The 72,089-nt window shown below is 34.8% G+C and overlaps 2 protein-coding genes and 1 long non-coding RNA gene across 8 annotated transcripts in view; 1 reads left to right on the top strand and 2 right to left on the bottom strand.

Moving 5' to 3' along the window:
* Window positions 1-40,925: 40,925 nt before the first annotated feature.
* LOC141626650 (uncharacterized) lies at window positions 40,926-41,527 on the bottom strand. The gene is made up of 2 exons (XR_012536249.1): window positions 41,350-41,527; window positions 40,926-41,084 (listed from the first exon to the last, which is right to left on the bottom strand). It is a non-coding gene; the product is annotated as an uncharacterized LOC141626650 (long non-coding RNA).
* Window positions 41,528-41,865: 338 nt separating this feature from the next.
* LOC141633192 (protein SIEL-like) lies at window positions 41,866-56,235 on the top strand. 6 transcript variants are annotated; one of them, XM_074445635.1, is made up of 8 exons: window positions 41,867-42,466; window positions 42,676-42,766; window positions 42,903-42,983; window positions 43,302-43,533; window positions 43,978-44,169; window positions 51,130-51,270; window positions 51,630-51,719; window positions 55,517-56,235. In XM_074445635.1, the coding sequence occupies exons 4-8, from the start codon at window positions 43,327-43,329 to the stop codon at window positions 55,772-55,774; spliced, it is 888 nt and encodes a 295-aa protein (XP_074301736.1). In that variant the 5' UTR covers window positions 41,867-42,466; window positions 42,676-42,766; window positions 42,903-42,983; window positions 43,302-43,326; the 3' UTR covers window positions 55,775-56,235. The 6 variants fall into 6 exon arrangements, 5 of the variants coding, with proteins under 5 accessions (XP_074301735.1, XP_074301734.1, XP_074301736.1 ...); XM_074445634.1 differs by having other exon boundaries at window positions 41,866-42,766; XM_074445633.1 differs by having other exon boundaries at window positions 41,866-42,832.
* A 15,610-nt stretch (window positions 56,236-71,845) lies between these two features.
* LOC141632509 (uncharacterized) overlaps window positions 71,846-72,089 on the bottom strand; it is a 492-nt gene continuing 248 nt past the window's right edge. Inside the window, exon 1 of the mRNA XM_074445054.1 lies at window positions 71,846-72,089. This exon is cut by the window's right edge and continues 248 nt beyond it. Within this exon, the coding sequence (XP_074301155.1) occupies window positions 71,846-72,089 (244 nt within the window).

The following is a 72,089-nucleotide window of genomic DNA, read 5'->3' as shown; positions in this document are numbered from 1 at the left end:
TAATGTCTCTTATCGATCCAATGTCGTAGCCAATTTAATAGCTGGTTCAAATTTATGACTCCGTAGACGCGACGCTCTACTCAGTTGTGCGGGAATGCATAGTACTTGATAGTTGTGGTGTTTTTTTCCCACCTTAATTTGATGGAGAAAAGCGAGTTTGCAAATCAATAAATCATCTTTACTACTATAATCTTTAAGTATGCTTCACTGAAAGCAGATTGGGAATCATGGGATAATGGACATAGATGCCTCTTTGTGCTTGATTGAATGAAATTGGAACAAATTATATATACTCATGACTATCTTCAAGATCGATCAACATTGAAAGTGCCATTTTGCTCCCTCGTACACACGAGAGAAATCATTGCGGAAAGTTAAGTTATGGGTTATTGATACATACCTTGTTAACTCCATGTACTATGCTATGTGCCATGACTGTTTTGGGTCAACAAGAAGTTGCCTCATTAATGTTGAATGATTAAATTGATGGACACCCACAGAGGTCTATTTTTGCTAAACCTTTTGACTGTTTAACGACATTGTTATGGAACTTTTGATGAGAAATATGTTTTACTTTAAATAGTGTTTTCTCTTACTACCTTAGTTATTTGTATTAGCAATTAATGGCTAGATAGGGTATAATTTCAGGAAGTGAATTGCCAGTAATGAGAAATAGAGCAGGATGAGAAATAGAGCAGGAGCTGGAGTGGCATAACATAAGAATAGAGTCTAACTGGCTATGGTTGCACCTCAACTATCCACTGCAATCTCCACCAATGAAACTTTTACTTTATCACCCTTTCAAAGATAACGTTCTTCGGAGACAGATCACCCTTTCATGCTTCTTAGCTATATTGCGGTTTAAAAGGCCTTAGTCTTGGGGTTTGTGGTATATGTCTGAGCTATACGGTAATTGCGGTTATAGGCGTGTCTATATCAGGGGATATTTTCCGTATAAACTAATTGTCTTTGTTGTCTAATTGATGTAAGTGAGCGTGGATTTTTAGCTTGACCCGGTCATATGGAGTAGTTGAGGAATACGTTGCTGGGTAGCTTCTTATTGGTTGGTGTCTTGCCTTGTGAGACCCCTAATATCGTCAACTATATTTTAGCCGAGCAACTGTTGGGAGTTTAACTTTGGGTAGCTATGCAATACATGATCATAATGTCGTAGGTACATAAGAAAGTGCCCATCTTCCTTCACACCTTGTCAAACATTACGAAACTTTAGTTGAAAACTTGAAGATGCGACAATGGTAAGATGAGAGTGTATTTGTGTTTATTTTTCTCCCTTGTAGTTATTTATTTGTTTGTTTGTTTTTTATTTTAATCATTTTTTCTATCTCATAGAGTACTTATACTGTGAGTTTGTCTCAGGTTGTGTATTGACCTTGATCAAAGCCAGTCCATTATATTGCCGAGATATGTATCAGAAATAGAGGTTCAACTTTCAGATTTTAAGGCCCTTTTGCCCTACGGGTCATCTTTCCTTCCATTTTCGGTGCATACAGAAAGACAGCTAAATCAACTTGCAAATTCTGTTAATTCTGAGATTGGGAAAGAAAATATTAAATCAATGCATCATATATTAATCCGTCCAGACCCATGTCTAATATGGGTCCACTTGCTCTAACAAATGAGCAATCAAGTTTATATTCTATTCAAAGCGGTGTTTTGAAGAGGAAAAACCTGATGGTGGTTGGACCCAGAGAGGCTTAGCTTTAAGCAACGTTCATGGCAAGGATATTATCTGAATCAGGTGTACAGTGTGAGGAGTCATCATGGAAGTTGAGGTAAAATAACTGAGCTTAAATGTTAAATTGGCAATTTTCCTTATTCTTGCTCACACAGTCACACATCGATTTTTAGGGTGGTCAAATAAGTGAGAATAACCTATTAACTCTAAGCGTAAGCTTTTAGATGCAAGACATTCAAGTTGAGTAATTCTTGTCATAAATATGCTCATCGTCATTTTAATATGAGTGGAAAATAAATTTGATGTTTCATAAATACGAGTGTTTTTCCACTCTTGGTCAGCATAGTACTAGGACACTTTAACCAAAGAGTACATACTCTTTGTTTGGTGGTTTTGCTAACCAATTGTTTATTCTCTTTCAGTCTACCAGGGATGAGCATAAGCTCTTGTTACCTGGTCAATTGCTAGGGTTTGTGCCGATGCAGATAAATGGGCAGTGAGTCGGTGACCCATTTCCTCTATGTAGATATTTTGACCCTCATAAAGCAGGTGGTTGATTGCACAAGCACTCGAATGGATACGGGTTAATTGACCGACCTCTCATTGGCCATTAAAATTTATACTTGGTCCTTTCCCATTCAATCATCCAGATTGTGGAGGCTGGATCTGTAAACATGAAGTCGAAGCCACTTTGTATGTGCTTTGCTCTTTAATTTATCGTCTTGACATTTCCCTTCTTTTTTCCGCCGTATATAAGAAAAGCTGCGAAATTTTGATACAGCGAAACATTGCTTCGTTTAGCGTAGTTAGTCCTTAATTTGTTGCTTGCTTATCTCTTATTTCTTGAAATATCTTGGATGGGTAAAATTGTCATGTATCTACTATCTACTGACATGTGCAAGGCTGTCTTTGAGAGGCTTGTGAATCTTCTGAAGTTTGAAATATGCAGATTTCTAGGAGTTGTCAGAATGATAATCGGGCCAGATGAAGTTTCCGTGATTTAGGGAATAATGAGCCAGTCTTGTATCAGAAAAGTTTGGTAAGAATTGCGAGGTGGGACCGTCTCATATAAGTTGGCGAGTTTGGGACCTTATTTACGCATTATGCATTTTGTTACAGCTATGTTATTCTAATGGCTATGGTACCGACTAGGCGACTACCGAGTAACATTGCTCAATATAGTTCTTCAAGTACCAGCACTTGATATTTGAAGATTATTATGGAAAAAGAGGAGCTCATCATTCTTGAAGAAGAATGGTGTGTATGATGTCTTTAAAGATAAATATATTAGAGTAAGAAAGGTCGACAACCAAAACGGCCTTAATCGTGTAAATTAATTAAACTTTTGTATCTTATATGAACTTTATTTGGTTCCCTTGAATTCCCGAGTATAATGTTATATAAGATACATCATTTATTCTTCGTAGAGAAAATAAGTTTGTGATACGAGTAGCATTTTCAAGTGTTCCTTTTGCAAGGATCAAGTATGAGTTAATCATTATATACCTATTTACTGCTCGTTGTGGTCGATAAATTGTGTTACATAGCGATTATAAAGGATAATGTAGATTATAAGTGTTCATGCTATTGAAAAATGTTGGAGTCTCGCAGACGCAAGTTTCATGACAAAAGTATGTGGCTCTAGACATTTTCTTGCCTTAAAATAAAAGAACTTATAGAAGCAATTTAATGCTATACAAATTGAAAATTATTTATTCTCAACAATACAGTACCTTAAAGAAGTCGCAGTTAACATTAGACGTAAACAGAATAGCTTCAACACAGAACAAAACGCGTCTTGGATTTCCGCGCGCAACGCGCGCGGAGAGACAACTAGTTTAGTTAAAAGGGACAACAAAGTTAGGATGGTTAAAATATACTCCGTGTAATAATATAAAATCCTACAATCTTATGTAGATTTTTATGCAATACATACCTTTATTGACGGGGTGAATCCATGAAATTGACCTGAACATTAAAATAAAAAGAAAATATTAAATTGTCGTGGAATAAAAAAATAGTTCAGCATAGAAAGATACTCGTAAAAATAAAATATTTAGACCTATCATTGTATAAAAAAAACAATAAAATATAACAACATACAGAACTGTAAAGCCACAAACACGAATAAAAAACTCGCGTTCACCTACAACAAACTGATATGTGAACAGAATCATCATAAAAAGATCTCATATGCGAAGGCCATGAGGTATTAGTAATAGGGAAGGCCATGAGGTGGAAGTATTAAATAATAAATAGTATTATTAAATAATACAATCGCTAATGCTAATTATATAATCGTTTATATAATACAATTAATCAGCAATTGATGAGTAGTTAGCCATGATATTATGAGAACAGTAACTTGGCCATTCAAACTTCGGCTAACTACATAATCGTTTATAATGCTTTCAAATATATATTGCATATATCGCATTGGACAATCTCATTCGTATATGCCTAAAGAATTAACTAAAAGATCATTATTGACCAATCGTATTTCACCTATATAAAAAAAACTATAATTAATAGTATCGAAAAGAAACTCGATCTCAAAGTAAATTGTTTACCCTGTTGTAGTATTTTCTCTCGAATTGAGATTAGAGGACGGTCTAATTCGAATCCTGTGTGGACATTACCCTTGAGTACGCATGTTTGCTCTTTTTGTAATGGCAACAACCTACATATATACATAATAAAGATGACCCGTTAAAAAACACATAAAAATAAATTCAAAGTCAATAAAATTATAAAGTTATAACTAAGCTTGGATGATCAAATTATGCCACGGACTATTGTAACATAAGATTACATGAATCAATGAATGCTAAGAAAAATAGAAATAATAAGAACTTAAGAAAAAAAGCAGTTGACAAAACAATGAATTCACAAGCAACGTAAATGGCAAATAATCTATTTATACAATTTTAAGGATAACTTTTACTTGGATTGAAATTCTAAGGGGTTGTTTGGTTGCCTTCCAAATTCATGTGAATTGGAAATTCCTAGGAAGTGTAAAAATGAGGTCTTGTTTGGTTACCCAATTCATGGGGAGTTGAAGTTCCCATGGAACTCCAATTCCTACATAATGTAGGAAGTCGCTTACCTAGCCCCCCTAGGTAAGTAAGACTTCCCACATGAATTGAGTTCACATATTCCAACCAAACAACATTTTTTCAATTCACGTGAATTGAAAAATCATGTGAATTTTTTTCCTGGGAACTTCATCTTCCTACGGGGCAACCAAACAAGCCCTAAAAACACAATAAGAAATAATCATTAGAGGTTGTTTGGTTACCCATTAAATAACACAGGAATTCCAATTCACGTGAATTGCAAAATGGGTAACTTGTTTGGTTACCCCAATTCACATGAAATAGAATTACCTAGGAACTCTAATTCCTCCATAATGGAGGAAGTTGCTTACCTAGGTCCCCCTAGGTAAGTGGGAATGCCTACATGAATTGCATTTCCTTTATGCAACCAAACAACTTTTCCTAATTCACATGAATTCTAAAATCATGTGATTTATCACTTCCTAGGCAATGCAACTTCCTACATGCAACCAAACGACCCCTAAGTATTGCGCTACAGAGTTATAGTATCTAGCTGACTCTTATTTGATTTTTATTGATTAAGTTTCATGATTTACGGTACATAGGATATAGTTCTTTTCCTATTACAAATATTTATCTATTGCTTATTACTTATTATTATATAATTAGGTAGTTCGCAAAAGTTGGAGACTCTGTAATCGCTCGAAAAAAGCTTCCTTTAATAATATACTAGATTTAATGTCCGGGCGATGCCCGGACCAGTTTGTAATATCTATGATTATGATGTAATAATATTCTAAAGACTTGTTCTTTTAGACTTAATTTTGCTGAACTGAACTTATAGAATGGTGAGTTTAACACCAAAAGAACCGGGTCTAACTTCTAAAATTTTACCACTAATTTAAATTCAACTTTGGTCTCAAGCGATTGAATTGGATGATATAAATTAATCTAAAACTTAGAGTTCTAATTTATAGGACGATAAAGAGTTAAACTCATAGCGAAACCCAAGTCAAATACCTAGCTATAGTCAATTTGTAATTTATAAGTTTGGTTTGTTATTTTGGAATAAAGTGAATGGATTGGGTCCATTATTTCCTATAAGTTTGGTTTGTTGTTTTGGAACTCATAGCGAATAAAGTATGAGTTTTGCTTACAACTTGGAATAATCAATCAATCAACTTATAAAACATTATAGGATACTAATCTCATGCAAACTCTAAGTATGCTTTGTTGTATTCATGGATGACACAAATATTAAAGGTGTTTGAATTAAATAAGCTAAAATATTGTAATGAGGTAAGGTAATTGAAAATAAGGAAGATATTGTGGGGTATTATTGTGGAAGTGAGGTGATTAAAATAAGTATTGTTGTGACGTGGGGTGATTAAAATAAGTTAAAGTATTGCTATTAGTGGGATATTGTTGTGAGGTTATTAAAATAAGTGTGAAACTTTACTAAATGAGAAAAGATGGAAGGTATTGTAAATAGGTGAAAAAAGAAAGAGTGATTGTTATTTAGATAGAATATGAGGGAGTATATTATAGTAGGACATACTACATCTTTTCCAATTACTATTACAAAAATATTATAATGGCTTGTGTGTGAGGAGTACCGTCCTCCTAGAGAACGGTAGAATTACTCTTACTATTATTTGTTGGTATGTATTCTGAATTTTTGATTACTTTGTACGCTCTATTCAACCATTACGGAGTATATCTTAGGTCATAGTTGTACAATTCTAATTTTCTGTACAACCTATATCAATCAAGCAGTAATTAATGTTTTTTCTCAAAACCTAATCAAGAAACTACTCCTCTATTTTTCTATATACGACTTTCTCACATTTTGAGACACACACTTCTCTCTTCAAAATCTCTCAAATTATATGTTTAAATATAGTGATATGTATACTCATATGAAAGGGTTTTTCATAAGAAATTTAATGGTATAATTTTTACAATTTTTTACCAAATACTCCCTCCATTCAACTCCACTTTGCATGTTTCTCTTTTGTACCCTATTCACAAGCGGACATTCAACTTCAATTTTCTCTTGATACATAAGTTAAAATATATTCATGTGAGATCTTATTTGATTCGTCTTTAAGAGTACATAAAAATATCTAACTTTTATAATTTTTGCAAATACATAGCTAAAAATATTTACCGTGTAAAAATCGTATTGGCAAACGTGATAAAGCAAACATGTAAAGTGAAGTTGAATGGAGGGAGTATATTTTTGTAAATATTAAAGTCAAAGGCTCGCCTCAAAAAAGTAAAACGTCATATATTAAAAAATGGATGGAGTAATTATGTCTTACTCAATCAACGTGTCCCTATCTAATGAACTCATTTAAGCCCCTTCTTTCAATCACTTTTAATAAACCAATAAAATACTCTTAGATATGACAAGATAAGAAAAAACACGTATAAAGTTAATTCACACAAGAAATAGTAAAATCCAACTCCGTATGAAATATTTTACAAAATAGTGCTCCATATATGTCAAGATTATCAACAATACTACATCTTCTATTCTCTTATTGTAATGTTGGACGATGTTAAGTTTATAAGATTACTACGGAGTATATAGTAACTCAAATATAGTTTATAGATGTTTAGGACTTGATTAGTGAAGATAATATAAGGTTATCAGTTGTTCAAGGGAAACATACGCATAGTACTTCTCTTATAATAGCAAAGGGTAACTGTCACGGACATACGTAGGCATGGTAAAACAAAGCATCGCAGTATTCGGTACAGAAAACTCGTCTACTCCGTATGATTTACCTCCAGTAGAGTTATTAAACCAACCTCGACTCCGACACTATAGAGAACATTGCCAAATTAAATTAGTGTGGCAACTTTGTGTTCGTTGCACACCAGTCATTAAATGCAAGGATGTGCTTGCTCTAATCATTTTTCCAATCTATTTGCAATTATTCATATGGTTATTTATATAGTAATCTTTGAAAATCATTCTCACTAATTTATTGAACTTTATGTGTGTCTGAGTTTTGGTCCAACTCTTTAATGGCGACTAATTCTTCATCTATGATTCAGTTAATGTCAAATACGTTATTTCAGCAAAAATAGGTTATTTCTCGCTCCTAATCACGGCCATTGTTGGATGATTATGTGACTATTAGTCCAGCGCACTTCTAAAGCAAACATATAAACATAACGCTATAATGACTACTTCAAGAACTGATGTCTCTATAACCATTCTCATATACGGAGTACATTACATGTGAATGACAAAATCGTTTTAGAATTCGTAAAGAAATAGAATACGAAATATACACATGACTTTAGAAGTTGACGTAATTGATACAAAAAAATTGAAATATGAGCTACCTTAATATAAAGAAACCAACTTTGTAGCCATTATGCTCTCTCCAACAAATAGATATTGGTCCATCTTTGATCTTTGTGATTTAATGTTGTGGAGGGGGTAACTAATTGAAATTTCCTGCTGTTACATTCTTAATAAAATAAAATAGAAAAATTCTTGGGTACACCGGGTGTACCACGTCACCGTACACCCGAGCCAATAAGATTATTAGAATTATCCACATTTTCCATAAATAATAAAACAAAATCTAAATGGAATATGGTTAAAGGTTTATCATTCGTTAGGGTGTACGATAATCTTGTACACCCGGTGTACCCAAAAATCTCTCAATAAAATAATCTTAAAATCTACCCTTACCCCTACATGATATGGGTTTTTAATGTACTCGTATGTTTGCTCTTTGGTAGCGTATCATCATCATACCCGCATCGATTATTTGGCAACTTATTTCTCTTATTAAAAAAAACACTAAAGAAAAATAGATTACTTCTAAATGTTAATCACCCGATTTGAGTTGTATTTAATCTTGTTCGGAGTCTAGCAATAATCGTCGATGTCCATCAATAATCGTCGATGTCGAATAATTCTGAAAAACATAAAAGTAATACACGTCATAATTAGAAAGTAAACATTTAATTTACAGAACAACAACACAATTAACTACATAGAGTGTATAAATAAAATAAGAAACTAAAATAGCAATCTCTATATAGAACTTAGAAACAAAGAAAGGCAAGCTCAACATGAATTCAGATAATTCTCACGAATCATATTTATATACACACAAATATTAATAGGTGGTCTTATGCATGGAGAATTCTGGGTAGAGTTGTACACTTGAATACTTCATATTCTATTCAACAGCTTTTGACGTTGTAAATGTGATTGAATTAATGTTGTTTATTATTGGTAGAAGTTCTAGATTAGATAGAATTTCAATTTCAATGTCAAATTCCATGGGCTATTATTTAGCATTAGTTATTGAATTTATTGAAGAGATGGTGCCGTTTTTTTTTTTATTTGATTGAGAGTTACACTATTTAGCATTAGTCAATTGCTGGACTCTAATTCATATAGAATTGTGTAGTTCATAGAAGTGTTGTACGTTTTTTTATCAGTTAGATTTAATCAGCATTATTTATTAATCTTAGGTATTTCGGGAATATTGGAGACTCTATAAACGCTCGAAAAAAACTTCCTTTATTAATATACTAGATAGACTAGATTTAATGCCCGTGCGATGCACGGGCCTAATTGTAGTATTCTGTCTAGTAAACAACCATTGAACGTCAAGTTATAAAACTAACTGATAAAAATTGCGTCTTGTCTACAAAGAGGCCCAATGCAAACTCCAACTCCAAATTAGTTGTAGTATTCTGTCTCGTGAACCACCATTGAACGCCAAAAGAGAAATCTCGTCTCGTCTTTTACCAATGAGGGTAAACTTTGTAGCGATAAAATCCCTATTAATGCCTTGATAAAGGGCTTATTGATTACTTGACTTAGGGAAAATTATCATGTTAATTAAAATATAGTGTTAGAAATACTGATCCCCTAGACATTAGTCTTACCCGACGTCCTTTGTATCTCGAATTTACTTAGCAATAATAATAATGGTAATAATAATCATATTCCTGTTAGACCTGGTATAATTGACCCGGTCTGAATGGTCAGATCAAAATAACCGACTCATCATGTACTTAACCAGATATCAAAATTTAAGGCCAAAGCTTAACTCGAACCCGAATTTACCCGGCCCAAAAATTAATTATTATTGCATATTGATTATTACCAATAAATAACTTGATAATAGCTAACACGATAATGACTCAGTTTGAAATAACATGGCCGGTACGACCCAAACTCTTGCAAACCCGAAATTGACCCTACCGAACCCGATCCAATTGACCCGTTTGATAGGTCTAATTAATGTCATGGAAATTCGGTTGGTGTTACCAATTCATATATGAGAGTTGATTACTATTTTAACTAATAAAGTCGAGATATTAGATACAAACATAAAAGCATCATGTTTTTAATTGAGTGTTCTTCAATAACAATATCGGAGAATGATATAGAGTAGCTAGTATTTTGATTCACTCAAATAATTAATTAGCATCTCATAAGATTGAATGTTTGCTTTTCACAAATCGTCGAAAGATTCCAAATTTTGAACAAAGGTAAAACTTAGTTCATGAGAAGGTTCCAAAACCCTAACTGAGGTAGAATTCTATTGATATGTCTGTATGTGTATGAACTGCATGTAGTGTTTTAACTCTTCTTAATACTTATATAACCGATTGATACTAACCCTACTATAACTTCTACATTATATTAAAATTTATTAGCGACGACTGTAAGCAATAGTGTAAATTGCAATACTAAATGTAATCCAAGATGTATCGTTTGTAGGCAGATAAAAAAAAACAAAAGTACGTACATACCTCAAATGCTGGAGTAGTATGTTGTAAATGAGTTTGCTTGTTTTTAGTTGTTACCCCTCTTTACTATGGTGCCTACATCTATTTATTTAAATTGGAGAATAATAGTAATTGAAAAGATTAGGTTGTTTAATGTTTGACTTCTTATATTTTTGAACTTTTTTTTTTAGCGGTGCAAAAATTAAGAAGAGTCAACAAAATCAAAAATAGTACATCGGGGGCGGGTTAAGGGATAATGCTACAATAGCGGATATAATTTTACAAAACGAATCAACAAAGCTCGGTGCAATAGTCATCGGAAGTTTCCATTGATCAGGAAGCGAGAAGCGGGCAAGTGAATCAGGAACTAAGTTGGTCAATCTTCCTCCGAATTAGATCTTCGGAAATGGAGAGGCACTTAGTTGTTCCTTGTTTCAATGGTTTTTCGAACTATTAAATTTGTCCCCTTAACTATTGATTATTCCGTAATAGAGCCCGCATAAAGAAATGAGAATAATGAGTACAAATAATATATTAATCCCTCTATCCCAATTTTATCATTATTCCCATTTTATTATCTTTTCTTAAATTCATCCAAAATATAATATAAATATAAATATAAAGTAGAACAATATAAATGAAATGGAAAAAGTATATGAAATAATAAATAGCACAACTTATTTATATTACTGTTCCGGGTGTAATTCCAGAGCAAGTATCGTTACCACCCGTGGCTTGTAGAATGATGTCTTGAGTTGGATTCTCCCTTGGTCTTAATCGTTCCTCTCGGCCTCTCCTGCAACAATGAACGAACTGAGGGCTTGGCTTTGTGCCAAGCGTACCCACTCCGACGCCCAAGTCAGTAAACTTAGAGGTATAAGTTGTATGCTAATTGGCTAGGAATATATTGTAGAGAGATAAGGAAGATTATACCAGATGAATAGTGTATTTAGGTCAAGTTGTATATTTCTGGATTGGATCATTTCCTCAATGAAGGTTGAGGAGTATTTATAGACTTCACCTTTTGTCACGTAGTGGCCAAGTGGCTAGCAGGTGGAAAGACTGATCTACCCCTCGGCCGAGGGACCTATGGCTGGCCGGCGGGCTCGATGACCCCGCCGAGGGGTCTGGATATGAGTACGCGGGTATGTGCCCCGGCTGGCAGGTTGATATGCCGGGACCCAGGTTGACAGGCCGATGGGCTGCATCGGCAAGGTTGTCTAAGTCGACTTGCTGTGGACATCTTTGACCTTGCTCAATATGTTGACTTGGTCAGCGGTGCAGAATATGCCCCATCAATTTGCCCCCAGCGTAGTCTATGCCGTGGTATGGGCTTCGATGTACGTACGAGCGTATATTCGCGCAAGTAGTTTGTAGAAAATTTTCTGCATCGGCTTCTTCCGCGGCGGCTTTTCTCGCTTTCGCCTAGTCTTTCTTAGGCCGTACCATATCCCCCTCCACATGGATGTGTATTGGGCATCCGATGTGGAAAAGAAAGGGACGCCGGCCGAGACCGAGGTTGATATCTGCGGTTATTTTTGATTGCCTCCGGCCGGCGGTGTCTAGCTTGGTTGATTATGTTGCCGGCGGAGAACAGATGCTTGGGAATTTGTTGAGGAAGGTGAATAGGCGGAGAGATTTGAATAGGCGTGTTGAAGACGTTTGGTCACTGTTGCATTGATTGACACAACTGTTGCAACGATTGACATCCGTGATTGCATGTCCGACACGTGTCCGCACGCTGATTGGTTGACGCTTCATGGGTCGTTCTCCGATTGGTCTTGCTTCATGGGCTTTTCCCTATAAATAGGGCGGTTGCTCCGTGAAATTGGCCACCAATTTCATTCTTCAAAATTTTTCCTTCTCTCTAAACTCCCAAGGGTTTCTTTGTCTTCTAATTTCCTGAGTTGTTACTCCGGCGAGCGTTTTCTTCAAGGTAAACAAACAAACTTTCCAATTTTTAATTTTGTAAGTTCATTGTAAACATGTCTTCTCGATGTCGGGCCTAGTAAGCCGGGCCGTAGGTCCCCTTCTCCCGAAGTCGATCCTCGACTCGGAGGAATGGGAGGATGATTCGATGTCGATGATGATGCGAAGATTTTGGTGACGATCCGAGGAGGCTCGTCCTAATAACGTGAGGAAGTACGTTATGGATCACGGCCTCGCTTGTAAAGTCCGTCTTGACTGTACTTGGACCCATAAGTTAGCCCATTTGTTCCGGTGAGGTATTTTTCGAGAAACATTTCTTCTTCGGTGAGGGCTACGAAATCGTTATCCCGGAGGAGGGTCGTTGTCTGTTGCCCTCCACCGGGCCACACCGGCGTATATATGCGACATTTGGAGTTTGGGCTCCGGTTTCATTTGAATGGGTATGTTGTGGCCATCCTTAAGGCCATGAACGTTGCCGTTGCCCAATTGCACCCGTTGGCCATGAGGACCATAATCGGGTTTGTCTGGCTTTGTCTCTTCAAGGGGGAGGCCCCAACGGTGAACTTATTTCGCCGACTTCACTACCTCCAGCCGTCATTCTCTGGCCGCGCCGGGTGGTTCAGCGTGCACACGGAGAAGGGTTATGTCACTGCTGACAAACTTTCCTCTTGCAAGGGCTGGCAGGGTCGGTGGGTGTACGTTAAGGTGCCGAACGACTATCCGCTTACTGCTCCTTCCAAAGCATCAAGTTAACTTGCGGTGTGAGACTAAGGCGGAGCATGACAGATGGGTCTCCCGGAAGAAACTCAAAATGGATGCTGGCAGGGTTCTTCTCTCGGAGGACGAGAGGCTGGCAATGCGGCTTTTTGAGGTAGACAAGGGTGGGCTGCCGAAAAGATGGATTCCTCCAACGCAGATCATTCTCCAGGATGAGCCGCTTTGCCATGTCGGCCTCATACCGGCCCCATCAATTACAATAACAAAAATCATACAAATCTTCGTAATTTGGAAATCAAACGCTAAAATAAACATGTTTAGTATAGTACCCTCTAGTCATCATCGATAAGGTAGAAGGTGTGTGTTTCACATTCAGCTACTTTGCAATCCAATAACAGTTAATCAAGAGCAAATCAACACTTTCGACCTAACCTGCAATATTAAGACATAATCAGATTCACAAAGAAAGTAAACTCAAAATTAGAATGAACATATTCTTTTGCTACATATTCTTTTAGCCCTTCATGATCTATACGTTGGCTTTTTTCTCAATTTATAAACCTACGTCAAATATGATAGAATTTGATTGCGTATTTGGTATTGTGGTGAGATTAGTATTGTTGTATGCATATTAACAATTAGGGAATCTCACGTTTAATATATTTCTAAATTTAAAATGATGTTTTATTTTATTTAAGTAGCTCAAAAAGGTTGGAGACTCTATAAATGCTTGGAAAAAGCCTCCTTTAATAATATCTATGTTAGGTGTGTGATAACCTATCAATACTGTACCTTCTTAGATCATATTCAGCAGTTCAAATAAATTAGGTCGTATAAATTCAATGTACTGGTGTAGAGGGAGTCGAGGGTACAGAATTGATTAAATATACCAGTTGAATCCTAGATAATAAGAACTCGTGGCATACTTTCCGATAAACTCTAACATAAGTGACAATTCTTACTTAGGTAGCATGGTATGCTTTGGATACCGACTTTAATAGGAGTAAATAACTTTTATAAGATCAATGCACATCCCTTCTTCTACCTTAAGGTAAAGAACAAAAGAAAAAAAAACACATACAGTTACATCTTTTGACATTCCAAATCATAAGGTTAGGGGAACACAATTACAAAACGTTATGAATATATTCAAAAATCTACCTTTAAATAATACGACATATACTCGGAGGGTTGTAAATATGATGACTTCAACATACTATAGTAAAGTTTGACTCAAAGCCTGCGAAACGCCTTCTCCATCGCCAATTCGCCATGCATAGATATAGAAAACCTTGATCTGCGTAAAAAAACAAAAAAAAAGTTATATTTGTGATAAATACTACGTATTACTCCATATACATTTATCTTTTCTAGGATACTAAAGCCATCAATCACCATATATAATGCACCATAATAACATGCAAAAGAAACTACAAAAGTGAACAAAAGAGACAAATATGATACATTTAGTTAATTGAATACGATGTATAAATTCTCTTTTATAGAGAATTGCGTTGTAGTGCATAGATTCCAACTCAAACACTATTAGCAATTAATATATTGACCATATTAGAGATTGAGTCTGACATGATTGTTTAGAGAGAAGTAACCTCTACGGATACCTATATTAATGTATTATTTTAATGTATTATTGCTGGTAAGTCTTTTGCATGGACTCTCTCTAATCGTTCGGAAAAAGTTTCCTTTATATATATACTAGATTTAATACCCGTGCGATGCACGGGCCATTATGTAATATTCTAACTTTAAGTGGGCTTAACTTTGAGCGCTGCTCTTTTGAAATGAAATTCTCTGATCTGAACTGATCTGAACTTAATGGACTTGAATTAAATTGAACCAAAGTGATCTCTTCACAAATTATGGCCTTGTCTTTTCGGCTGAAAGAGATGACCTAAACTTATTGGATAGTTGAACTGAATTGAAGTAAGATGGAGCTAATTTGTGAAGAGATGAACTAAACTGAACTGTATGAAGCTGCATTGGACTAAACGGAATAGAGCTGAAATGAATTAAAATGAGCTGAAATTAAGTTCAAAAGAATAAGACCTAACGCTTACTTCAATCCAGTTCAGCCCCATTAAGTTCAGTTTAGTTCAGCTCTTTTTAGTTGAAAAGAACAGAGCCACTAAACTGACCTGACCATAATGTACCTGAACTTAACCGAACTAAAATTAAGTTCAAAAGAACAGGTCCTAAGTGATTTGAAACATGTATGCAAGATTGTTTTAATTTCTTTTAAAACTCACATAGCTTATATAATATTTTTGTATTTACAAAATTTGGATGGCAGTCATACGATCACACACACCTATATATAACAAAAATATGGACTAATGGTAAAAATTTTATTTATAACTTTTCTATGTAATAGTAATATTTATTTATGATTGTACTTGTTTAAATAATTTGGTAATTTATAAAAATTCGACTAAACTTATTAATTGTAGAAGCTTTCAAATTACTCAAGAGTTATTAATAAAAAATAGTTACAATATATGATTAAATCAGTACAATTGTTACTAAAAGTGTGCCAAATAAAAGGGATATATATTTATGCTAACTTAAGGAATCATATATCACAACGTGCGAGTCTATTTCATTTCATTACAATAGGTAATACAATTTCAGTAATGTATCTCCGACCAAGAACTGTTGGAATTGAAACTGGTACAATTAGATAAAAGACGCTTCTCCCTTTCTCTGCAATGTTGAGTGTATCTAATACATGGCAAACACTCTTTGATATTTGGGAGCAACCAATGCAGAGTTGATTAAGTAGATGACTGCACATATGAATCTCTTACTTTAGAAAATGAAATTTGAAGTACATCAGAGTTCAAGTTCTATGCACACATGAGCGCATAACTGATGTTCTAGCATGTATCGGTACATCAAAGTTAACAGTTAACAAACTGATGTTTGAAAAAACTGTTTGAAAAAACTATTCTGTCATTACTATTACAATTGTTCTATAATTGATGTTATCTATCTCTTGCTGATTTCGGAATGAGTGCTCATCTATAAAATAAAGCAAGGTCTATAACTTTATCCTTATTAGTACTCTATAAATTAATAGATAGAGTAATATTTTTGTTGATCAGAAATAACCTTGAATTTTAGTCATTAGTGCAACAATTTTTTCTTAACAACGATCTCTTCACCTACTACGATTTTATTATACAAAAATAAAACCAAAAGAAACTGAGTGGAGTAACTCATTAATTAGTTAGCACTTAGCAAGACAACTACTCCCTCTGGTTCAGTGATATGTAATATGTTTACACTCTTTTATTTTGTGAGGGGAAAATAAAGGAAGTGTAAACATATCACTGGAACCTAAGAACACAAATATAGGATCTATACGAACAAATATAGGATCTATACGATACATTATCAAGGTTTCTTTTTACACTCCAAGAATTCTTTTTAATATTTTTGACGTACCTCCTCCGTAATTACCGTAAATCTATTTGACATACTTCTTCTGTACCAAATCATTTATTTGCCTTTTATTAAAATACATTTATAAAGAATACAAAAAATAATGCAAACAAATAATTGAGACAAAGGAAATATCAAACAAAGTTTTCCACTTTTGTTAAGACTTAAAGTGTCAAAGTACATATATTATATAACTGATGAATAAAGAAAAAAAGTTAAGAATCTTATTTCCGGTATATAGATAAGTTTTATTTGTCGAAAACTACTAAAACTCCAAAGGCTAAAGCTACCTTGGCTCTTTTAGTTTTTCAGTTTTTATCTCAAAGATTCATTGTGGTAACTTTGTTAGAAATATTCATCCTTTTGCCAGACTTCGTAGGTAGTTAATTTGTTTATAGTTCCTACTTGAACGAATTGAATGCTTCCTGCAAAATGGATACTAAATTATTAATTATTTTAACCCTTTTATATATAACTCCACTACGTTAGGTAATTATTTCTCAGTAATTCTTAGGATCGTACACAACAAATAAATAAATGATATCCGGCTATCGTCAACACTACAGCGACAAATTCAAATTTAATTAAGACAATGTAATAGTAATATAAATGGGGAATAAATCAAGCCACACAATATCATCGATTAAACATACCTTTAGAAACAATATTTGTCGCATCTTCATCCTATCAACACAAATAAAGAACTCATTAGTAAAAAATTCTTAGTCAACAACTTGCACGTAATACATAATACTACATAAAATATGAGAAATATATAACATAAACTACTACATAAAACATGAGTCAAATTTTGTTATTGAGGGAAGAAGAAATCTACCGTGATTTGTATGTATGAGAAGCGTTTATATATATACTATCATATAGACATTATGTTCTACTTAAATAGGTTTTACGTAGCTATATTTGTTGCAGTTTTAGTAAACTTGATATACTCCCTCACTATATTTAAAAATTATTAAAACTTATTAGATTTATTATTTAAGGTAATTTGAAAAAGTTGGAGACTCGAAGTCTTTCTGGAAAGTTGGACTCTCTATAATCGCTCGAAAAAAGCTTCCTTTATTAATATAGATAGATAGATACTAGATTTAATGCCCGGGCAATGCCCAGGCCAATTTGTAATATCCTATGGTTATGATATAATAATACTAAGACCTGTTCTTTTGGACTTAATTTTGTTGAATTTATAAGAGCTTAAGTTGAAAATATAAAAGCTGAGCTAAACTTATAGAAGCTTAACTTTTCTGAACTTAACTTATAAGAACTGAATTGGACTTATAAGAGCTCAGCTTATAGAAAAACGGAATTACATTTTTCACATACGGATTTTACTTTGATTTTATGCTTAATTTAAATGTAATCAATGGCCATGGAGGTATTACTTAGCAATTCAATCGCTTTATGTAGATAAAGGTGCTGTAAATGGCTATTGTGTTGGTTGTTGATACTTCCCCTAATTTTTAGTTTTCTCATTAAGCTTTTATCGATTAATGAATATTTTAGAACAATGTAAATGAAGTCAGGCTCATTTGTCCTAACGATGTACATCCTCTACTCTTTAACAATGCCCGAATTTGTTCTAATTTCCGCGTTCTAGTGTCGACGGAAATCGGTGGGGAAGGCTTTATCTTTGTGACACCCTAGCCTTGATAATGTCTGAACATGACGGGCAGGATATGCCGGAGGGCGAGTATGTCGAAGGGAGGGTAGGCCGGTGGATGGTGAGGAAATGAGTGGGTAAATGGTTTTGAGTGGAGGAGATGGAAAAAAATGTCAAGGGTAAAATTGTAAAAAGTGTATGTGAAAGAGTAAATTGCGTATGTGAAAAAAGACGACCCTGAACTTATAAGAGAGTTGAACTGAACTTAAAGGAAGTGTCTAAAAGAACATAGCCTAAAATTTTGCCACTAATTTATTTTTGACTCCGATCCCATGTGATTAAATCAGATGACATAAGTTAACCTAAAATTTGGAGTTCGAATTTATAGAACGGTAATAACGCTACTAAAGTAATCTAAAAGGTAGAAAACTAAACATAGCGCCTATTTAATACGGAGTATTTTTTTTCGTATATAAATGATACGGAGTATTTTTTTAGTATTGTCTTTACCTTGTATCAATTTTTCACAATATTGTATTAGAATTATGTACATATCTTTTACTTGGATTAAGTCGGACTATTATCAAATCATCAATACATATATATAAAGTAGAAATTTTTCGAGCGATATTAGAGAGTCCAACTTTTTTAGAAATCCTATAATTTAAAGAAAAATTTAATAAATTATCCTAATAAGAGTAGATTTCTAAAAAAAATATTAAATTTATAAAATTATCCTAATAAGACTAGATTTCTTAAAAAAAAAAACAAATTTTATTTAATTTTATATCCTAATATAAGTAAATTGAATTTATTGAATCACACACATATATGTAGATTTTAGTGATTATAAATTTATAGATTTTAGTGATTATAAATTTATATGTAATTGTGAGTAACAACTTCTTATTTTATCTTAAGTTGAAAATGAACTAAAATGTCATTTAATGTATCCTAATAAAAGTAGATTTATAAAAAAAAACAAAAAAAAAATTTATCCTTATAAAAGTAAATTTCTTAAGAACAAAGCAAATTTTATTTAATTTTATCCTAATATAAGTAGAAAATAAATGAACTAAAGTGTTATAGGAGGCGGTTTAGTACTTTATATTCCACGAGTATTTGTGATATTAGCATAGTGTTTTCCGAGTGGTAAAGCAAGGACCAGTAGTTGTATCAATAGGACCCACATTATCATTATCATATACGGAGTACTATAAAATGCAATTGTTCCTTCAAATTAAAGTACCAAATATATATTGATGAAACCAGTGTGTAAATGAGTAATAATGTATGCCGACAATTGTTCTTATTTAGAGTCTACAAAAATGAGTATTAGCTTGAAATAATTTCGTATATCTAGGTTATAGGTACAAGATTCATGTTAATAATTACATACTAAAGTTTAGTTCATTTAAAAAATTACACAAATTCTCAATTAAGATGGACATTATCCATCTTAAGCTTAAAACGGGTCAATTTTTTGTCTTTATTACCACTATGTGGTAGTCTTTGACCCGTTTTAAGATTTAAGACGGATATTCCATCTTAAACAAGACGTACTTTTTCAATCTTAAATATTACGTAAGTAATCGTACGGCGACACAAATTTTTATCTGGTCTTGAACTACTATAATATGATGGCTTGAGCTTCAAAATTAATTTTCACTAGAACGTCCAAAGAAAATCAAATAGTTACCTTATCTAAGCAATAAAAAATTAGAGTATACTTAGTGTAAGATAATAGTTATTCATTCCATTTTTATTGTTATATTTTCATTTTGAAAAATTTAAGAAATATAGGTGATATTACTACTCTATCCCTTAATTAAGAAGAAGGAGGAGAATGTCATCTTAATAGAATGAGTAATAGTATAAGATTAGGGGTAATAGTAATAGTCCATCGATTTTATCATTATCAGAGGATGGTTGATTTGGGATAAATTTTGGAGAAAAAAGGTCAATAAAAATAGAATGAGTGGCTTATTTAATGCTCCGTATGAGACTATAGTGACGTTTATGTGCATAACATCCCACTTTTGCCGACCATTTTCAAGTTATGTTAGCAAATCTAATATCTGCAAACTACTTAAACATAAAAGACAGTATAAAACTATAAATAAATACCCCGTATATGAGTTTTGGGTAGAGGTATGATTTTGAAGTGCCCTAACCATGTTAGACGTTGATCTGATCCTACTACTAAGTCAGGACTTATTACTACTACGTATATAATTTAGTTTAAGTACGTATATAATTTAGTTTAAGTGGACTATAATACAAATTTGACTCCTAATTCTATAAATAATCTTTTTATTACATTATTGATGTATACCAATAAGGTAATTATATTAGTGCATTGAAATAGTATACCAAATGCACAATTCGCTTAAAATTTCGAAAGATAAACTATTAAGTGCGGTGTATATAATAGAAGAGCAGAACCAGAGTGAGTCCTAATGTTTAAAAGAATTGATACGATTCAATAATTTTTGGCCACCCTTAAATTTGTAACCCAAAATAATATATTCAGCAAGTCAAAGAAAAAAAAATCAGCATTTGGCAGGGTATAACAAAATTTTGGTAAATAATTAAGATAGTAGGGGAAAAAATGTTTAAATACAAAGTACTTTAGTTTATTGGAAACGAGAGAAATGTTTAATAATTTTTTGACAAAAAACGCTTATAAAAGCAAAGTCAAAATCAAAACCAATTAGACATTGTATATTTTGTAAAAAAAAAATGGGCATATAGCCAAACAGAGCTGTATAATGATGGTGGTAAATATTATTAGTAGATTAATACAAAGCAACATATGTATATACTCCATAATTGTGATGAATATAATAAATAAGCAATTGGTCATAATAAATGTTATTTATCGTAAATATAAGAATAGTTAGCACTACAATAAGAAAATAACTTTTATTAGAAAGCAAACTCTATTAAAAGTGTTCAATTATATCAGTGCATTTGTTTTCGTTGGAGTGAATGTAAATGGCGATTTATTAGGCCGGTATTAAATTGTACATCGCGTCAACTATGGGCGTTAAGACATACATAAAGCTAATACTTACATCTTCATAACTCTTGAGGCAGTTATGGTTTCCACCAACGTTCATGCCCCTTCTCCATATGACATCCTTGCTTTTAAATGAGTCATTTTTTACTTTCATTATGCGCGACTTTGACTAGGTATTTGAGTTGGACTCGGCAAGACGAAATTTGCTCTTGAAAATTTCACAATAAAGTACATACACAATGAAGTTAATATAAATCATATTACCAGTTAACTAATCCTATAATCAATTTTTTTAATAAAACTAATATAGATCAAATCGGATTTACAAGTAATACCTACTATCTATCCTAAACTCTAAAAAATTAAACATTTACTCCCTCCCTGGTCAATAGTTTACACTATCCCTTTTTGAGTGTTTCAGTCAATAATTTAAGTTTCTGTTTTAGGTATGTTTTATACTCTCTACTTTATCTTTTAGAAATATAAAATCAATTCCCCTCTCTTTGTACCTTGGTCTTTATGTATATATTTTCTCCGTCCCGATCAATTGTTATCTATTACTTTTGGCACAAAGATTGAGGAAATAAATATGATTGAATTTGACCACATGCACATGAGCCACAAAAGGTTGCCAAAAATGGAAATAGATAACTATTCAATGATACACCCAAAAATATAAATAGATAACTATTGACTGGGACGGAGAGAGTATATGAAGCATATGTAAACATTTTATTGAGACATATGGAGTATTTAGTTATTGGAGAAGTTAGTAATTCTCTAAGATATAAAGATACATCTATATAATAGACATGCAACTTTAATGACTCATATCTTCATAGATGTACACGGGGATAATGATGGGTTCTCAGATACAAAAATATATTTCGTGTTTAAACGGAGACAATATCCATTGAGGTCATGCTACGCCATGACGATAAATAGAGGTAAGAGGCAGTCACTTAATCATGTTGAAATTTATATAAACTCAGATATTAGTCATGGTTAGCTTTAAGTAACAACGTAAAAAAACATCACCAAGGGATGAATGCTCTACATTGTTGATAGGGAACAAGTATACCAATGCCACACGAAAGATATTGTTTACATGAAGCTCATAGGAAATAATCAGTCTTAATTGTAAATTATGAAAACAAATTCTATTGGTTAAAGATATAAAAATTCTCCAAACATGCTACATATATGATCGAGATACCTGTTATTTTGCGTACCCTCATTCAGCTTTTACACCGTCTTATGCTTATAGAGTCGAATATATGGGTAGATATTGTAGGTTAATCTAATTTGCGAAGCACATAAAGGTTAGCTTCAATTATCACATGTTTATTTTGGTAGAATTAAACCACATTTGGCAATACCGTTTTATGTTAACTAAAAACTGATGGTACCTACAACAATAAAAATAGGTAACTACATAATTGAATAATACAACGGTCTCTTTGGATGTTATGCAAGTGATATAATTAATACCAAAGAGAGTAAATTTTATGTTATAGGGACTGAAGATCCAGCAGTAATCAACTAAATCAACCAGAAGTTTTATGCGTTCCAATTTTTAACATATTTGGACTTTTTTTTATATTTAGTTTAGTTGACTTCTGCTACCAAACATGGCAATGTAAACCAACGTTTACAATATGTTGTTCAAAAAATTCTTGGAACATTCAACATGCACATTGTTAAAGATAATCCTAATTGGAACCCCGTGCATCGCACGGGCTTTCCAACTAGTACTAATTATTTTAATTTGCAAATTGCAGAAAGTGTTTTAACACAAGCTCATGCATGTACGATTGAAATAATAATTTAATACTGCCCTTTAATAAGGTTACGTTTAGGTTAATTATATTGCAGTAAAATAAGAGAATAGCGACTCGTCATGCATAACATATACAATTAATAACAACAGGCAAACATTGATAAAAATGTAAGATCACTTTTGCCTAAACATATAAACAAAGGAAAAACAAATGAGGCATCATAAACATGCAGTAGAAAAAAAATTACAGAACACCTAAATGATGTAAATCGACTAAACACCGTAGAATAAAAGCCACCAATGAAGCGGAATTCTTGACTACCTTGTATAATTGTGTAGTTACAGTAAATATTATTCCCTCCGTCTCGGTCAATTGTTGTCCTTTCGTTTTGGCACAAAGACTAAAGAATGACGAAAATACCAATAACTAAATGACAAGTAGAACAAATTGAATGAGAAAGATCAAATTACTCATCAAAATCATTTTTAACATAGAAAGGACAACAAATGACCGAGACATCCAAAAATGAAAAAGGACAAGAGCGAGAGTAAATATTAGTACTTGCCTTTGGAACTAAGTCTTGCATATCTTAGTCAATCATGCATCTTGATCTCACTGTCCGATCATCTCCCTTTTTGAGACCTTAAGAGTCAAGAGACTCTAATACGCAATTCATAACCTAAGACTTATCAAGAGTCCCTTATTTAAGACAATTTATTACCCTTTTTATTTTATTTTTATTGTCCCCCTTTTTATATTGGAAGAATTTAAGAAAAATAATGAACTATCAACTTCACCCCTTAAATTAAAGAAGAGTTGAGATATTAATTTTATAGAGATCATGGTGGTAATTAGTTATCTAGGGACAATATTGAATAATTAAAATTTTTCTTTGCCAAATTTAGAAAAAGGGACAATAATTATGGGATAAAATTTGAAGTATTTAATATGAATTATGTGACCATAAGGCTAGTACGTGCATAGAATTTTAGTTCTACACAAGGTTTGCGAAAGGTGGACAAATAATAAAATATTCACGTGAATTTCTGCTTTGTTATGATTTACCCGTTTTCCTTCCTCTTATTTTTCCTGAAAAGAAAAAGAAACAAAACCACTCAAAACCAGGAACCTATACGACAGTGGTATTCAATACGCAGAATAAGAAAATGGAAATATGAAACGAACCAATGTCAAACAGACTTCTGCTCCAATATAAAAAATTACACAGAAAAACATGGAATAAATGGTCTCTCGGACTCTCACTAAGTTGTTAAGATACACTACTATTTCATACGAGTACCTATTTATGTTCTTTGCGTTGCCATTTTATAGTTGTGTCGTTGACAATGATGTACCTGAAAGTAATATAATGAAAAATTACAAAGCTTATTGAGAATCAAGCAGTACCCATTAAATTAAAGTATTAAACATTAACAATTTAACATGACTAAATTATACGGAAGTAGTACTAACAATGTTAATGACGAATGTAATCATTCTCATAAACTCATAGAATACTCAAGTACTACAATAATCAAAAGAACAAAAATATCTGGCTAATAAGAGGGTTGAAATACGAAAACAGAAAATATCTGGCTAATAAGGGGGTAATACGAAAACAGAGAATGGAAAATAATGCACCATGAATTATAATTTTTAAGAAGCATATATATGTATAACACACAAATAAGATGTCTTATGTGCATAGGATTGTAATTGAGTGGTTTTTTTTACTTAAGAGTTTTTTTTTTTTTTTTTTTTTTTTTTTTGACAGCCGTAAAAAAAGGTATCTTACACACTACAAACCCGACTCTCAGAGTCGGATTTTATTATTACATTATTTGAATACGAAATTAAACTACAAATGGGGTTAACCAAACAAGGTTGCTTAAGAGTTGTTGTAAGTGTAGGTTGCTTGGAGTTGTCCATAAATATTATCTCCTATTTCAAATATATATCTATAACTTTGTACTAATTATTTTTTTTAAATTAAGTGATTTGTAAAACTTGGATTCTCTCTAAGGGCTCGAAAAAAGCTTCCTTTAATAATATAGATAGATATACTAGATTTAATGCCCGTGCGATGCACGGACCTATTTGTAATGTCTTTATGTGAATATGCTATATTAAGGACCTATATGTAATATACTCTCTCCATTTTCCTATTTTCACCCCATTTCCTTTTTGGAGGTATTAGTTTCCAAACTTTGACCGTCAATAAGTTGGAGAATAAAAACTATTTATTTATAAAACTAAAATATTTACCATTAATATTAAGACATCTTTCACACGTTTTATAATAATTTATTGTTTGTATTAGTAATACTGTAATAGGACTTCTTTTAACTTCATATTAACTTAAATACCGTGACTAATATTTACCCTAAATTTTCTGAGTCTGTCACTTTTAGGTGGCTTACCAGGTACACGTGAATCGCAAACTATCACGTATATCCGAAGGTTTACCCGGTGTAAACCAAAAATAGCGGATGCGGGCCGCCTCGTCACCAAAAAAGAAAATATACCTCGTATGCACTAAGATATTTTTCCTTGTCTAAAAACCAAGATGCATTGATTTTTCCCAAATACTATTATACAACTGGTTGTATAAGAGCACTGTACAACCATAACCAATCTAATTGAGCTTATGTGTATTTTTATCAAGTTTCTATCAATTTTTGTTTAATTTTAAATTTTTGATATTAGAAACTAAAATTTAATTGAGCTTATATATATTACTTTTGAGTTTTATTATAGTTTTTTAAGTTTAGTATTTTTTATAATGGAGCTCAGATTCTTTCAAATAAAGTTCGTAATCTATAAGTCTAAGCTCAAGTAAACATATTATAAAGCTCAAGTTCTGTACTATACAACTAATACAACTGGTTGTATATTCTACTTACCGATCATTTGGAATTGACAAACTGTAATTAATAATTAAGTATAGTAATTCAAGTTGTTCTTAAATATTAATTTAAAAGTTAATAATATGCATTGAGAAAAATATAGTTAAAATATGATTAAATAACCAAACTTAAATTATGTGAAGCTTATTGATACTTACGGGAAGTTGGAGTGTATATGTGATATTCAACTTCTTCTATTTTATTCGTACCAAAAAAGACTTCTATTTTATTAAAAGAAAGTCATTAGCTAATTCAAAAGACTTTCATTACTAACCAAAGTCATATTAATACTCAATCCTGGATAAGGAATGATTAAAGATGAGCAACACAACTCCTACATGTAACTATATTATACGGCGGCTTGAAGAATAATGATTTTGCTACTTTTATTACGTTTTACATTATGTAAAAATAATTGGATCCTCAAATATCAATCGAAAATGGTTTGAATAAGTTGATAACTTATCCAAAAAAAATGATCTCAAGTGTGAGAACAACTTATTTATGAATTATTATGTGTACTTATTTGTGAGAAATATTTTAATAAAATGTAAAGAATTTGTTGAGCCGCCGGAGTAATTTTAGGACCAAATATTTGATTTTAAACTCCATTATACAATTTATATGTATGTACTGTGTTGTTATGCAAGCATTTGTAGAAGATGTATTTTTACAGAAGATTACAATTTTTGGAAGACTGAAAACTCCATACTATGGACAAAAAAATAAGAAAAGAAATTTATTTATTTTTTTGATGAAGAGAAGTAAGTTACAATCTCAAAGAAACTATAAAGCCAAGAAAACAAAAATGAAAACTAAAGCTACGCTACAACAGAACTAAGACGAGTAGAATGTAACCACCCGAGGTCACGAATCTCCCCCAACATCTTGCTCCATCAACTGGAAGAAGAGATGGTCCGGCACATTCAACACATCATAGTTAACCAATTGTTGCGTTTGTGATACACCACAATTCTCTAACTCGAGAATTCATATTATTATAGGAGTATTATACTTGTATGTAATTAGGATTCCAACTTTCAAGGTGGATAGTATTCTATTTAACGTAGGGTTTTTTAGTTAGTTTTGGAGGATCTCCTTTAATTACTATCTATAATATATGAGTCTAACGTATATATTGTCGTTTGTCGATTTCAATTAAGTGCTTGTTAATTGCATTATGTTTTACATTAGCTCGTTACACTCATTGTTGGCATTAGTGTTAAATTTGTATGACTTCTTAACAAAAGTTTGAATCATTACCTCAAGTCTTCAACTATAAAATTTCACTCAATTTGGTTGATTTTAACTTCGTATTATTTAAATCTGTTGCTTATGTTTTTATTGCACCTCTCTAAATATAGAGAAGGAAAAAATAATCATCTTGACATATTGACAATAGAGTCGAGCAAAAGAAATACTCGTAAGTCATAAATAACAGACGACGATGACTATTGTGATTTCTTGTGAGTATTACTTCATGGAGTCCACCTCACTCATATATTATGTCCACTAAATAGTAAAACTCATTGCAATAATTGTTTTACATAGATTTGTACTTCGTACATGAATGTGACTATATCCTCCATATATGCGGAGACAGAGTACCAATCAAGACATAATTATAATTTCGTTATATTGATTCTTTGTTTTATACGAAAACAAAGAAAAGCATTGGAAATTAATTACAAAACTATGGTATATTTGACTTGGTAGAGTAGTAGATTAGTATTCATATATTCCGTGCAATAATTAATATCCTGCCATGTAGAAGACAAAAAAAAGTAGATTAATATTCATACGTAATTTTGACTCAATATGCATATACATTAACTTTTATAATTCAAAATTCGAAAAAGCTATTATGGTTGAGACATTGAGTAGAGAAAACGTATAAAAAATATACTCCGTAAGTTATTATGATTTTAAAGGGTGCTTCAAGAGATTATTTGTACATATCAATATCTATATAAACCATACCTCTAAGAATAAATTTTTTAAAGATCATCCATCTATGAATTAAACCATATGTTGTACCTGCAATAATTTCAACTCAAATTATTAGTATTGAAGATGATGACTTTATATTACGTACTGGTTAATTTATTCCTACTGAAATATTAGTTACTAATTCTATACTTCATGCTTCTATGATGCCAGTTTTTTTTATATCATATACGGAGACGTTAAATAGAAACAAATAATAAAAATATAACTAACACTTATTTCTTCTCCAATAAGGATCCAATGTTAGTGTGAAACATAGGAGTATGTATTACCTGCACATTGAAAGTAAGGTCGATGAAATATAATTAATGCCCATGCAACTACAAAAGCAAAGAAGACAATATGAAACAAATAATAGACGGAGTAGAAACGTACAACAAATAGTGTGGAAAAAAGTTGATGGATGTGAATCAGTATATATACATGATTCATATTCAATAAAACGCCAAGAGTTTGAGTACGTGAGAAATTGCAAATAGATCAAATTTCCAGTTTTTACGAAATTATTGAAAATTTTTTTTTGTATAAATTTTATTTTATTAAAAGTGAAAGTCTTTCGGAAAAATTGGACTCTCTGTAATCGCTCGAAAAAAGCTTCCTTTATTAATATAGACTAGATTTAATGCCCGTGCGATGCACGGGCCATTTGTTAGAATCTTTTGTAACAATTTTAGTTAATCTTTATTTGATTTATGAGGATATTTATTTAATTTGTAATAATTTTGACATTATTGTTTGGTCTTGTGTGCGTAGAGTAGCTAATACTGTAGCCCATAATTTAGCTCATGTGCTACCATGGACGATAGGTAGGAGAGAGTGGACGAACGATATTCCCCATACTATTATTGTTGCTGCAAATGCGGATTTAGATAATGAGAATTAATACCCACTTTGGGAATTTCAAAAAAAAAAAAATTGCAAACCTTTTTACAACGTCTAAGACCGTGTTCTTTTTATTTGAAAGGAGTTAAACTGAACTTAATGTAATTAAATGGAGTGAAAGCTGGTGAACGGAAAGAAGTTAAGTTGAAGTGCTTAGTTGGATGGAGTTGAAGTATTAGCCTTGTTCTTTTAAATTTGAAAGAAACGAATCGAATAGAGTGAGCAGAATCGCACATGTAATCGAACTAAATGAAGTCAAGTAAGGCCCAGGACTTTTCATTTGAAAAGGATTTGAGTCAAGAAGTGAACTAATTAAAGCCGAGTTAATTTGTGAAGAAATCTGAAAATAAGATGCAATCAAACCAAAAGAGAACATGGCTTAAGAATTAATTTGTGAAGAAATGAGTAAAGGACTAAACTGAACTGAGCTGAAACTAAATAAGAAAAAACATGACCTAAAGCTACAAATTGCACCATCGGACAATAATATACCATGAATAATATTCTACATAATTATTTGTATTTATGGACTTGTAATGAGATTCATTTAAAACATGAAGTGTTAGAGTTGTGCTTCACATACAACTTATTTAAGTTCTCCTTACGTTTTCACGTTAAATATTATATATTTTTATATTATTATATTTATCCTAACTGTTCAAGAGCTTACTACTATTTCCTTTCTTATTAAATTCAAATTAATTGAACTTTCAAGATGATGGGTGTGGGAGGTTTTGAATGGCATGCCTCTTGGACATAATATTTTACAGACTACATAACCTAATTTTAAGGAGTAAAGAGAAATTTTTGTTTTCAGCTCAAGGAAAAAGGCTATCACTCAAGGAAAAAGCAAATGAATACTTGTATCAATTCACGGGAATATATACTCCGTACGTAGACATGTAGATGGGAACGTATTGCTAAGAATTAAGGCTCATTAAACAAACAAATTGTTTTATATCTACACCATAAAATCATAAATAAAAGATGATTTACATGTGGGAGTATATTAGTTCTACGATAATAGTGATATATAAATACGTAGATATTTCAACAAAATCATACGCCTGCGCTTGTTCTAAAATTCCAATACGTTCTAATCTAATACACTTGCACGTACTTGCTCTGTCTCAGGTGCGTACGTAATTGATAAAATTTATAACTGCCGTAATTATTAACTGTCCTCTTGTTTTTTTTCATTATTACTTAATTAGTGTAATTAGCATGTGCAATTGTCCACTAACATATTTCACGAGGCGTATCCACATGTTTGTGTAATACCTTCTAGTTGTGGTCATCCCCAAATTAAACTACCCAGATCATCCACTTCTCCCACATCATCCTCTCAGTCGCTCAATTGGGTTCCACGATTCCCAACTTGCCAGAGTTTGTTGCCTTTATGGGTTTATATGTACGACAATCAGCGATGACTCAACGTCAGACGAATCTCCGGCGACGGAGTAGAAAATTCAGTTATGGCCGCGGAGGAAGCATCACACTGTACTGTTGATTATTATTGGATGTTCGGTTAGTTGCTTTATATAATGATAATGATACTCTGTAGTCCGTAGTACGATGAAGATTATAAAGATAATTATGGTTTTTGATCCAGATGATGCCTTCCACAGTTCTGTTGCCTTCAACGTAATTCATCCGTCAAAAATTCGACTTTCCTTGTTTTTGAGGCTAATCTTGAGTGATCTCCCATGAAACTATGATTTTTTTTTCGGGATATAGATGGCTTAACGCAAATTATTGGCTTTCTCCCTTGAAGTCTTGTATAAAAATGTCTTCCCGGTTCCTTTGTGCTCGTCTAAGACTATTAATCTTCCATATAAGACTATTACTCCTCCGAGACGTTGGTTTTACGTTTTTAGTTACATTTGTCATAGACTAACCGCTATTCTACGTTGAGTTTTTCCACCTTTTGCGACCACTTATTGGCTTGCCTACATTCTTCGTCGTTATTCAGTAATCTAGCGAAAAGCATGCTTTCGGTACTCACAACCTCCGCTTTCTTTTCGTCTGAGCAATATGAATTTGAATTGTTGCAATTAATTCTCAAGGAGCTCGTGTGAAATATAGATTAGAATAGTGTGAGAAAACTGAGATATAAAGACCTTTATTTATAGTACAATGCACAATATTCTATAAGTTGATGACCTAATTTGAATCCTATTCTGTGTGTTATACAGGTGTTTGTATAGAAGACTACAACCTCCGGAAGACTCTTTCATATAGACAAAGAAGAAAATAAGTTGCATGGATGGAGAGGAATTTGTGTATAATACAACTACTATATGTATCTACACTACTACACGTAGGACATCTTCAAGCATTATATAGTTCAAATTCCAACTTCCAAGATGGAGTACTCTAATTCATGTAGGAATGTAGGATTAGATATCTTTATATGTATTGTACGTATGATATCCTCTACCACTATTTAGCATTATATATCTTCTACCGTTATTATTTATATTTATTTTGAGTGTTTTGCGAAAGTTGAAGACTCTATAATCGCTCGAAAAAAAGCTTCATTTATTAATATAGACTATATTTAATGCCCGTGCGATGCACGGGCCATTAAGTATAGTATCTCTTAATAGTGTTTAAGAATTACTGCAAATGGTTTTTAGAGTAAGAATGACTTGCAAATATATAAACTATTTCTAATTAAGTGCGTTGGATTAAAATTATCTTATGCCATTAAACTAATTTTTACGAATAAATAAAGATGATATGACTGCAAAATTCTCTAAAATGTCTAATATTATACTCCCTCCTATTCATTTTAATTCTTCCCCTTTCCTTTTTTCATCTATTCATATAACTCTCCCCTTTCCTTATTTGGCAAACTTTTATTCTTATTTTAATCACTCCACCGCATAACAATACCCCACAATACTCATATTTTATCTTATTTAATCACCTTACCCACAACAATACTTATTTTAATCATCTTACCCCACAATAATATCTTTCCTATCTCCAATTACCTTACACCACCACAATACTTTACAATAAAATAACTCTCCCCTTAATTTGCATGCCCTTTTGAAAGGGGAGAGTTAAAATGAATAGGAGGGAGTATAATACTCCGTACCTATAATTGCAAAAATCAATACGGAGTATTATTCTTCTATAATTAGCATGAGAGATTTCATGCAAGCTAAAAGTTTCAAGTTTTTTAATTCTTTTAATTTTGTAAGCTAATGCTTTATTATCTTTTGAATTCCTAATCATATGCTTGAATAATCTACTTCTAAATTTATTTAAATTAAATGGATTTTACATTGGATCAAATTCATGAATTACTCTTTATCTTTTGAAAATTAAGTAAGAAGTATAATCATGATCGCGATGAATTTTGCTTCCCGATAAAATTATCATTTTACATGCTTGTGTAATGCATAAAATTAAATGACTTGTATAAATTGAATTATGAAGTTAGTACTTTTATCTTAATTGTATTACTTTCAATATCAAAAGTTGCAGGTTTAAATGAGTTTGGTTGATCTTTCCTGTAAGGCCGTAACCCTATTTAGGGCTCTTACAAATTATTTATTTATGTCTTTTCTAATATCTCAAAACACTCCCGTAACTATACTTGACTATTGTCGATCAAAAATTTTCATTTAAGACGGCAATATCAAGTGGTATGTACTTAATCCGTTTGATACTTAAGACGAATAGTTCTTAAGTGAGACTTACTGATTTTCAATACTTCATTACTTGAATGCGGAATGTCATGTCCGTATTGAAGTTAAATAAAAGAATATGTGTTAGTGGAAGCAAAGGCTGATATTATTACGTTAAACCAAACTTTTATATTCCCTCTCAATATGGAATTATTTATTACAAATATTCTTCGAACTCATTTAGCCATACCGAGTCCCAAAATTTTGTGAAGGACCTAAATTTTAGGTAACGTTACTTGATTAGGCCAATTGTTGCCTTGTTTCTAGCTATTTTTATAATTTTGTTAGTTATTGCGTGAGACGGTCTTACATTGAGACGATCCATCTGGTAAACTGAATGAATCTATGGAATGCACATTAAGAATGAAACTTACGTGGAGAAGTTGAATTATACACTATCTAAGTTTTAGGTAAAATTTTTGTTTATTTTTAAGATGTAAATAGGATTTACAGTAGATCTTAAAATTATGCACTATCCAAATTCTGGGTATAAGAATTTGTTTATAGGTGATAAGGGAGTGAACTTGTATGAAAGTAAGACAATATATACACAAACGTTATGATAAAGAAAAACACTTATCCTCCGAAAGGACCGGTCTCAACTCCTTATATCTAAAGGCAATTCACCAAATAAAAGTATTATAAAGGCTTAGGGGTAAGGAAGACAGTCTTCCCGAAAAACACAAGAATTTTTCTATGATAATAAATTACAATAGAATTTTGGACAATGATGAAAATACCTAATTTTAATGGCGCATAAAATAGAGATCAAACAAAGCCTTCCGCTTCTGCTTCTGCTTGGGTTAGCACAGAGTTGTGGACATATATATATATATATATAAAACTGGGTTGAAGCGTTGTGGATGCGCCACATGTCAACCCAGCTTTAAATACAAGTATTAATTACAGCTGAAGATTAAATAGAAACATAATAAATGTTGTATAATTCTCAGCAAAATATTAATTATAGCTTAATAAATTTTATTATAAAATTATATTAAATAATTACGGTGATTTGATTCTAAATTTATTAAAAAATTATTTTGATAAAAATCCTAAAATGTAAATAATTACGTTTATTACGAAAAATGCTTCAAATTGAGTATAATTTTCATTATATTTATTGAAATTTTTTGATTTGTAGAGATGATTAAAGTGAGTATCCATAATATATATGTTTACGTAAAAAGACATTTTGAGAAAGGTATAAAACTTAGACCGTTAAATCCTAAGAAAAATATATTTGGAAGAGTCCTTGTATTTCTTAAAACATAACTTAAAGAAAACTACTAAGAGATAAGTTTTTATGTGGGAATGAAAAAACTATATTGCGAAAAATTGAATACATATGTGATTTTGATAGGTTTAAATAGTGTGCGAGTATGTATGTACACAGACCACAGTGATCGCGAATGCATTTAAATAATCAAAACAAAAGTAATGATTATTAAATAATACTCCCTCCCAGTCACTATAATGTTCCCTCTTTCCCGAAACGGATTATTCAACTAATGTTCCCCTTTCTATTTTTAGAAACTTTTACTCTTATTTTATTCATTCCTCTCTCCTATCACCAAACCCCGCACAACTCTTTTACTCCTATTTTATTACTTTCATTTATGTTTTGGCCCCACAATTCTTTATTTAACTACTAATAATTCATTCCTCTCTCCTATCACCAACCCCACACAACTCTTTTACTCCTATTTTAATACTTTTCCTAAATTATTGTGCCCATATCAAATGGGAACAATATAACGACTGGGTGGGAGTATAGTATTATAAAAGACATGAAAAAGTAGAAAAAACGTTACATTTTTCTTTAATATCTTCAATTAAAATACGTATACGTCAAGTATAAATATTGATTATGTCTAGCTAAATATTACTTTTAGTTAAATATTTTATATGTTATATTTTAAATACTTTGAAGTTAAACCTCAAAAAATATTATTTGAGAAAGTTTAACCTATTTTGTTTACAGGTAAACTCTTAAACATCATTTATATATATATATATATATATATATATATATATAGAGTAAGGTTCAAATGAGTCCTCTACATCTATTGAGTTCCTAAGTCCTATTATGGGCCTTTGGATGAAGAAGATGAAGGGATGAGATTACATCTCAATGGAGGGCCACAAATGAACCTCACTAATCCCCTCCTTAATCATTCCTAACCTCCTCTTCATTTTAATCTTCCTCCTCTCATCCATTCATAATCACTCTTCATTTATCAGCTTATCTCTCCTCATTCCTAACAAACATAAAAAACAACAAAAAGAAACTCAAAAAAAAAACCCTCAATCCCTCACTTACAAAGAGAAACCCGACAACCACCGTCTCCCACACCGGCCAACACACCACTGCCACCCACCTTACTCCTGCCGCCGCACAACCACACGACATCCCCACCACCACCGTCGGCCTCTATCAACTCTGACCAACCCCTAAAACTAAAACCTAGATCTACTCTTCCCCACCTACCTTCCTCATGCCTTCCTCCGACCACCACACGACACCCCCACCACCACCATCCTCTTTTATTTTATTTTCCTTTCTTTCCATCCTTCCTTCTTCCATTATCAGCCGTCCTTCCTCCTCCAATTACCACCACGACCACCTACTCGGTTTTTAAAGAAAAAAAAACTCAGATCTAATTGTTTGTCACGCCGCACCACCTCTCTTTCCAGCCCTGCCGCACCACCTCGCCGACAACCAACAACACCACCCTCCCTCAGTCAGACAACCCTACTCGGTTTGTGTTTGTCGTCGTTATTTGTGTCGTGAATGGAGGTAGTGCGGTTGTCGACGTTATTTGTGTTTATATTTTCAGATTTATTTTATTTCGGTTTTTTTATTTTATTTTATTTTATTGTTGGTTTTGATCTAGTTTTCGACATTCGTTCGTTGTTGGTGGTTGTTTGTCGTTGGGTTTGGTGTGTGTCGGTTTTTTTTGGGTGGATGTGATGATTTTATTTAATATTTTCAAATCTCATTAATTTCTGTTTGGTTATTTTATTTTTTAAGATCTACTTTTTTGAGTTTATTTTAGATTTAGTATTGTTGGTTTTTTTTTTGGTTTTTTGATTTTTGTAGTTACATATTATTTTGTATTAAAATTATAGATCTTGTTTTTTTTTAAAAAAAAAATTGCACTATTCACGACTAAAGTTATACCCTTTAAACATTAAAGTTACATAAACTTTAATGTTATTTTTGTTAAGTTTTAGATTTTTTTTTTTAAAAAAAAATACATTCTTTAGTTTTTTTTTAATAAATACTGGTGGTGTGTAGGTGGTGGTAGTATGGTGTATGTTTGTTGGAGGATAAAGTTACATTCATTCTTATTGAAGTTACATATCTTCTATATTGGAGTTACATTCAAATTTATATATTCAAAATCACTTTAGTCATTTGATATATTAATTTGAATTTATATTGTTATGGTTTGAAATTTAAATTTGGACTAAAGTTACTCGATTTTGGACTAAAATTACACAATTTAGGACTAAAGTTATAGAAAAAATGAGTAAAGTTACACTGGGACTAAACTTACATAAATTTCAATTAGTTTATAAAAAAGGACTAAAATTCCTTAAATTTGGACTAAAGTTTCACAAATAAAATACTAAAGTTACACATTTTTTGACTAAAGTTACAGTCGTCAAATGCTAAAGTTATATCAAATTGACTTAAAATTATATAAATTCAAATTTATATGTTCAAAATCAATTTAGTCATCAGATATATTAATTGAATTCATATAACTTTAATGCTTGAAAGGTGTAACTTTAGTCAATAATACTATAACTTCAGTCATATAGTTCATTTTGTATATTCCATTTTATACATTTTTTTGAGTTTATGTAACTTTAGTTTTTCTGATTGTGATTGTAACTTTAGTCCATGACGGTGTAACTTTAGTCCATAACGGTGTAACTTTGGTCATTAATACTATAACTTGGTCGTGTAGTTTATGTAGCTCTATTTATTTGAGTGTAACTTTAGTCCACTGACAATGTAACTTTCGTCCATAATAGTGTAATTTTAGTCCTTTCTTATAAATTCAGTGGAATTTATGAAATGTTAAGACAAGCATATAATTTTAGTCCATGACGGTATAACTTTTGTCCGGTGTAACTTAAGATAAAAATAAACAAATTATATGAAATCTATATTAGTAGATCTAAGATTAAAATAAAAGTATCTCACAAAATAAAAACGAGATTTAAAAACCCGAAATCTTAGAAAAAAAAAGTATAACAAGACGAGATATGAAAAGAATAAATAACAAGACAATAATCAAAATAAAAAACAACAAATTTTAACAAATAAAAATAAACCGACTCCAAACAACCAACAAAAAAAAAAAAAAAAAAAAAAAAACGAAAACACGAGACCCAAAATCCGGGAAGAAAACGAAATTTGAAAAAATACCCGTAGTGGGGTAGGCGGTGGTGGGGGTGGTGGTGGGGTTGACGGCGATGGTGGGGGTGGTGGGTGGTGGTGAATGAAGAAGAGAAGAGTGGATGATTTATTTGGGTTTTTGGGTTTTTGTTTTTTTGGGTTTTTGATTTTTTGGGTTTATTTATTTCTTTGGGTTTTTTAGTTATTAGAATTTTTGTTAGGATTGTAGAGAAATGAGAGAAGAGTATTTTTTTGTTAGGATGAGAGAGAAGTAAGTGGAGGAATAATAAGGTAAGAGAGAGGGGGGGAGGGTATATGTAGTGGGATTAGTGTTTAGTTAGGGAGTAAATAAGGGAGAGTCTTAATTACCCCCATAATCCTCATTTTGCCTTTCAATCTAAGCCCTCCATTCTCCAAGATCCAAGGGCCTCTAAGAGGACTTATGGACTTAATAGGGGAAGGAGGACTCTCTTGATCCTTATACTATATATATATATATATATATATATATATATATATATATATATATATATTTGTTTAAAAATACAAAGGTGCAATTTTTATAGATATGTTTGACACATAACAGATGCAAAACACAATCAAAACATTTGAATAAGTTGAATTTAAACTATATATGTTTAATACATAAATATCAGACGTTATAGATAAAAAGAATTAAAAATTACATAAAATTATATTCACATCATTTTGAATAAATATTAATTGATTTAGAACCTAAAGTATTGTAAAATGATATAATTTGAGAATTTAATGTTGATTGTTGCATTATTCGAATAAATTTTATTTTAATTAATATGATATTTGATTAGTCACAAAATAATTTATAAAACTTTGATCAACATAATCATCACTTATTAGTTTTAATTAAAATTGTATGTATTTTATTTTAAAATATTAAAAATAAACCTATAAAAATTAAATTTGAGAAAAATTAATTTATTTTTATTTATAAGTAAAAATATTAAAGGTCATATACAAATTATGTTATTTTTCTTCAATTATAATAATTAAATTTTAAAACAGGACGCGCGAAGCGCGGGATACTACCTAGTACTTACTTTATATCCTGGTAATTAATTAACTAAATAAAGTTACTTTTTGTTAAAATATATTGTTGAATTTTTCAATGGTTAGATGAGTAATTGCCTTTTTGGAGGGAAGGTTAGACGCATAATTAGTTAAAATACTTGATGTATCAAATGGGTCTCTAAAAAAAACTGCTTACAATTAGTGCATACCTTCTCTATTTATATTTTACTCTTTCCATCTCCCGTAGGAGTATGCACAACAATCTTACCACAATAAGAAGAAATTAGTTAATATGGTCACAATTAAAACAATCCTAAAATATAGTGCATATCTTCTCTATTTATATTTTACTCTAGCTACCCATCTCCTGTTGGTGTATGCACAACAATCTGGCCACAATAAAAAAAATCAGTTAATATGATTACACTTAAAACAATTTGTACGTAAAAGTAAATACCCAAAAGCATAACAAATATCAAATACATATAGATGCATGCACAACCCGTTAACTAATAGTAGAAACAACTATATTGCAAAAGACAAACAAATCTACCACGAAGTATATGAAAAAAAAAAACGTGAACATCAAAATTATGGGTGAGAGGAGTCTAGAAAAACTATATTTATACATAGTAAAGGTAGCAATTGTACTTCCAATTAAAAACGTTTACAATTATATCTAGTATTCGAAAGTTTTATCTTATACTTTCCTAGTCCAATCGAAACCCAAGAAACCATCACTGAAGAAAACATGGAGGATGACTCAAAAACGTGTATGTGCATATACTCCGTATAAGATTAACTAAGGGGTCGTTTGGTTCAACAAGTTGGAATGGAATGGAATGGAATTTGATAGTAGGGTGGTATGAGGTTCTAAATCCATACTTGTCTAAAGGTGTTTGGTTCACCACAAATTATAAAGAGGAGGAATGGAGTTTGAATCAAGGGGAGTGTGGCACAGGTATGGGATCCCAGGGGTTGGGGTGGAGTTAGAATCCATTGGGTATCTAACTCCATTCCAAATCACCCCAACCAAACAATGGAATGGATCTAATCCATTCCATTCCATTCCAATATACCCAACCAAACACCCCCTAAATAGTTTAGTGATAATTATTAAGTTTTTAATTGATGTTTGTAGTTCGTAAAACTTGAGACTCTAATTTTAATTTGTTATAAATAAATTAGATTAATTAAATATTTTAATTTTAATTTTTTAGTAGCTTATTAGTCTTTCACGAAAATTGGACTCTCTTTAATCGCTCAAAAAAAGCTTCCTTTATTAATATAAACTAGAGTTAATGCCCGTGCATTGCACGGGCCTATTTGTAATGTTCTATTGCACATATCATTTAATTTAATTTCTCTTTATGGTTGATAATACATTATTATATCACGAAAAACAATAAAAAAATTTTATTATTTTCTGATTTAAACTTTAGTAATCTCATGATTAAGCAAGGTAAGGGGCTCAAATATCACTTTCACACATGACAATCACACTTATACCAAATTCTTCGTCGATTAGAACTCTTTAAAGAAAGATTTATTTTAAGCCTTACATTGTAGTTATATTCCTATCTTTTTGTTATAGTATTACGTTCTACATTAAATTCAATAGGGATTAAGTTTCAAGCCTTGTTAATATGTTAAATTTTGTTAGACGGATCACTGTCAAAAAATATATTAATATGAGTTTCCAAAAGTATGGACTTTATAATATCTCTAAAACCTCCAGTATAAAATTTTTATTCGAAACAATCTGTTTTACACCCGAATTTCAATCTTAACCGTCTCTTTCTTGCTTAACTTCGGTATTCTACTATTACGTTATATTTGTGCCAACTTAATGTATCATATAAATATTCATAAATAGTTACATGTTTATCTTTTTCAACCAAATTTCATGCATTATCAAGTTATATTCTTGGACTCTAATGATCGGCACTTGCATTCGGTATGTTCCTATTAGGATTGTAGACATGAATCAAGATTATGTTATACAGCAAAGATCAGAAAATGATGTGTAATGAAATAAGGAGTTTGTCCACCATAAAAACTATTCTATTCCTGGGTTAGGATGCAATGATGTAGGGAGGTATTTTTATTTCAAAAAAATCAATTGGTACTTGTTTTTGAGCATTTTTGTATTTTTTCTGAGCTTATTACCTCAAACTTTATTTGTTTTTGAGCATATGTGTATTTTTCCGAGTTTATTAAAGTTTATAAGTTAGATTTTAATTTTTTCCGTCAAAACTCAAATTTAAGTAAGTTTGAATGTAATGTTTTTGAGTTTTAATGTAATTTTTTTGAGCTTAATATTGTAGTGAATGAACTCAAAAACTTTATAGTAAAACTCATAATTTTTAAAACAAAGCTCAAAAACTTTATTATAATGCTTCGGAAAGTATAAAACTTGTGGTAGACATCGGATGTATAATCCAACTCAAGACGGTCCCTTACATCAATCTATCAATTTCTCTATATTCCAAAGTTTGTTAAAGTTTCATTTTAGTATAGGAAAAACTCATGGAGTGTTTCATTATAGTTTATTAATCGTAGTGATGAAATTAAGACGCAATCTTTAAATTAGGGCTTTTTAATTTAATTGTATTTCTGTACTCCTACTAACACTACACGTGAAAAATTGATTCAAGCATACATATGGTCATGCATATAAAACACATGATAGAAAATCAAGTTCAAACGTAGAGGGGAAGTTTCGTGCTTTCATTGCCTCATGTATAATTGAGGTTTAATTTAGGGCGAGTTCTTCGTGCTTTCTTGTGCGTTTACACTCAACTACTTTTAATTAATAGCAAGAAGGGGTAATCTTATACCAAGCATTCCATAATAAATTGATTTAAATCCCAAATACATTTGATGATATAAAAATCCAAAAATCAAAGTCAGTTCTTCATCTTCTTGAAATAATCAAGGACAGGATTATCGAAAAATTAAGAGAAAAATTTAGAGCTTATTCGAAGGAATAAACATTAACGCACATATTTCTCACTCTGATCATCATCTTCATCGTTGCATAAGTATTGTCTTCAAATCTCCTGTTTGAATAAAAGCACACATAAGATGATAAGAATAATTTAGAAAAAAAAAACTCATTCATCAACAGAGTAAATAAAGCATGAAAACAATATATTGCCATCATTAGTCTTGATTTATAACAAAATTAAGACTAAACTTAATCATGACATATAACCGGGAGAAACGTGCTCCATCTATCTAGCCTAAATTGTTATGCACGGTAAAATAAATCAATAACTAAATTAACATATACAATGATAAACAAAAGAAAATTCAGTTTCTTACCATCAATTGTCATACTTTGCTTGGAGATTTAAATCCTTCATATTCAATCTGAAAGCCAAATAATTGGAAAAGAAAATGAATAAATGGACAATCAATCAATAATAAGCGCAATAGTTACACATATAATGAGATTTAAAACACTTTAATGGGTGGAAATTTTATCTAAAATAGAGGAAAGAACTACCACGCAACAAATAGTATTGGCAAGGTTAGCTCAAAGCCCGAAAGTTTATATACACATAACATACCACGCAACAAATCAACAATAAATATGCTCATTATAGAATTGTAGTTGTAGTCGTCTATTAGTTATTCGGTGATAGTCTATCTTTTTTATTGATTTTTGTTTTTCTATTTCTTATTTTAATTATTTTAATGTATTTTAGAAAGTCCATAGCTTGAAAGAGTTTCGGAAAAGTTGGACTCTCTAAAATCGCTCGAAAAAAGCTTCCTTTATTAATATAGATAGATAGATAGATAGATTGAATGAATTGATTGATATTGAGAAAAGGTTAAACACCCACCACTAGTAGTGCTCTCTCTCCAAACCCTATCATCTATCAGGTCACTTATTACAAACCCCACAACCTCCGACGCCACTATCACCGCACTGCTCCAAACCCTAACCCTCCTACTCTCCGGCTCTTTCCACCACCAAACTCACCTCCACATTATATCTCTCCTTTCCCAACTCTCCCTCACCCGCTCTCATATCTCATACTCCCTCCCCTTCCCCACTCTCCTTTCTTCATCCTCCCCACGCCTCGCCGCCGCTACTCTCTACCTCCTTCTATCAATTCCTGCCTTTGATTTTCATTCTGTCGACGACACCCTCCTTATCTCCCTTTCTTTCCGCCCTTGTATCTCCGTTCGGGTTTGGTTCCATCCCAATACAGCCAGGTTCAATATTCAGCCTAATTTATTGGTCACTGTGCTTCTAGGCTGTACCAAGGATCCTTATCCCAATGTCAGGGAAGCTGCACTTATGGCCTTGGTCTGTCTTTGCCAGCCTGCCATTGTCATTCAGGACTCTGATGTTGTTGACTTGTGCTATTTTCGTGCTGTTCACCTCCTCTCTGATCCTCAGGATTATGTTCGACAAGCTGCTGTTTGCTGCGTGAGCCTCTCTTTTTTGTTTTCTTCTTACTTTTATCTTGATTCATTGCTTTTATCATTTCGTTGCATTAAAATTTCTTCACAAGGAGGATGTTTCTAAAGACCATATATTCGTTGACAGTGGGAATCATCTGTTTAATATTGCTAAAGTTGATGCATCGTTTCTGGTATATCAAAATTAAATTATTTGCGGTTTAATTGCTGGAATAGGTGCCGGTGCCAACGGGTGATTTTGAAACTCGGCTTGCGACTTATAATTTTATTCACACATTTGCAGCGCCAATCAATTTTATATGACAAGGTGATCTGCAAAAGAAATTAAAGATGTTTCGTATACTGACTCATTAATCCCACCTGGGGGAAAAGGGTTAGTTATAGGTTGGTTATCTTGTATATAACTGCGTTTCACGGTAGTTAAAAGTGTTTTGTAAGTTCAGGCTGGTGAATGGGGACGAATGATTGCTACATTGAAACAAGAGGGACATCAGAGAGACTGGTTTGATTTTGTGTTTCTGCAGGTAATCGTCCTGGATAACAGATACTTTATACATGACTGATATATAAATGTGTGTTGTGGCAAGGATTACACGCTCTTTAATTCTGATTATGATACGTAACTTATCATCCAGCTTTTTGCTTTGGGATTGATGCACTTTGATTGAGTGGGAATACAAAAGAATATATCATCTGAAGTTGAGCTTAACTTGTATATTACACCAAAAGTTGTGACTATGCTTGTAGTCTTCATGATCATTTTGCTACTATGTTTCTCTAGTATTATTTTTTCAGCTTTATTTTTAATATGAATTTGCTAATGCATTTGTTTACCCTTTCAGATCTGCTCTACAGTAAGAGACATGAATGTCAAAGTCCGAGTGGAAGCGTTTACTGCTCTGGGAAAATTTACGTGTTTCGGAAGTTATTTTGTTGCAAGCCCTGTCCAAAAAAGTCCTAGTAAAGTTGAAGGATAAGCAAAACCTAGTTCCGTGCAGTGCAAGGCAATGTAAAATCCATGTTGCCAATGCTGCTGGTGCTTTCATTCATGGCCTTGAAGATGAATTCAATGAGGTAAAATCACACACTAAATTACCCTTGTTAACTTATTTAGTTTTAGATTTTACAGCTAGAATGGTAATGGACTTAGCTAGTAGAAAGACATTCCTGCTTTTGTTTATGTACTCCGTTAGTTTTTGGTCATTCAATTGTTATATATGTCCTTTTCAGGCTTTAGTTTCACTAAAAGGAAAATGTGAAATTTTCAGTGAAATTGAAGTTGCAACAGGGAAAGAACTCGTGTAGCTAACTATTTAGAACTTGATCTTCTACTCCAGTGCCATGGCATATGGAATCGTGGTCCCCTTGAAACTATTAGAAACCCAAGGTCACTATAGCATATTTATCCGGAAGTAATTGTCATGTTTATGACCATTCTAGTACAATGTTTATTGACAAAAAATTGCCGATATTCTTGCTATTGAAGGTAAGTTAACCCTTTATTTGGCTACCTTGAAGGTACAACAAGCTGCCTGTGTCACCTTACGCATGCTCCCTGCCGTCTCTGGTCAATTTGCTGGGGAAGTTTTTAATATAGTAAGCGATGTTCTGAATGACGACTCAATTATTGTCAGGTTAGAGGCCTTAAAGACACTGCACCATATGGCAGTTTCCGGATGTCTAAAGATGCAAGAGGAACACATTGAAATGGTATGTGATAGGGATAAACTAGGTGTCGTCAAAAGCTAGAATTAACCTATCAAATTAACAATTTATAAACCAAACTCAATTCTACACTATGCAATTAAGAATAGTAGTAAAGGGAAGTAAGGGTCGAACCCAAGAGAAGGGATTTAAAGACTAAAAACTTGAATTGTAAACTATTGACTACTAAGTAGGTCTCTACTACTAATTAAAATCCTAATGACGAATTAAACTTAACAAAAGGTACTAATCACAAACTTGAATTGTAAACTATTGACTACTAAGTAGGTCTCTACTACTAATTAAAATCCTAATGACGAATTAAACTTAACAAAAGGTACTAATCACAAACAATGGGTATTAACAAAGATCAACTAGTAGGAAACATAGATGGAAAAGGATTGGTTTTGGGAACAAACATGGGAATAAGAGCAAAGATTGAAGATCTTCCTATTGAGACAATTCCACAAACAACTAGTATGCAAGATTCAATATTAAGGGGAAACTTGATGTAATTCTCTCTTAGTAACCCAACAATGGTAAAGCTTGACTCCTTTTTTACTCTCTTACAAAAATCTACCCAATACTATCACCTCAAGATGTTGATACATGCAAATTAAACCATCTACACATATCCTTCAAACTTAGACAACAAATCATTAAACCATGAAAAGAGACTAAGCATGAGCATTAAGAATTTACCAAAAGATGAAGCTAGGATCAATTCCTCATAAGATTAAACCATACAAATGAGTAAAAGACATGGACTTTTCTATTTGTTGTAAGAATCCTTTAAACCAATTCAACAAACAACAAACTTGCTTCAACAATCCCAACTAAATTAAACAATTTCCTTAGGATTTGCACTAGTCAAGTAAATAACATGCAAGGATGGCCAACCCAAACATTCAATTCCTCAACATAAGAAATTAAGCACAAGAAAAGAGCATTAGATAAATTAAGAGAGGTTAAGAGTCCCCCAATTACCAAAGTTGGATACTTTGATCAAATTACATCAAGCAAAAGGAAGATTAGCCTTCCATCTTCTTAGAAAAACCCAAGAATTGAAGAAAGATTAACATCCAAAGCTAAAAGATTACAACTTTCACCCAAAATAAAGTGTTCTTCCTACTACAAGTTTCTAGAGATTATTCAATAATTAGATGATTAGATGAGAGTAGGAGTGTCTTTAGATCTCAAAATTCTAGATATATATAGGGAGGCACGAGAATCTAGGTTAAGTCCCTTAAGAAAGCCCAAAACACGGAACCAGAGTTGCGATAGCAGCGCGTATTTGCGCAGGCTGCCCAAACAATTGCGCAGGCTGCGCCTTCAAACTGACAGCAGCAACTTGCGAATGCCATATCTCTCTCGTTTCTTGGACAAACGAGGCGTGTGACCTACCGTTGGAAAGCTAAGATCACAAGCTTTCATCTCCAATTGGCCTTGCGTCAATACGAGCTCTAGAACTCGAGATATATCCATTTGAAGTTGACCCTTGTGAAACCGAGTTTTCAATTCTTCATTTTGGCTCTTGTTTGTCTATGCTAAGGCATCAAATCTTCCATTAGCTTACTTTTCTTGACTTTGAACTTATTCCCTTGGCTTACCTTTTGCTCTCCTTCTTCACCTTGGTAAGTTATAAGTTAAGACTCTAAAATTACAACTAAAAGTGCAAACCGGTATATTACAACAAGTCCAACTAAAACACGGTATCAAGCATGTTTATTGTGATAACATTAACCTATTGACTCGTCACAATTTGACACTATCAAATTCCCCCACACTTGGACTTTACTCGTCCCGAGTAAAACTCAAGACTAATTACGAAGGTACACAAGTCCATCAAGTGAGTGTAAGAGAATCCAATTACTCTTGCCTCACTACAACCTTCTTATAACTTCCTCATTGACAACCACCGATAAAAAGAAAATCTAGACTCAAAGTTTTTGCACACACTCTTCACTCACTCACCCTCCTTATTCCATCCCTCACACAAGACACGACACAACTCCAACTCCGACACATCACGCAACTCCGCCCTTCTTATATCACCAAAGTAGTAATGGTCACTCTTGTCTTATCCCAAGACAATAGCAAAGTGACCCATCAAAATCCTCCTATCAATCACAACTCATCACTACTTATAACACCCCCTTATCACTCCATATATGAAAATTGTGCTACTTGGTCGGCCAAACTCCATTAAGCATCAACAACACAAGTAGCCAAATCAAAAATCCACCAATTTGGGACAAGTTCTTGTGACTCAAAATAAATTAAATTCTAGACCTAACCTCCTTCCAAGACCCTCCTTATCACTCCCTTCTTATCCCTCCATCGTTTTGGTGTTACAATTTTCAATTTTTCGACTTTTTTTGTTTGAAAATCCCTCATTTTGCCTAAGGTGCCCTTTCGGGTTTTCACCTTAGCTTTTTCCTTTCCTCTCATCGGTGGCTCGCAACTCGATTCTTCATTTTGCCCGGAATGCCCTTTCGGGTTTTCATTCCGTCCTCGGCCACCTTTTCCAATCTTGCCTAGGTGCCCACCCTTGTGGGTTTTCACCTAGCCGGAATTTCCAATTTTCAATTTTTTTTTTTTTTTTTTTTTTTTTATGCATCAAAACATGAAATAAAACTTACATATGTTGCAATCAAACTCCTCCCCCACACTTAGTTTCCACATTGTCCTCAATGTGGAGGAGATTACTAGAAATGCAAAGGAGAGTAAAGAAATGTGAAAGGAGTACGGGTTGCCTCCCGTAAAGCGCTTTTGGTTTTTGTCGTTTGCTCGACGCCTTTTCAACATTTTTCTTCTTCAAGAATCAAGAGTGGAACAACGCATCGCCCTTAGTAACTTGTCATACACACTAGCCCATAAACAAGAGGCATGACCATAACATAGATCACCCACATAGCAAGCATAAGTAAGGAAATAGTAAACACAAGATAAGTGTCTCACGTTTTCATACCCAAGGAACGGTTTCTTGTCACGATAAGGCTCTTTGAATGATGGAATGGACTTGGTGAAGACCAAGTAAGAATAAGGGGATTCATGAGCTTCTTTGGGTGATAAGCTTGATGGCTTTTCAAAACAAATTTGAGGTGGTTCCTCCTTGAGGGGGTATACCTCTACAAACTCATTTTTCATTTCTTCTTTAGCATCTTCCTTGACCCCCACACTTACAAGTTTCATAGGCTTTGGAGGTTCCCAAATCATGTCTTCAAGAGCCTCCACCTTCTCTTTTTCTATCCCAACCACCTCAAAAATCATTGCTTCTTGGTCATTCTTCTCAAACACCTCACTCCCCGATTCTTTAAAGGTCAATTCCGGGTAAGAGTTACTATGAACCAAAGAGTTGTTTCCAAGGTGTGAGGCGTCAACTTCGGTACAAGGAATGTGGATAGGGATCTCAATGGATGGCAAGGCCAAAGAAGGTTTCAAGTCACACATATCATCCTCCTCATCAAATAGACCCTCAAAATAAGAGTTGTCAAAGGTGCAAACAACCTCTTCCTTAACCTTACTTCCCTCATGTTCATCTTTGTCAACAATTTAACCCAATGACTCCTCACACGACAACTCCTCACCAAGGCCACTAAGGACCGAGGAGTTGTCCTCATCCACATGACTATTACTCGAGGAACCACCATCACTAGTGCATAAGGTGTCGGTAGATACCACAACGGGGGAGTGGCATGGAAGTGTGGTGAAAACATAAGCATCCTTCTCATCATCCCAAAAACAATACTCTTTATAAGAGTAGCTCGTATCAAGATTAAGGGGAGGAGGGTTTTCAAACTCAAAATCATTCTCTTTATCATAGGAACCATCATCAAAACACTCATTGTCTAAAGTGTGAATAACCTCTTCATGTTCTACTTCCTCAACTAATTCACTCAACGATCCCTCAATTTGAGGCTCATCACCATGAATAGCCTCACATGCTACACTAGGGAGTGAATTTCTCAACTCCAATTCTTTACTCGCAATAGCCAACATAAGGAAAAATTTCCACTTCTCTTCATAGTTATAGACATTGCCAATAAATTCTTAATTAGTCAATTTATCGGTAAGGAACAAAGTTTCTTCATTCAACCCATTATATACCACATTACAATGCTTTCTCATCTCATAAGGGTATTCACGTTGAGAGTTAAACTCTTTCGTTCTATTAAAAAACTTGTAAAATGGTTCATCATGAGTTTGGCGACAATAACGAGTAGCCATCAAATCAAAGAAGTAAACAAACTAAGGCAAGTAAAGGAGTCCTATATTTACAAAGACTAACTATACTAATTAAAGACCAATAAATTCTTGTTGCCCTTCCCCGGCAACGGCGCCAAAATTTGGTAACGCAATAAAACTAGGTGTCGTAAAATACTAGAATTAACCTACCAAATTAACAATTTATAAGCCAAACTATACTCTAGACTACTCTAAATGATAAAGTAATATAGTGCAAGTAAGGGTCGGTCCCAAGAGAAGGTCTTTTAAGCTAAATACTTGAATTGTAAACTATTGACTACTAAAGACAAGATTATAAACAAACAATGGTTATTCACAATGGCAAACAATAGAGAGACATGAAAAGGGGGGTTTTTGAGTTGATTGGTGACATGAAACAAAGTAAAATTTGCAATCTTAGTCTAACAAGCAATATAACAAACACTTGGTGAGTAAGATGATTCAATAATTAAGAGAATTAAGAGAACTTGGTGCAATTCTTCCTTTGTAACCAACAATGGTAAAGTTTAACTCTTTAATAATTCTCCTCCTAATTTCTACCCAATACTTTCAAGTCAAGATAATAACATGCACAAATTAAACCATCTATGCATGTCCTCCAAGTTTAATCAACAATTCATTAAACCATGAGTGCAAATAAAACATGAGCATTAAGAGTTGTGCCAAGACAAGAAGCTAAGATCAATTCTCAAAATATTAAACCATACAAATGAGAAAAGACTTGAAATTTCCTACTTATTGCATGAATCCTTTAAACCAAATCAACATACAACAAGTTTGCTCCAAACAATCCTAGATAGATTAAACCATTTCTCTAGAATTTGCAATAGTTGGGTAAATAAGATACAAGAGTGATCAATTCATACATCCATCTACTCAACATAAGAATTTAAGAACAAAGGAAAGATGATTAGATAAATAAGAGGAGATTAAAAGAGTCTTACAATACCAAAGTTGGAGACTTTGGATGAATTACACCAAGAAGGGAAGGATTTAGCCTTCCATAGTCTTCAAAACCCAAAGAAATAAGGAAAGATTATAACTTTTGAATGGAAATAGTCTCTAAATTATTACAAGATTAGAACCCTAACAATGAGATTAGATGAGATGAAAGGATGGTAGGTGAATGTTTTAGGTCTTCAAACTCTCGGGTATATATAAGGCTTCACGAAAACCTAGTAAGATTTTCACTTAAGAAGCCCACAAAGAAGATTAGAAAAACCCGTAAAGCAGAGCTCCTCAGGCTGCGCAAGCACTGTTCTTGCTCATACAAGACTGCGCACCTGTTTTGCAGGTCGCGCATGTGCTCGCATTTTGGACTTCTATTTTCCACGAGCTAGACCTCTTCAATTGCCTTCATTTCTTCTAGTCTTCATTCCTACTTCTCCCAACTAGTTTTCGGGTTACAAGTGATCCTCTTGTGCCTTGTCTTGACCTTTGAAAGGTGCTCTATTGCCGCTCGGGTTCCATGCATTAAGGATTGAGTGCCCAACCGAGTTAAAGTGCACAAGTTACCACCACATAACCAATTGCCAAATGTTAGGAAAAGTGTACCAAAAGACCCATATTAAAAGACACGAGGGTGATAAAATCGCCCTCTTAGACCGACACAATTCATTACTATCAGTATGCCCTAAGTACTATGAGTATATATGAAGCTATGTTTTTGAATTTGATAGCCTGATATGTTTTGTCCTAGCGGCGTTTTATCTGTTCTAAGAAGCTATTGTTGATGTAATTCAATTGCAGACTCTGTTCATCTGTGTTGTATAACCTGATGAGGGAAGTATTGGTTTAGGACTTTAGGCTAGACAATAAAGTAATATCTGTGACTCTAAATTTTATTGTTTGACCACCTTTATTATTGGGAGTTACATTCACATCTTTCACACGTGATCTGGTGGACGTGGAGAAATTAAAAATAGAGGGAAATGAGGAAGACAATCGTCTTGAAAGGTTCCGATGCTTGGGATCATGGGATGTCATTGAGGCAAACAGGACTATTTCCCTTGTGAATATTTGCCTGAAAGTCACATGCAAGTGAGCAGCTTGATACTTGCGTTTCAGGAGGCCAAATATTTCCTCAAGCTTGCAGAGATCACCTCGTTGGTGCTTGAGCCATTACTATGACATATCAGCTGGTTGCTTCATTCACTTGGATTCACTACATTTGCTATTGGACCTAAATTTTAGATGAAAAATATGCGAGAAAAGAAAGGCGGTCACACTTACATGGGAGTGTTTGTGTGTTTTTCATACCCAAAATAGAGATGTAGTGAATTAATTTTAGTGAATTCACTACATTTCCATTGGAGCCAAAGATTCATTACTCTTTGGTTCTGGATTATGATGGAATAAAGCAAAATGGCTCACTAAAGTGGCTGCGCTTCTTTCTCTTGTGAAGTAGCGGTCCTTCGATGCAGTTCTCGACGTAATTTTCATCTTGGGTCATTCGGAAACACTTCTTTGTGTTGCTAACACAAGGGTAAGGCTGCGTACATCCGACCCCCCCTTACCCCGCATTTTGCGGGAGCCATTGAGGCACTGGGGTAATGTTGTTGTTGTTGTTGTTGTTTAATGAAGGATCGCATAGTGAATCCAAATGAATGGAGGGAGTTTTTGATATTCCACTTATCATGTGATTTCGTATTTCTATTTTCTTTGGCGACAGTCTGTGAGAGAAAGAGCCAAAATAATTTTCATTTTCTCCTATTGCAGTTACTTGGTACTCTGGTGGATAGCTGTCTGCACATAAGATCCGAAGCAATATGTATAATTGGGTCTGTGAAGTTGCCGTCGCTGAAGCTATCTAAAGTGACTGTTGAAAGCCTCTTAGAATGTTTGGACATGTATCCAAAGGTTGTTCCTTATATTCAAGCACTTTACTATGTGTTCCCGTGTTACTCCGACTCTCCGACACGGTGTCGTGTCTGACACGTGTCGGCTATTCTGTGTGAATTTTCCTATTTTGTGGCCTAACTTGAACTGTCGTGTCATGTCGGACATCGACGCGTGTCTGACGCGCGACACGGCAGTTACATGAAGTGTCGGAGTAACATAGATGTGTTCTCTGTCAATTAGCTTTGAGTGTGACTTTTATTTTCCACCGAAATCATGATTTATACATCTCATTCCAGATAATATTCAAAGTCCTTCATCTGTCTTGCACATTGTCGTCCATGCTCTGATTCTGCCAATCATTGTATGTGCAATTTCAGAGTGAAGCCGATATTTTTCGCGCCTTGTTTGGTGTGGGTCAGAATAATGGAGATCATTCAGTTGGCATTGTTGACAATTTCGACCATGAGGTTAGTTGTCTTTCTCCGTCCTCGATTTATGTGTGTGTGTGTGTACTTGTGTTTGTTTGTGTTTAAATTAGATTGGTAACTTATTCTTGTGCTGCCTAGTAAAAGCTATGTAACGATAGGGCGAGGCCATAAGATTTTATAAACTAAAATAAGTGAGGTGAACATCGTTCCAAGAGCGGACCAAAGACCGAAAATTGAAAATTGGTGGACCGAAGAACAGACCTACAGATTTTGGTTTCGGACCAGACCGAATCCAAAATGCGACTGTCTTGGACCGAAAACCATGATTTCCCTCTATTACGTATACAATAATTAAATTTATATTTCACTTAATCAAATATAATGAATGATCTACCATTGTTTAAATTAGATAACCGTTAATATTAAGCTGTGTTACGTCGACACGGTAGGGTGTCGTGACACGCACCCCAACGATTATAACATTGACACGGCTTTGACAATTAGGCACGAAATAGCGATGAAATCTTACCTTTAGATTGGGGCGATGGTTTGTTCGAGGCTTACAAACATTGCAAGGCGGCGTGGTGGACAAGTGCAGTGAGGTGGCAAGCGAGTGTCTCATCGTTAGGGTTTGCGTTGTCTTACGCTTTGGTATAGTTGTTTTAATAAGTGGGCCTTTGCTTTATGAGCTTTATCTAACCGCCTTGCCCTTTTATCGATGTGGCATATTTCTATTCTTAATACTAGGTCCACAATGGCGAGAGAATGGCAAGTGGGGGTAATGATGGGTAGTGGACTCTAATGCCCCTCACCAATTTTATTCTGATATTTGAGTTTTGACATGCTTCTCACAGACATTCAGAGTCGTGTCGTGTCCACTTTGTAGGTCAAGACACTCTGTTGACCGTGTCCACGTATCCTAAAATTTCAGGAATTACGTGTCCGATACTTCGATAGGTGTTGGACACCGACACTTGTCGGTGTGTTTGAGTAACACATATTAAGCTTATAATGTCTTTGGAAGGTAACTTGCTCAATTGTCTGGTAAAAGTTATAAGGATCAGTCTAATATAACAGCAAATTCGGTCAATTCAGTTTGAACTCAATTGACAACTTGGTTCGAAGACTGAAACTACAAAAGATGAGGACCGAGGACTGGACCTAAATGAATTTGGTCTGGGTTTGGGTCTTATCCAGTCTATTTTACCGGTTTGAACCTAAGCTTTCTCAGCCCTAGTTCATTCAATCATATTGTTGGATTTTTGAAAGTGTGCAAAAAATGATCTGTGTTTTAGAGGTGTTGTCAATGCATTGGGTGCGAAACCACAAAGACTAAGGGGGTGTTTGATAAGAGGTATTCAAGAAAGGGAAAGGAAATGGACCATTCCCATTCTCTTTGTTGATGTTTGTTTGATACGTGTTTCCATACGCTTTACCCCTTTTTCAGATTAGTTATACCACCCATTCCCTTAGATTGATTCCCCCATGCCCCTGAGAGTTTCCCAAACTCAAGCCTAAAAACCACATAAGGTGGTTTATTGGGGTGGGGAAGGGATATCTAGGGTTGTGCGCGAGGTTCAGTAGGTAGGGATGTAAATTCTGGCTGGAGTGTGATGGGGAGGGAAACACCGACGAATGGGACGGAGGGAGTGCCGTCGACTAACGGTGATAGCGGTGGGGGTGGTTTCATGGTAGCGGCAGTGGAGTTGGGGTGGTTAGTGGGCTGGAGAAATATTTTGTCATTCTCTTACCTATTCAATACCAAAAACACATGAAGGAATGAAGGGTTATTCCTTATTTCCCATTTGTTGTTTCCATTCCTTTACTCCTTCACAAACAAACGCCCCCTAAGTTAGTATACTTACGTAAAATCTGGTAAATTTTACTTTGTACATGCTTTGTTAATTTTATTAATTCGTTTTATTAGGAAACATTTATTTGCTACGAGTATCTTGTATGATTGTCAGTTCGTAATCTATTGGTGATTTGACTCATAATAGTTGCGTGGTAATTGATTATCCATGATGTGTACTTTATCAGCTATGTGTTAGGGAACATGGTTAAGCTTTGTAAAAGTTATTAAGTTCTTATTTTGCCAAATGGAGATATCTTGTCATAGATGCCTTATCTGTCAAATAACTCCTAACTCAATGTTGGTATTGATGCCTTTTCCTCCTGGACTTTCTTAATGTAGCTGTAGTTGCCTCCAGTTAAGCTCTTTTATCAACTAGCTCCATTCTGTCCTCGTCTCTTCTGGATATCGTGGAAGATATTTCCAGTTTCTAACTAAATAGTAAACCTATTCTGTATTTTTTTTTTATTTGTAAGCTTCAAGAATGTATTTTCATGTGGGGCCACTTTACAGGTAATCCATTAACACATGATGATAGCTGTATAGACGAAGCAATTATGCACGGGCACATATTTGTCGCTGTTTACACATTTGCCATCTTATATGTCTTTCGTATTTTCAGATTTTTCAGGTGATCTTGCAATTAGTTTAGCTATCTGTAAGATGCTGTTATATGACAAACATGTTCTGTAAAATTCTGTTGATAATTATTTTAAGGAAAAATTACAAATAACCACCCCGTATTTGCGATTTTTTACAAATTACCACCCCATATTTGCGTTTTTACAAATAACCCCCAAACTTTAACGTATATTCCCCAATCGCCCCCGTATTTTTATTCCGAACATCATTTTCTTTATTTCCCGACTTGTTAAGTGACGATTTATGTAAAATACCAAAACTACCCCATTTACTTATTACGCATTACTCTAAACCACAACACACTGATTATTTTCATTTCTTAACCCAGATATCCATTTCCTTCCTTCTACTCTAACCCTAAATCCCAATTCTCTAATCGTATCCCCAATTTATCTTCTTATTCCCTAATTCAATCAATCGATCACTGATGAACCCTAATTAAGTCGATTAATCGACTGCCCAATTAGTAATTGAATACATTCAACAATTACACTTGGGCAACCTAGATTGCAATTAATTCCGCCCAGATTTCGTCGGTGTTTGCAATTAATTCCGTCCAGATTTTCGTGAAATAGCCAGTTTTTCGTTCCAGATTTTTAATTTTTGGGTTTTTTCATTTGTAAGATTAGTATCTAAAAATATTTGTATTTTTGTTGAACTATGTTGGCGGAAATGTCGTCAAGTGCAAGTAGCATTTGATTTCGGTCTTGGCAAGTCATTCATTTAGGTAGCATGAAGATGAAGTTGTAATGTTCTAAGACGATGTTGTTAAGTTCGTAATGTTCAAAGACGAAGTTGTCAAGTATGAATTTCGAGGCTATGTGTTAATGATATGGGATTGTTAACCACTTGTTATTGATAATTTGAGTTTGTGTTTAGAAGTTGGAATCTAGACGTTGCAATAGATTGAAGTTTAGATATGAGATTATTAGCCTGTCCCTGGTCATGTTAAAAATCCAAGCAATGCATCACCTAAGAGCTATTGTTCTTTTGCAACTTTAACACACTAATTACGATTAGAGTAGAAGGAAATGGATATCTGGGTTAAGAAATGAAAATAATCAGTGTGTTGTGGTTTAGAGTAATGCGTAATGAGTAAATGGGGGTAGTTTTGGTATTTTACATAAATCGTCACTTAACAAGTCGGGAAATAAAGAAAATGATGTTCGGAATAAAAATACGGGGGTGATTGGGGAATATACGTTAAAGTTTGGGGGTTATTTGTAAAAACGCAAATACGGGGTGGTAATTTGTAAAAAATCGCAAATACGGGGTGGTTATTTGTAATTTTTCCTTATTTTAAACCATAATTGCTCTTACTAGGCTTTGCTTTCTTTTTCAGGTTGAGCCTTGTGGTGATGGGAAATTTGGTTGTAATAATCATAGAGTAGCTGGATTGATAGTTTTGGCCGTCTCCGCTTCCCTTAAACATGAAAATTTCCGTTGTCGAATTCCACAAAAAATATTTTCTTATGCAACTGCATTCTTTGGACGGATCTCTCATGCTTTTGCTGATATTATTGATGCCGATTCCCTTTTGCAATACTTATCTCACTGTGGTATAACTGTCTTTTTGACTTGCATGATGACCATTGTGTAGTTAGATTCTACATGTTTTCATGTTAACAGTTCTTGTGACATACACGTGATTTGTGTTCTGAGGCACAGTCTGAACCTGTATGCCAACCAGTCGTAGGTTCAGCTTCTAAAGATCAGCTTCAAACACCTGTGCTCATCTTGGATGCTGTAAATTTTATTTCTGCATCTGTCACAAGTCTATGGGGCCTGGTAAAATCCGGATGCACAAGTGAAGTTTTGAGGGCATTAAGGTGACAAAATTGTTTTAAGGGTTTTCAGTTGTCTCTGTTGTTGCCATTTTGCGCCTTAGTATATAACACAAATTCTAATGAGATGGTCTCTTGATAAGATTATCAAACTCATATATGGGGTAGTTATTTCTTTTTCGTCATCTTTTGCGAGTTAGTGGGTATATTGGTAGTTTCTGAGTTTAATGGGTTTAGCACACATTATATTAATATGAATGGTAATGCTTTTTTCAAAGCATCTTGTGCATGCGAGTTCTAACATATTGTTAGCTTATCACTAAAAGAATTGATCAGAATTATCGAAATGCATGTTTGTGTTATACTCAATCAAGGTAGAAGCTGAGAAATGTTTTATACCAAGGTAAAAGCTGAGAGATATATGTGGGAAGGAAAAATGTCACATAAGAGATCATCACTTAACACACACGTCTTCACATTCACTAAAGTTTTGTATCTTCAACAATTGTGAATGCTCTTTTGAGTCAGTTTCATTTTTTTTAATCATTTGTATTTTGTATTCTAATTATTAGGTTATGGATAGGGTTTGTCGTGGATCGTTTCTTTCTCTTGTGAAGTAGTGATACCGAGTTTGTCGTGTTCCTCGATATGCAAACAATATTTATAAACTCAATACCAAACTAATGAATGTAGTAGGGTAGGAGGTCGATCCACAGAGATGGTGTTTGGCTCTTAGATTGATTGTTTCTAGCAAATGTTGAATGATTGATAAACTAGCTAATAAGACTACAACAAAAGCAAGCAAATTGATTAATATGCTAATTAAGGAAGCTAGGGTAGCTGGGTTCACTCATGTGGATAAACATTGAAACTTGGCAAAGGTTAACAAATAATCGAGGCAAAATGAAGGATAAATCTCCCTCTCTCGAGGTAAGGCTAATCCAAGGCTAAACAAGTTTAAGCTCTCACTTAAAACTAATTAAAGCCCCCTAATTATCATGTAGTATCTAATCGCAAGCTAAGCTCTCACTTAACAAAACATAAGATGGTGGAAGAGACTCAAACCCTCACTCAAGCAATTCCACAAACACATAGCATGCATGATAATAGAAGAGGATTACCATGGATTAATTATAGTCCTAAGCTAATAGCCTACCCAAACTACTCACACAAGATCCCCCCTTCTCCCCTAGTGGAAGACTACTCACACATATGAGCCATAACAACAATCAAAGGAACAAACTTTGACATGAAACAAACACAAGAAAACATATTGTAACTATACTAATTAGGCAAATATAACATGTAAACAATTGAAGAAAACAATGAAATTAGGAAGAGAATTATACCCATAATTAAAGGAGCAACCTTGGATTGAAATAATAAGGAATGAATCTCTTCTTCTTTCAAATTACAACCCACTAATCAAAATGTAAACTATTGAGAATTGTAGAACTTGAATAAACTAAAGATGGATTACATTAATTTGGAAGAAAGATTACAACTTTGATTAAGGAGAAATTAAGAGAGGAAAATGATTTAGGGTTCTTGTCTTACAAAATGAGAGACTAATTTTCTAATCTAATTGGTTGAGTAAATTAAGCTCAGGTAGACTAATGTGAGGTGTGTCTTTTATACTCCTCTAATAATAGTAATAGTAATAGTAATAGTAATAGTAATAGTAATAATAATAATAATTAATTCTCTCATCCTCTACTAAGCATCGACATAGTGCCTTCATCCCCAACAATTATAAAACGCACGAAGGGAAAAAAGGGAAAGCAAGGGACGAAAATCCAAGCAAAGGGAAGCCCAGCCGATCCACTGGCCGCTGGTGATGGCACCGGCTGGGGATTCTCTGGAAGAAATGAGGGAATTTGATGGTGCGGTGAGCCGGTAGTGGGGGCGGCAGATGCTTGACCTCCCCGTCTGGGAGAGCAAATTGGTGTTTGTTGTGCGCTGGGAGCCGGGTAGGCGGCATACGGGTGTCCGGCCGGGGATGCAAGATGAGTTTGTTGATTTACGGGTTGTCCAGGCCGGTGAGGCGGCGGTCGGTGGACCGGCTGGGGAAGCAAGATTGGCGAATGTGTGTTGTTGTTGCTGCCATGGTCGATTGATGTCGAATGCGAGTGGTGATGTCGGGATGCCGTGCTCGGAGTCGCTGCTGCTTGTGGTTGAAGGAGTGCACGAAGGTGCTGCTGAATTGGAAAGTTGATGTCGACTGAGACGGAGATGCGGGGACAATGGTGGTGAATTAATGATGCAGCAGGTTGTTGATACGGGTTGTCGTGGATGATGTAAATGAATGGTGCTCGAATGAAGATGGAGCTTATGAATTGGTTGTTGTCGTGGTGCACAAGGTTGAGCACGGTGGTCAGGACTCGGATTGATGCGAGATAGGATTGAGTTGTTGCTGCTGATTGTTTTGGTGAATGGCGAGGTAGAGGAGGGCAGAGGAGCGAGTCATTGACGGAGGAGCAGGGAATGCTCGGTGGTGGTGACGGGTTTGATGATGAATGATGATGTCGCGGATGGTGGCAGTTGAATGTGGTAAAGTGATGGTGATAACGGGTTATGGAGTCGGGTTTGAGCTGCTGCTGCAAATGGTTGATGGATGGTGATTGAATGAAGGCTGATGAAGATGGCGGAGTGACGGAGCAGCTTGGTGGTTAATTAACGTCCGGCTGATGATGATGAGTGCGAAATGCAAGTTGCAGGATTTAATGGTGATGAATGTCTGAATGACGATGTGCAGGGGATGGGTGAACGAGGTACAGTTATAGAGAAGTTACTGGTGGTGAGCTATGTTGGTTGTTCAATTGAATAGAGAGGAGGGGTTTGCCAAAAGTCAACCCTTTGACTTTGTCATTCTTTTACATCTGCTTCCTTCGACGACTTAAACCCGTCTCGCTATTCCGCCTCGCCTACATATTAAATTAATATATTAATAAAATAATAATAATAATAATAATAATAATAATAATAATAATATTATTATTATTATTATAATAACAATACGACTAATTATTAAATATGACTAAGACGGCTAATAATTATAAATTAGTTATTAAATGAGCTTTTTAACCATTTCAGCACGCAAAATCGAGTCGAAATAAGGTAATAGGATGGGGCTAAATCATCCTAAATTAGGACGATATCAAATCTCCCCACACTTAAACCTTACTCGTCCTCGAGCAAGCTCATTTAAACTAAACTGAGACCCTTAATATAAAAGACTAGCTAAACTAATAATATCCTATGAGAGGCAATTAACGGGCCTTCTCCGTCCCTTCAACTCACATCGAAACACAATGAGGTATGCATTCCGATGCAAGGCAAGTGGGAGCTTGCGGAAAATTTTGACACATCCAAATATTTAGGCACGAAATAGCACATAAGATGCATCACAAAAAGTCAAACCGCTTTCCTCATCTAAGCGGTCGTTTTGCTTTCAAAAGCCGAGCAAAGAGAATCATTAGTGGAGGATGTCGTCTCCGGGTCTTACCAAGATGTCTATCTCCTAATTCTAGCTCAAGTAGCCTACATTGACAACACGGAGTGCCTAAGAAACAAATTCTAGGCGGGAAAGGGGAAGTACTTCGCTACACTCCCAAGAACGATACTGTAATACTACAGATTTTATAGGTTGGTACTCGACCGAGTATGGCCTACTCGGTCGAGTAGTGTGTGTCGTGGAGTCTGTTTGGCTATTGCCGAGTAACACTCGGCCGAGTATGATGAATACTCGACCGAGTAGAGGATACTCGGCCGAGTATAGTCTATACTCGACCGAGTATCCGGCCTGACGGGTATTATTTCCGCGGTTTTGATTAAAATGATTAGAGGTTATATATAATCGTTCACGCTTTCTAAAGCCATTTTTCTTCCAAAACATAAACTACGTTTCATTCTCTTCTAATCATCTTCATCAATTCTAAGGCAAAGGTCGTCGATTGTGGGTTCTAGCATCTTATTCCGTGTCGATCGTCGTAGTAAGTGTCTTATCCTTATTGATCTATTGTCGTTCTTATAAGTTAGTAAACCCTAGTTTGGGTGATTTGGGGGTTTAGGGTTTGGTCATCATATGTGTGTTGATTGTTGATTATCATTGTTGTAGGTGACGATGTGGTATTTGTTATGTATATTGTATGATTGATTGCAGCATAGCGGATTGCGAAAAGGTAGGGTTTTTCCTACTCGATTCATCGTTAATTGATTTAAGATTTGTGTTGTTTTGTAATTGTTGTTATTTTCGATCATCGGAGTATGGGTCTTTGGGTGACGGTGGTGATGTGGTTGTGTTGTGACGGTTGTGGTGTTATGGACATTTTGTGATCGTGGTCTGGTGATGATTGTGTTGATTGTGGTGGAGTCACTTGCGGGAGTGGCTTCACACCCTAGTTCGCCCTCCGTGGAACCCGTCACGGGAGGGGATGTGCACATTAAGGGATAAGGATTGATAGTCGCTCGTTGATGAGCTGGACTTGGTGGGGATGGGCTGCGGTCCCCCACCGGCGGAGTGGATTACCTGTTGCGATGGGTAATCCGGTAGGGCTACACACTTCGGTGTGTAATCAGTTACTGTGGAGGATGATCAGCCGGTTACATTATTTGTTTGGCTTATCTTGATTATGCAGTAACTGACCCCGTGTTGTTGTTTTGTAAAACCTGCGGTGATCCATTCGGGGATGGTGAGCAGATTATGACAGTAATGCGAGATGTTTGGCTATGGGACGTCATGGGGAGTCATCACGAGTCTAGCTTCCATTCGTTACAAGTTTAGTTGTCTTTGATTTGATTGTATTGAGACCTTATACTTTTATATTTGAGTTGGTTTGAGATAATGTAATCGCTAACTCTTTATACTTTAATAAATGTGTTTTTGGATTGTTGCTTTTGATATATACTTACCTCGGGCAACCGAGATGGTAACAGCCTTTCATGCTAGGGTAGTCCTTGGTAAGGTACCTTGGTATGAGAGGGTGTTACAAAGTGGTATCAGAGCCGACGATCCCGACACCTAAAACTAATGAACCCAATGAACGTAGGGAGTCTAAATAAAATGAACCCGGGGAGAGTTGTTTGGAGCTACCGCAAAGACTTGGGAGACGTCCCGAAGTCTCATTAAGGCCCTTACGATCTCAAGCCGGTCAGTTGGGGGGGGGGGCGAGGGAACTGTGGTATGTTTGAGTCATGTGTGTGTAATATTTGTAACTTGAGCCTTGTGAAGTGGTTGGATGACATGGTGAAAGTGTTGGAACATGGTAGTATATGAAAGGTGGATTTTGAATTCGCATATGATAGATCTTGAGCATGAAGTATGTTGAGCATGTTACCTATTTAATACGATATTGAGCATGATGAATGGTAGTGGTACGTGTATAAATGAGCATGATGATGTTAATGTTTGGTTTGTTGGTAGTAACATGTGATTAAGGGCATGCGTCTATATATATATGAATGTTGTGTTTAATTTTCATGTGAGTACGATAAGAGTTCAATTATGTACTGCTTTCTTGAAGTATTGAGTTGTTGTTGTTGCCTTATGCATGTTCAAATTGTTTTGGTTTAGAAAATTTGATTTATATGAAGATCGATTACCGAAGAGTTGTCTTAAAACTGTCATAAGTTGAGTTCTAGAAATGATATTGCTGTAATTCCAATTGGAGGTGATATCTTGTCTTCTTACGATTCTAACGATAGGTCACACGCCCAGATTGACCAAGTAACGAGTGAGATATGACTGTTTTATGAAAATTGGACGGTGCTGAGAACTACGCCGATACTCGACCGAGTAGTCCCTACTCGGCCGAGTATCTTTTATACTCGACCGAGTATTCCATATTCGGCCGAGTAATCTCTCTGTGATAATTCTGTTTAGCTTCTGGAGTCGTTAACTCGGCCGAGTAGTCTCATTACTCGACCGAGTACCCTGTACTCGACCTAGTATGCTACATACTCGACCGTGTACCTCAATGGGCGGCCATTTTGAGTCGGTGGCTATGTTTTTACCTTAATTTTTAATCGGTGGCTATGTTCTTACTTTTGTTATGAGTTGGCGGCTATGTTCTTACATTGTTTTGAGTCGTAGCGTATGTACACATGTATGTTTTGGGTCTTAAAGCGTTCTTTTATATATGTGACGGTCTGGATACGTAAGTTACCAAAGGCTATGACGGGAGAATTCCGGATTGTGAAGGACATGTGTTAGGTAAGGAAGACATGTGTTAATATGGTTGTGAGTGATAGTGGAAAATGGAAAGGGAGGAATGATGAGCTAATCAAGGTGAGGAACATGTTGGCGAGATATGGTGAGAGATATAGTCGTGTGTTAAGTAATATAAAAGTCAATGTTTATGGGTAAGAGTGATATAAGTGTAAAGAAATGTGAGGATGAAAGATCGAGATAAGGGATGCGAATAGTGGCAAATTGGGATGTGTAAGGATTTATGGAGGGAGACGGTTAGGATTGTGTTGCTTAAGGATATATGTAATGAATGGTTGCTTTAGAGGGATGGAGTAGAGGGGTATGTAGTGAACGTAGATGGAGTTATGTCGCGACGTGGATTTGTAGATAGTGACCGAGTTTGGGAATTTGGAATATCAAGGGGTGAGCCTAGTGTGTAATTCTTTGGGAAATTAACGGTATGAGGTAATTTTTTTTTTTTTGGGTTTCTAGAGATACGAAAGGGAGATACGACTAATTGAAGAGTAATTGTTAGTGTGTGGACTTGATGGCGACAAGGGTGAGTGAGAAGCAAGATGAGAGAGGATAAATGATAAGAAGAATGATAAGACATTGATATGAATTAATGGAATTAGAGTTGTGGAGCTATGGGAAAATAAGCAAATTACTAAAGAGTTAGGTAGAAAGAGAAAGGAGATGAATTATTAATCGGTATTATTGAGTAAAAAGGGGGAAAGAGGGATGGAAGTAAGTTGAGAGAACGTTGACCGGAGTTAAGGAGCATGAAGGTAGGAAATTATGGAAATGTACGATAGCCTCACTAGAGGGTGTGAGTTAATGGTTATATAAGAGAGCAGGACGATATGTTAGCCATGAGTTTCGAGGTATTAAGGGAATAAGAAGCTTGTGGAGTGTTTGCACGATCTCAGATTTTGGTGGAGAGTTAGGTAACGATACAATTTAGGATGGAATTGGGAAGAATGTAGAGGTAAATTTTGTTGATGGACTTGATGTTCGTTATATAAAGACGTGATAGTAAGAGAGCGATCACAAAAAAAAGATAGTGGTGTTGTATTGTTGACACTAGTGGTTGAGGATGATGTTACTTTAGGGAAGTTGGTTGTTCTAATGGGGTTGATTTTGTGGAGACCGATTAGTATGTATGGTTGTGAGGGAGTATAAGATGTGGATATATGAGGTATTCGCTGTTAGTTGGGTGTTGATGATATGGCTACGTTCGTTGGGTGGTGATAATTGTGTGTAAGAGAAGATATGTTATGAAGGGCACCTGAGTTAAGTCCGGATAAGAGATATTCATTGTCAAGTGGTAACTTACGTGTTCAGGATTGGCTAGTTAGATTCGATTATGGGTCCATGAGGTGTGTAAAACTTTGTGTGAGGTCCTGGCCTCACGAGTAATGGTGTGGCGTGATAGTTACGAGTCGTTATATGTGTGTTCCGCGTCATATGTTATACTTATATGTGTATGTATGATATCTGTAAGTAATGGTGTGAGGTTCCGGCCTCAAGAGTCATGGTATGGATAATATTCATAAGGTTGGTATTTGTGATCCCGTCTAATGTGCTGCGTCGTGATCTGGTAGAGCAGTTTTAAGAAAGTCTTGTGGTCAAGGAAGTTGTGGTGAGTCAGTGTTATGAGATTGTAAAAGTTGTGATGGCTATCGATGTGGTTTTGTGCACTGTGCACGGTAATTCGTGTTGTGATACGAGTATTTTCGTGTTGTCATCGATCGTTGTTTGTTTACTGCTATTTCTTGTCAGTGTCGGTCGGGGCTTTTAGACCGTTGTGTTGTTTTCCGATGTTCCTTACCAGTGTCGGTATGGGTATGGTCCTATTGGTTGTATAGAGTATGATATGAAAAAGAGTTGGGTATGGTTCTGTTATTGTCATGGCATAATAATATTATGTTAATGGGACACAGTTGTGAGAGGTTGTTGGAGTACTTTTGATCTTATGTTAGACGAGGCATTGGTGGACATAGTTGTGGCAAGAGAATTGTGGAGCATGTGTGGCATTGAACTGGAACTACAGGTGGTTTAACACCTTTTCTTGGGACAGCGAGTACAGAGTTTTGGGACTTAACATCATGTCAAGTTAAGAGTGAGTTTTGTGGTAATAAAGTAGATGAACTTGAGAAGCTAATGTAAGTATGTGTAACACTTGAGTATTGTGAGATAAGATTGTGGAGATGAGTGTATATGTATATAGGAGTATGTCGTTTTGTGGTAATGTAGACGAGATGGAGTAGTGGTTATACTGAGGATTTTATGATATATGTTATGGGAGTACAGAATAATTGGAGGCACGAGAACTGTTAGAGAAAGAGAGTCCTGGATATAGGAATGGTTGTAGGTGTTGAGGTTATAGTGGGTTATCGTTGTCATGCGGTAGTAATGAGGATTATGGGAGGCATAGCAAATGACCTAATATTAGTGAGTTACGAGGACGTAACATTTATCTTAAGAGGATTAGGATGCGACAAGAGAGTTTGATGGTCATACATGTGGCAATTGGAAGTTGAGTGCTGGTGTAGAATAAGGATGAATTTGTGTGATGGTCGATTTTATTACAGGTAATGGCAGTGCTCGTAGTAGTATGATGTTTAAGAGTGTGAGTAACGGATTGTGTGAGGATGTTTATGTCTGTGAGTAAACTTCGAGAACGAAGTTCGTTTTAAGGATGGCAGAATGTAACATTCCGTTTTGATGGTTGATCTTATTTTGTGGATTGTCTTGGTATTGAGTTTCTAGTGAGTGTTATGGAAGTGAGACAAAGTTGGCAACATTATATTGTGGTTATTCGGTAATATTATGGAGTCAGTATTATGAGGTTATGTTGTAGTTGAGATGTTATCGTGAGCCGTTTTGTGGAAGTAAGCGTGGTTGGTGGACTTAGTGTTAGGTGTCCAGGTTTTATAGGTTGGGTTGGAACTTCTGGGACGAAGTTCTTTTTAAGAAGGGAAGACTGTAATACTACGGATTTTATAGGTTGGTACTCGACCGAGTATGGCCTACTAGGTCGAGTAGTGTGTGTCGTGGAGTCTGTTTGGCTACTGCCGAGTAACACTCGACCGAGTATGATGAATACTCGACCGAGTAGAGGATACTCGGCCGAGTATAGTCTATACTCGATCGAGTATCCGGCCTGACGGGTATTATTTCCGCGGTTTTGATTAAAATGATTAGAGGTTATACATAATCGTTCGTCAGTTTCTAAAGCCATTTTTCTTCCAAAACATAAACTACGTTTCATTCTTTTCTAATCATCTTCTTCAATTCCAAGGCAAAGGTCGTCGATTGTGGGTTCTAGCATCTTATTCCGTGTCGATCGTCGTAGTAAGTGTTTTATCCTTATTGATCTATTGTCGTTCTTATAAGTTAGTAAACCCTAGTTTGGGTGATTTGGGGGTTTAGGGTTTAGTCATCATATGTGTGTTGATTGTTGATTATTATTGTTGTAGGTGACGATGTGGTATTTTTTATGCATATTGTGTGATTGATTGCAGCATAGCGGATTGCGAAAAGGTAGGGTTTTCCCTACTCAGTTACTTTTAATTGATTTAAGATTTGTGTTGTTTTGTAATTGTTGTTATCTGCTGATCATCGGAGTATGGGTGCTGTGGTGACGGTGGTGATGTGGTTGTGTTGTGACGGTTGTGGTGTTGTGACAGCTGTGATGCTATTGTGTGGTGATGATTGTGTTGATTGTGGTGGAGTCACTTGCGGGAGTGGCTTCACACCCTAGTTCGCCCTCCGTGGAACCCGTCACGGGAGGGGATGTGCACATTAAGGGACAGGGATTGATCGTCGCTCGTTGATGAGCTGGACTTGGCGGGGATGGGTCGGTCCCCACCGGCGGAGTGGATTACCGTTGCGATGGGTAATCCGGCAGGCTACACACTTCGGTGTAGTAGTCGATTCGTGGAGGATGATCGGTAGGTTACATTATTTGTTTGTCTTATCTTGATTATGCAAAGAATCGACCCCGTGTTGTTGTTTTGTAAAACTGCGGTGATCCATTCGGGGATGGTGAGCGTGATTATGACAGTGTAATGCGATGTTTAGCTATGGGACGGTCATGGGGAGTCATCACTTCGAGTCTAGCTTCCGCTGTTACAAGTTTAGTTGTCTTTGATTTCAGTTGTATTGAGACCTTATACTTTTATATTTGAGTTGGTCTGAGATAATGTAATCGCTAACTCTTTATACTTTAATAAATGTGTTTTTGGATTGTTGCTTTTGATATATACTTACCTCGGGAAACCGAGATGGTAACAACCTTTCATGCTAGGGTAGTCCTTGGTAAGGTACCTTGGTATGAGAGGGTTTTACAGACACGACACACACAAGATTCGATTCCATATCAAACCTTTGACCAAATGAGACACAAGACCGACTCTCACGGGTTTCACTAGACACTCATTGAAGAATCGGGTGATTTTGTGACAAAAAGTAACCAAAATCACTCTCCTAACTCGATTCGCGAAGCATGCCCGCAATCTAATATGGTACCCTATCCAATATCCGCAAGAGAAATGTCGAATGATGCACATGCAAGAGACAATCGGGTTGTAATAAGGCATGGGTTCGGTGAAAAGGGGTTGGTGCAAGCACCGTTTTAAGACATGTGAGGCTATCTGTTAAGTAGTCGTCACATCTAACCAATCCACTAAACTCAACCCATGCAAATGAATTCCTTCACAAAATATGGCAAGATTGCCATTTTCAAAAAATATTCAATCCTCTTCAAAACAAACTCAATTTGCAAATTTACTACCCCTTTATTTGACACAAAAATATACATTCTTTTCTTTCTGTTTTTCATTTCATTTTTTTTTTCTCTTTTTCTATTTGTTTTTCTTCTTCATTTTTTTCTTTCTTTTCCGTCACTCGTAACCCTCCTAATAATGCAAAAATTGGTCAACCATCAAGCTTCATTTCACTTTTGTGATATTTCGGACCGTTCACCTCAATAAAAATCAAATTTCCTACCCAATTATAATCCTCAAAACAACTACAAAGACGAACTACTCAACAAAGGTGAGATGTTTATGAAATGTAGTTATTTTATTGGCAAATGAAATGACAGGGTTTAGGCACAAATTGGGTAAACAAAAGGGAAAGATGATCAAGTGGGTGAAAAATAAGCTTATTTGGCTATGAGAGGCTACTTTATTTGAACAAAATTGTCTCAACATGCACATCTACACTTCTAAGATAAGGAATGAGCACCATACTTATGCGTTTTGACATGACACACCACGCAAGGAGAACTACTCATAAATACCTAATGGGACCGGTTTGATGTACCAGCCATATGGAGGCTCTATCCTCACATTTGAGTAGCTATGTCGGTCCTAGGTCGAGTCTCTGGTCCAATACGGTCTCACAGGGTGGTCGCAACTCGGTTGTTAAGCTAGACTTCCGGGTTTTTGCAAGCAAAAACCCTAACATGTGTCATCAAGAGGTACGAGCTATCAAAAGGGAAATGACACGGGTAAAACAAATTATCATCATTGACAACGTATGCCCTCCACATTTAGACTTCCGAAGCAACTATTTACAAACAAGATGCAACGTGTATGAAATGCAACTAAACATATGAACAATCTACATGAATGCAAGAGTGAAAACGTATATACAATTCTATTATAAATGCATACAAGTTCTAGTCCTAACAACACACCACCACAAGCATATCCAAAACGGTTCCCAAAGGGAACACCCACATCACATATCCCATCCTCCTCCATGCTTATATATACAAAAATAAAAAGGAAGGATAAAGGAGAATGGATTGGAAGAATTTTACCAAACGTCTTCTCCGATGCTCGCATGTGTTGTCAATAAAAAAGGTTAGGACAAATGCAATATATATATAATATAAACAATGCAAATTTTGAAAATTTTCAATTTTTAGGTATTTTTTGAAGGAAAAGTAGATCTATATACTAACATATTCATATATGTTTTAATTTAATTTGTCATAAAAATAATAAGTGATCTTATGCATGCAAACTTATAAACAATATAAAGAAGAAATGTTCATCTTACATTGTGATTTTCGGTTTATAAGGGCACAAGAGAGATCTCATTCTCTCTTGTTCTTTTGATTTTCTCAATGGATGAACAAAGACCCAAGTGTAGGATCTCTCCCAAGGATTAATACCCAAAGCACACTCTTAATAAAATTAATATAATGTATACTAGATAATATTAATTTTGTAAGAAAAATTGACCCAAAATTATTTGGTATCTCTCCCAAAACCGGTTGAGAGAGAGGAATAATGGAGGAAATTTTCTCTTTCTAAAACTCTTGTTTTTAGATGGGATGAATGAATAATAATCACAAGTCTCTATCTTAGTGAATATTAGGCAAAAATAAGAAGAAAACCACAAGGGTTTTCTTCCCAAAACCGGGTGGGAGAGGAGGAACAAAAGAGCCAATGCATGCTCATGGTTGCCTTCACAAGAACAATAGGTTTTGCATGGCTAGCTATTTTGTAATCATCATGTTTTCCACTAATATATCCATCACAATATTAGGCTAATGAACCTCTTATTTTCGGTACACATAGATAACATGGAATTCATTTTATTTTTGTCAATTGTCAATATGTCACAGGTCATATGTTACATAAATTTGTTATGTATTTTTAACATATTAAAAATCAACGTATTAATAAAAATACGTCATATACAAAAATTGACTTAGTAATTCATAATTACTTGTACCAAAATATTTTACCAATTATAAATCACAACAATTTGTATTTATAATAATTCATTCAAATTTAATTGTTTCCTTAAACAATAATTTCATATGAGTAATGATACAATTCGATTACTCAGACCGTATCTCATTTCAATCAATTTCAATGAGATACGTAAATATTACTTCCAAAATCGTCCGTCAATTTTAATTAAATTAATTGACTCGTAACGTTATACGATCAATTAATTGATCAATTAAGAGTGTTGCCCTATAGGTATGACCTAGGGGATCAACTGATCACCACCGTCGCACGACAGTAATGTCAAACTCTAGTCAGCCAATCATTACCGATATATGTTGATCAGTTGACAGTAAAAATACTTCCCAATTGTATTCTTTAAAATGAGACTTAAACATGTGATCATCATGATCAACAGTTGTGATCGCATTATTGTCGGAGGACACATATTCCAACATTTTTTGCAATTTTTCCAAATTAACAAGTAAATATATTTACAAATATTCACAAGATGGATATTTCCCTCCCCACACTTAAGATGCACATCGTCCTCGATGGGACTAAAGTAGGGAGAGAGTGGAAAATTAAAGAACATATTTTTGTATTTTTTGATATTTTCGAAAATTAAGAACATGTTTTTGAAATTTTTGAAATTTTTATGGTTTTTATATAATGAATCCCCTCCCCACACTTAAAACGTGACATTGTCCTCAATGGAACAAATGTAGAGAGGAAACTAAAATACAAGTAAAGTATAAGTAAGTAAGGGAAGAGAATATATACAATTTGGTGGTTCTTAAGGGACTCCACAAAACCTCTCATCAAAATTTTGTTGCTTGAATTTCCAAGTAGCATGATCCATGTCACTCAAGGCACGGAGAAGACGGTCAAAGGCTCTAGCAAAACCCTCAACTAGACACAAGTAGTGCCAAGCTATCGTGAACCGCACCCAACTTCTCTTCCAACGCTTCTTCCCGTTCTTCCTCTAACTCCTCTCGGTATTGTTTCTAGGATCCTCTTGGTGACTAGGTTCCTCCATTTCAATGTAGTAGCTAGAAGGAGAGAGGGACGGAATCTCATGAACTTCATAAGAAGAGGGAATGTCCACATGGTTCTCAAAACAAGGGAAATGGTGGGCAATAAGAGGTGAAGGAGTCAACTTCTCAACATTGAGGTTCATGATATTATCACTTATATCCTCATTTCTTTGACTCTCCAATTGAACCGGGCCATTTTCAAAGACTAGAGCTTCAATTTGTTCCAAGCTAGAGTCAAAACTACAAATGTCGTAGTTTCTCTCAGGGCTCATCAACTCCCCAAATATGGCAAGCTCAAATTCATCAACCTCCATTTCCCAATTTTTTTTCTTCTTCCCCACACTTGTCATGGACAAGCACTTCTTCTTTAAAGATTTCGGAAGGAGGTGGTAGTGGGGAGTCTTCCTCATTATCATAGACATCCCAAATAGGGGCACCAAGCTCTTCATAACTTCCCTCCCCACACTTATCATTTTGCAAGGAGTCTTCATAAGTAGGGTGGGCATAATCCGGTCCGGACCGGAAAAATGGACCGGTCCGGACCGGAATCTAGTGGACCGAAACCGGAATTAAAAATTCCGGTCGACCATTTTCCAAGATTCCGGTTTCCGGTCCGGTCCGGTCCGGACCGGAATGCCCGGAATTATTGTTATTTGCATTTTTTTTCTTAAAATTGTATTTTTATTCCGGTCCGATTCGGTCCAATGGAACGGAATTTGAAAAAGTGGGTAATTCCGGTCCAACCGGTCCGGTCCGGTCTTGGACCGGAATTTTTCCGGTCCGGTCCCGGTCCGGAATTTTGTAATTCAGTCCGGTCCCGGTCCATGAATTTTGTCGATTCCGGTTCCGGTCCAAACCGGTTCCGGTTCCGGTCCGGTTTTGGACCGGTGCCCACCCCTATTCATAGTGTCCCATATGGGAGGGCCAAGTTCATCTTCATCATTTGGTTCAAGACCAATCAAGAATTCCCGATCAACCACTTTGCCAACCACAATTTCTTCCAAGACGAAATTTTCATCTTTCTCAAGTTGTTCACTTACTATCTCCATTGATCCTCCTAATTCCTTCCCACTTCTCAAGGTAACCAAGTGGACTTGTTGATGAAGTGGTAGTCCATCTTCGGGGTTAAGCCCTTGAGTTGGCAAAGAATGCGGGCTTCTTTGAGTGTTAGAAGTCCATTGATTGGCTATTTGAGAATCAAAAGTCCTTTGGTGAGCTTGGACATTGGTGAGTTCGGTTCTCAAATTCTTGAATTGTTGATCATAATGGGCTTCTCTTTATTGAGCTCTAGTATCAATTTATTCCAACATTCTCTCAATGGGAGGGTTGACATTTGGAGGTTCAATGAGTGGAGGTTGGTAAGGTTGTTGAAATTGCTCTTGTGAAGGTGGATACGGAATTTGTTGTTGGAAATTTTGGTGAGGTGGAATGTATGTTTGGTTGTTTTGTTGTGGAAAGGATGAACAAGTGTCATAAGAATGCCCAATACCACCACAATTCTCACAAGTAGGAGCATATTATTGATAGTTTCTAGGAGGAGGACCTTGTTGAGAGTAGGTCCTTGTGGTGACCTAGGCTCTTGAACATAGTAGACCTTGGAATGACTTGGTCTTTCTTCATGATAAGCATTTTCATGCTTCATCTCCTCCAAAAAGTTATCAAATTTCTTTGACAATTCATCCAACTTGGCCTTGTTTTCCAACTCTAGCTTTGAAGGTCCTTCACTCTTGGACTCATTTTCTCTTCTATAGTCACCTTCTCTACCTCCATAGCTAATTTACATGTCGGAAATGTTTTGAATCATCTCCGTGATTTGGGCATTTTTCATATTGTCAAAGTTGCCACCGGAGGCCGCCACAATCATATCCCTAAACCTTTGCTCAAGGGTTTTGAAGAAGATTTGGGTTGTCATCCACTTGGGGATTCCTTATGTGGGCAAGAGGTAAGAAGATCTCTAAATATTTCCCATCCTTCACTTAAGGTTTCAAGATGCTTTTGCTTGAAAGTTTGGATATCATGTCTTATTCTAGCGGTTTTTGAAGGAGGGTAAAATTTGTTGATAAAAGCCTTTGACAAGCTTTCCCAAGTAGTGAAAGTACCCGGTTCATGTGAATTCAACCATTTTCTAGCATTATCCTTCAATGAAAGAGGA

This window comes from Silene latifolia, chromosome Y (genome assembly GCF_048544455.1).
Source record: "Silene latifolia isolate original U9 population chromosome Y, ASM4854445v1, whole genome shotgun sequence".
Classification (NCBI taxonomy): domain Eukaryota; kingdom Viridiplantae; phylum Streptophyta; class Magnoliopsida; order Caryophyllales; family Caryophyllaceae; genus Silene; species Silene latifolia.
This window is presented reverse-complemented; position numbering and strand designations above follow the sequence as displayed.

Excerpts from the sequence above, each read along its gene's own strand:
- LOC141633192 (XM_074445634.1), top strand. The coding sequence starts at position 43,327 with ATGTCAAAGTCCGAGTGGAAGCGTTTACTGCTCTGGGAAAATTTACGT. Across the intron at positions 51,271-51,629 it reads GTTTGGACATGTATCCAAAG|AGTGAAGCCGATATTTTTCG; the intron begins GTTGTTCCTTAT and ends GTGCAATTTCAG. Across the intron at positions 51,720-55,516 it reads TTGACAATTTCGACCATGAG|GTTGAGCCTTGTGGTGATGG; the intron begins GTTAGTTGTCTT and ends TTTCTTTTTCAG.